The sequence below is a fragment of the Alnus glutinosa genome, chromosome 8, assembly GCF_958979055.1.
Source record: "Alnus glutinosa chromosome 8, dhAlnGlut1.1, whole genome shotgun sequence".
NCBI classification, from domain to species: domain Eukaryota; kingdom Viridiplantae; phylum Streptophyta; class Magnoliopsida; order Fagales; family Betulaceae; genus Alnus; species Alnus glutinosa.
This window is the reverse complement of record NC_084893.1, coordinates 17,699,961-17,772,049: the sequence shown is the minus strand read 5'-3', so window position 1 is coordinate 17,772,049 and position 72,089 is coordinate 17,699,961. Positions and strand designations below refer to the sequence as shown.

General features: G+C 37.5%; 4 protein-coding genes and 2 long non-coding RNA genes across 6 annotated transcripts; 2 read left to right on the top strand and 4 right to left on the bottom strand.

The window, feature by feature from the left end:
- Positions 1-1,546: 1,546 nt before the first annotated feature.
- Positions 1,547-1,936, bottom strand: LOC133876173 (uncharacterized). The gene has a single exon (XM_062314458.1). It carries the CDS (start codon positions 1,934-1,936, stop codon positions 1,547-1,549), a length of 390 nt encoding a protein of 129 aa, XP_062170442.1.
- Positions 1,937-5,098: 3,162 nt separating this feature from the next.
- Positions 5,099-7,242, top strand: LOC133874696 (uncharacterized). Its single transcript, XR_009901352.1, has 2 exons — positions 5,099-5,172; positions 7,050-7,242. It is a non-coding gene; the product is annotated as an uncharacterized LOC133874696 (long non-coding RNA).
- An 8,011-nt stretch (positions 7,243-15,253) lies between these two features.
- On the bottom strand, positions 15,254-25,258 carry LOC133875760 (uncharacterized). Its single transcript, XR_009901482.1, has 2 exons — positions 25,159-25,258; positions 15,254-16,290 (listed from the first exon to the last, which is right to left on the bottom strand). It is a non-coding gene; the product is annotated as an uncharacterized LOC133875760 (long non-coding RNA).
- Positions 25,259-34,260: 9,002 nt separating this feature from the next.
- On the bottom strand, positions 34,261-34,776 carry LOC133876172 (transcription elongation factor TFIIS-like). The gene is made up of 2 exons (XM_062314457.1): positions 34,663-34,776; positions 34,261-34,584 (listed from the first exon to the last, which is right to left on the bottom strand). Exons 1-2 carry the CDS (start codon positions 34,774-34,776, stop codon positions 34,261-34,263), a joined length of 438 nt encoding a protein of 145 aa, XP_062170441.1.
- An 8,675-nt stretch (positions 34,777-43,451) lies between these two features.
- Positions 43,452-45,502, top strand: LOC133875009 (uncharacterized). The gene is made up of 2 exons (XM_062312976.1): positions 43,452-43,769; positions 44,749-45,502. Exons 1-2 carry the CDS (start codon positions 43,513-43,515, stop codon positions 45,170-45,172), a joined length of 681 nt encoding a protein of 226 aa, XP_062168960.1. The 5' UTR covers positions 43,452-43,512; the 3' UTR covers positions 45,173-45,502.
- A 145-nt stretch (positions 45,503-45,647) lies between these two features.
- LOC133875008 (ubiquitin carboxyl-terminal hydrolase 15) lies at positions 45,648-57,456 on the bottom strand. The gene is made up of 14 exons (XM_062312975.1): positions 57,210-57,456; positions 55,869-56,298; positions 52,435-52,882; positions 51,884-52,352; positions 51,656-51,807; positions 51,459-51,547; positions 50,880-50,965; positions 50,611-50,773; positions 50,305-50,428; positions 50,016-50,173; positions 49,817-49,901; positions 49,163-49,375; positions 47,091-47,152; positions 45,648-46,518 (listed from the first exon to the last, which is right to left on the bottom strand). Exons 2-14 carry the CDS (start codon positions 56,153-56,155, stop codon positions 45,996-45,998), a joined length of 2,859 nt encoding a protein of 952 aa, XP_062168959.1. The 5' UTR covers positions 56,156-56,298; positions 57,210-57,456; the 3' UTR covers positions 45,648-45,995.
- Between the last annotated feature and the right edge of the window lie 14,633 nt (positions 57,457-72,089).

Below are 72,089 nucleotides of genomic sequence, written 5' to 3'. Positions count from 1 at the left end.
AAATATTTTATTTTATAATTATAAAGTTTAAATAAATTTCCGATACCACAAACTATACCCTTAATAAAAAATGATTTATAAAAGTGATCCATGATTTCATTTAAAAAAAATTTCAAGAAAGTTTGAATGTTTACATTAAACTACTTTGTACAAAGACAGAATTTTTTTAAGACTATACACCCCTCAGTGGAAGGATTTATGGCAACCCAAAATTGTACAAAGAAGTGTAAATAAAACAGACAACAAGGGAAATTTCAAAAAAAATAGTATTCGGCTATTAAAAAAAAAAGGTTGAGAATTCGTCAATTCAGCACCTGTATTTGGTTTCGGCTAGACCAGGGAGAGAAAGAATATATATATACACAATGGTCCAGTGTCATAATGGGTGTTGGTGGTGATAGGAAATAGAAAAAAAAAGAAAAGAAAAGAAAAGAAAAAGAAACAAAACAAAAGAAAAAAACTAATGTATATGTGTTGCATGCCTTTCGTGACTAGGTGCAGACAAGGAACATAAAGCAAAAGATGATGGTTAAAGCAATTCTTATGATGTCATGCTACTGTACATAGGAGAAAAAAATTGATATTATCCAAGTCAATTGCAGGTTTTGGTACAGCAGTGTTCAGGAAAGAAAGAAAGAAAATAGGAGAAGGACAGTGCGATGGTATCAGTACAGGAAGTTGAGAGAAAAAAATGAGAAACAATTGCATTCATATTACCATTAACCAAGGAGACAAAATATAAAACGGACAAAAGATTACCTTGTCTGTGGAGAGCCAAAATTCCTAGCAAGAGGAAGAGAGAGAGGTGCGACTACTTGTTATAAAATATTACGAGGTGTGGAGTGGTGAGTGCTAAAATATTTATTTATAGGAGTAGGGTTTCATTCTTTGGCTGTTAGGGTTTTATGTATTAAAACAGGTATTTTAATAATAATAAATCAGATATCTAATATTTTTAATATAAAATCTGGTCCTCATATTTTAATATAAATATAAAATATAAAAGTGGAACTTAAATTGATATAAATTTATTAAATTTAAAAGCATGTGTTTTAATAAAATATAGAAGTGGTTATTTAACAACAAGAAAAAAAAATCATATGTAAAAAAAATCAGGCGTTTATTATTCCCGTCTAGTTATCCATTCTCATAGGTGGTAAAGACTATTCTACCCTCGAAAGGGGGTCGGGGTTATTACAATCTCCCCTCCTTATAAGAATTTCGTCCTCAAAATTCAATAATCAACTACAATAGTAGCTATGAAAGGTACCTGATATATCAGAGTCGTACTTAGTATGTTCTTCAACTCCTTAATAAATCGATCCCATGCTTGACGTGGTCGGGAACTAGGGTCGTGTGCTTTGGTTCGTCTGGTGTACGCCTTGAGGTCGTTATTGCACATGTTAATCAAATAGTTAACTAATAGGCATACTCATTCCAATAACTACAAAAAGAAGGGGGAGAGAAAAAAAAAAAATATCAATGAATCTGCGGAATTTATTACATCCAATACAACTTTATCTACCTCAATTTCCTTGTTCGGTTACTACGCAAACAAATACGAGTATTTGTCACGCATAGTCTCTTCTAGTTCCCATGAAGCTTCCTCTAGCGATTGGTGGTTACTCCACATCACTTTGACCATTGGGATCCGTCTCCGGCGTAATTCGTTCTCTTTCTTATCAATGATCTTCATGGGTCCCTCCTCGTATGACAAATTTTCCCGTAAGGGAATCGTTTCAGCCTCCAACACGTGTGAGGGGTCTGCGACATATTTTCGTAATGCCGATACATGGAAGACATTGTGCACTCCAGACAAACATGGCCGCAATGCTAAGCGATATGCTAAAGGGCCAACTCGATCCAATATCTCGTAGGGTCCGATGTATCGAGGGTTCAGCTTACCTCTCTTCCCGAAACGGGTCACTCCTTTCATCGGTGCTACCTTAAGAAATATTTTATCTAAATTTGCAAACTCCAAATCTCTCCGTCAGTGATCCGCGTAGCTCTTTTGTCGGTTTTGAGCCTCGGTCAATCTCTGCCGGATTAGTGTAACCTTCTCTGCTGTTTCCTAGATTAATTCTGGTCCTGTCAATTGTCGCTCTCCAACCTCGTCTCAATAGAGTGGTGATCGGCACCTTCTCCCGTAGAGGGCTTCGTATGGTGCCATCTTGATGCTTGCTTGGTAGCTATTATTGTATGCAAATTCTATTAAAGGAATATACTGACTCCAGCTACCTTTGAAATCCAGAACACACGCTCTCAACATATCTTCCAATGTTTGGATTGTTCTTTCCGATTGCCCGTCCGTTTGAGGGTGGAATGCGGTACTAAAGTTTAGCTTCGTTCCCATTGTGGCTTGCAGGCTCTGCCAAAATCGAGAAGTAAAGCGTGGGTCACGATCTGAAATGATCGACACTGGCACACCGTACAGTCGTACAATCTCACTCACATACTCCTTTGCCAAACGACTCATGTCATATGCTGTTTTAATGGGCAGAAAATGTGCCGACTTCGTCAAACGATCGACCACTACCCATACTGCATCCAGTCCAGTCAGCGTCTTCGGTAAACTCGTGACGAAGTCCATGGCTATATGTTCCCACTTCCATTCTGGAATGGTTCATGGTTTGAGCATCCCCGCTGGTTTTGATGTTCTGCTTTGATCCGCTGACAGGTAAGGCAACGTTCTACAAACTGTGCAACTTCCCTCTTCATGCCGTTCCACCAATAGTGCTCCTTTAAGTCCCGATACATTTTGGTGCTTCTCGGATGTACGGCATACAGTGATTGATGAGCTTCTGCTAAGATCGCTCTTTTTAGATTGTCTTCCTTAGGTACACACAAACGATTCCGGTACCTTAGCGCCCCGTCTTCAGAAATACCAAAATCTTCTCGTCCACTTTCACCGACTTCCGTTTGGATTTTAGCTAGTTCCTCGTCCGCTAGCTGGGCCACTCCAATTTGTTCTAGTAAGGTTGGTTCCAAGGTTAACTTTCCGAGGTAAGACTGCACTTCTTCCACTGCCAGTTCAATGCCCGCTCTATCCATATCCAGAAGTAACTCCTTTTGAGTTGTAAACATCGCTGCTACTCTTCCCACTGTTGTCTTCCTACTGAGGGCATCAGCCACCATGTTTGCTTTCCCAGGGTGATAGTTGATGGAGCAGTCATAATCATTGAGGAGTTCCAGCCACCGTCTTTGGCGCATGTTGAGTTCCTTCTGGGTAAAGAAATACTTTAAGCTCTTGTGATCTGTGTAAATTTCGCAATGCTCCCCGTAAAGGTAATGTCTCTAGATCTTCAACGCGAAAACCACTGCAGCGAGCTCAAGATCATGAGTCGGATAATTCCGTTCGTGTACTTTTAGTTGCCTCGAGGTATAGGCAATCACTTTCCCATGTTGCATCAGAACACAACCTAATCCTTTGTAGGAAGCGTCGCTATAAATTACGAATCCACCAGTCCCGAATGGAAGAGTGAGAACAGGTGCTGAGACCAGTCGGTATTTCAGCTCTTGAAAACTCCTTTCACAATCCTCCGACCACATGAACGCCTCATTCTTCTTGGTAAGTTTGGTTAAGGGTGCAACTAGCTTGAAAAACCCTTCAACGAATCTTTTATAATAACCTGCGAGGCCCAAGAAGCTTTGTATCTCATGGACACTCGTAGGCCTTGCCCAATTAACCACGGCCTCCACCTTACTGGGATCCACCGAAATTCCTTCCTTTGATATGACATGCCCCAAGAATGTTACTTCTTCCAACCAGAATTCACACTTCTTGAATTTCGCAAAAAGTTTATGTTTCCTCAAGATACTCAATACCGTAGACAAATGCTCCTCGTGCTCTTCTCGACTCTTCGAATAAATTAATATATCATCAATAAATACCACCACACACCTATCGACGAGTTCTCGAAAGGTTCGATTCATCATGTCCATGAATGCAGCCGGGGCATTGGTTAATCCGAACGGCATTACCAGGAACTCGTAGTGCCCGTAACGTGTTCTAAATGCTGTCTTTTGGATATCTTCTTCCTTAATCTTGAGTTGATGGTATCCGGACCTTAGGTCGATCTTAGAGAATACTTGGGAACCGTGTAATTGATAAAAAAGGTCATCAATTCTTGGTAGCGGGTATCTGTTCTTGACGGTTACCTTGTTCAATTCCCTATAGTCGATACACTACCTCATCGATCCATCCTTTTTCTTCACAAATAAAACGGGCGCTCCCCAAGGAAATACACTTGGGCGAATGAATCCTCTATCTAGGAGTTCTTGCAACTACTCTTTCAAATCTCTCAGTTCAAGTGGTGTCATCCGGTAAGGTGCCTTGGATATAGGTCTCGTGCCTGGTAATAAGTCTATAGTAAACTCGATCTCTCTGTCGGGAGGTAACACAGGTAGTTCCTCTAAAAACACATCCACAAAATCCCACACGATAGGTATCTCCTCGAGCATTGCTTCTGGTGCTTCTTTTGTCACACACGCCAAGAATCCCGAACACCCTTGCTTCAAAAGCCGAGTCGCTTGCATTGCTAATACTAGTTTGGGTAAGTTGAAACCCTATTCTCCTTAATTTTGAATTCTGTTGCTCCTGGTGGTCTGAACACTAATTCCTTGCAAAAACAGTCGACGCAAGCATGGTACATGGATAACCAATCCATACCTAAGATCACGTCAAACTCGCTCATCTCAAATATAACAAGATTAGCCGGCATGACGACCTCAGGGCAAAATAATGTAATAAACCCGACTCCCTTTCGAGGGTAAAATAGTCTTTTATTACCTATGAGAATGGATGACTTGATAGAACAATAAAACCCCGATATTTTATATATAATACTTTATGTTTTATTAAATGCCCGCTTTTATATTTTACTAAATACCTTCTTTTACATTTAAAAAATTTTTATATTAATATTGAATTCCTCTTTTACACATAACAATTTATAGTAATATTTAATACCTAATTTTTTGTCTTACATGTAAAAGTCCAATTGCCAAAAACCCTAGTGGTCCCAAGTAAGAAAACCCTATACTGATAAATACACCTCTTATGCGTGAGCCTCTCTTCTCATCTCACAAAATTTTAGAAGCCGTCTCTCTCTCCCTCTTTCACAAAATTTTTGGTTTTCCCCCACTTCTACCTCTCATGGTAGACTGCACGAGGTAACCTCCTGTTCTCTTCTTTCCTTTTCCTTTTGCTATAGCCGTGGGTCATGAACCATGTGTTGTCCTTGTTTATGATTGATTGCATATTTATTTTCTTCCTTGCTCTTCTTTTCATGTACTAGACTAGGAGATAGTCTTGCTTGTTCTTTCTTTTTCCTAATCCGTAGCAGGTTTTGTTCTTTTTTTTTATTTTTTTTATTTTTATACAAAGGTCTTTGTCTTTTTGTCTAATCCGTAGCAGACCCATGCCTTGAAATTTCTTAGCCTTGCTTTGTTCTTACTTTGTATGGATTTTTCCAATTTGTCCTTTAGTTATTTGTTTTTTGTTTTTTTGGCGTGCTACATCCAACGCCCAACGCCCTTGATTATATATTGTTTGCTTTTCTTTACTACCAACAGATGAGGGGCTGTCCTTAGTAAATTTTTCCTTATTTTCTTTTCTAGCAGTGATGAGCACAGTGTGCCACAATGTGCTTTTAATAATTTATTTTGAGTATATCTATAATTTGTTATACCTAAGTTTATCAAAATAACAGTTATTAGCATGTGTTAATGCTATATTTTAATATAAGTTGACACTTGTATACAAAAAGTAAAGGGACAGGTGTTGATTAGTCCTATTATATATTTTATGGAGTTACTTTAACAATCTATTATATTTTGGTAATTTATATGCATATATATAATGAGGTCGGTCTTCACAGTACATGCAACCTCTTTTCTTATTTTATTAACAACATGAAACTTCATCAAATTATACGATTCCAATAGAAAATATTTCTTATGATATTTATCTTTATTGAATCCTATTTCTAATAATAAAAATATGTTATTTCCTATTTAATAGTTTAATTATTATACGGTTAATGTCGTCGAACGTACCTTGGGAATCCATTCTCAATAGGCTAGCAAGACGAACCGTAGTAGTGTTTGGATATTTTCTAGTGACGAGTATGTAGTATTAATTTGTTAGAACCTGTATTCAGGTGACTAGCTAGCTGTCAAGGAATTTGCCTTAGTTACATTCGGAGAAGTAAGGGATCCTCTACCTCTTCTCTAATTGTTTTATGTCATATTACTTTGTATTTTTATTAGCATATTTGCAATTAATTGTTCTTGTTCTGTATTTCAAATTATATTTATGCATAAAGGATTGTTTTAAAAATAGTTTTGAGATGAAAGTTGTTGGTATAAATGTTATTCTTGAAATCACAGTTTTAAGAGAAGCTTTGGTTATAAATGATTTTCTAATTATTAGTAAATTGCTTAGTTGGTTCCCGAGACGGAAAGTTACAGTTTTTTGAAATTAATGAGAAAATGAGAGTAAAAAAACCCTTCCACGTGTTGCCTCAAGAGTTATCAAAGGAATAAGAATAATTTATGAGAAAAAGAAAGATTTTTATAGATGAGGCACGTGTGTGGAGGAGATTATTATTTTGGCCCCAGAGATATTCACAAAGATTTACAGAGTTTAAGTTCGGTACTGTTGCTTGGATGGAAGCGCAACCGCTGAAGGACTTAGAGAAGGCGGAATCCATCCCTATGTCATGCTAAGTGCACTTCAATTAATTAGCTAACGGGGCAGGCCTGTGGCCACAGTTTACCTGCCTGAGGTTGCAGTAGACCGCGCAACCCTAGTACACAGGGCGTAATAGCGTACATGGACCCTAAATATGAGAAGTTTATTTACCAACCAGTAATTTTATGTTTTATGAAAAATGCCGAATTTATATTTTATATTATGGAAATTTCTGATTCCAAGTGTGTTTTTGAATACTCGTTTTGAAGAAAATGAATTTAACTCAACCGTTTTATGGTTGAGGGTTACCTTACTGAGCATTACTCGCTCACTCCTTATTTTGTTTTGTTTTCAGGTTATTAATAGAAACACCTAGGCGGCCGAGATGGGATCTAGGCTAGCATTAGGACATTGCATTTTCGTTACCGTAATAAGTGCACTTGCACGATAAATTTATTTTCTTTGGATTTTCATTTATTGTATCAAACATAATTACTTTTTCGAAATCACCGTTTTCGCATTTATTAAAGCTCTGAGTTTTAAAATTTTATTTCTTCTCTCTAGTAATTTATTTAATTTAGCATATTAACTAGGTTATCTGGCAGACCTTATGTTATGAATCTTGCGTTTTGTATAAGAAAATGGACGAACCTAACCAATAATAAACGCCTGATTTTTTTTACATATGATTTTTTTTTTCTTGTTGTTAAATAACCGTTTCTATATTTTATTAAAACACCTGCTGTTAAATTTAATAAATTTATATCAATTTAAGTTCCACTTTTATATTATATATTTATATTAAAATATGATGACTAGATTTTATATTTTTATTTAATTTTATTATCATTAAAAATATCTGTTTTAGTACATAAAACCCTAGCAACCAAAGATTGAAACCCTACTCCTATAAATGAATCTTTTAGCCGTCACTCTCTCCTCTCATCATAAAAAAAAAATAGTTTTCAAGCCTCCTCTCCATTGCATTGTGCATGCAAGAAATTTTAGTTTCCTTCACTCCTACCTGCAGGTATATTTTTTTTCATATTTCTATTCTTTTCTTTTCTGCTGTACCAACGTAACGTACGTCTTTCTCCCTTATTATTTTTTTTTTCTCTTCTTTCTTTTATTTGATGACTACCGTAGCATGCAACCTTAATGTTTTTGTGACAATGTCTTCTCAATTTAGTGCAATCATCGCATGTCTCTAGGACTAGCTAGATTATTTTTCTTTTTCTTTTTTTCTTTTTGTAGCTTTGCTGTTGACTATTCTTTTATAGCCTTGTTGTCTTGCTTTTCTGCTTGTTACACAGCGAAGACTTTTGTCCCACTTGCATGTTGTTCTTTTCATGCTCTTTTTCTAATACCAACGTCATCCTCCTATTTCCTCCAATTCTCTTACAGAAATTCTGTAGTACCACATGCCAAACTTGCAATTCCTTTTATTATCATTATTCTTATTCCATCAAGAAACTTCACGCCGAGTGCTTCTCTCGGTCTCTTAATTCATTTATTTAATTTTCTTTTTTTTCCTAGCAACAAAATCACAGGAGGCATAGCCTTTATTATTTTTCTTATTTTCTTCGTTTTGAACAGCAGGATCTCCACACCTGAGTGGTTCATGTTATTTATATTTTTTTTTTTTTCTCTTCTAGCTATAAACATAGCAGACTAGCCTTATTGTTTATTCTTTTATTTTTATTTTGTTTTGTTTTTAGGAAAAAATAAAATAAAAAAACTGTTTTAGTTCAACTGTTTCAAACCTTCTTGTAAATTTCTTAAAAATCATGGATCATTTTTATAAACCATTTTTATTAAGAGTATAGTTCGTGATATCGAAATTTATTAAACTTTATTATTATGAAAGAGAATATTTTCTGATGACAATTACCTTTATTAATATCTTTAAATATATCTAGAGAATCCATTCGCGATAGGTTAACGAGATGAATCTTAGGGGTGTTAGTGTGTAGTTTAGTGACTAGTGTGAGGTATTAATTTACTTAAACCTGTATCAGGTGACTAGTTAGCTGTCGAGGTATTTCAACGACCTACTGCATTCAAGGAGGTAAGGGATCCTCTACCCCTTTTCAAATTGTTTTATGTCATATTACTTTATCCTTTTTTTAAGCATATTTGCAATTAATTGTTCTTGTTCTATATTTCAAATTATATTGATGCATGAAGGACTGTTTTAAAAATAGTTTTGAGATGAAAATTGTCGGTATAAATGTTAATATTGAAATCACTGTTTTAAAATAAGCTTTGGTTATAAAGGATTTTCTAATTATTAGTAAATTGTTTAGTTGGTTCCCGAGACAGGAAGTTACAGCTTTTTGAAATTAATGAGAAAAGGAGAGTAAAAACCCTCCTACACATTGCTTCAAGAGTTATCAAAGGAATAAGAATAATTTATGAGAATGAGATTTTTATAAATGAGGCACGTGTGTGGAGGAGACTATTATTTTGGCCCCAGATATATTCACAAAGATTTGTAGAGTTTAAGCTCGGTACCGTTGCTTGGATGGAAGTGCAACCGCTGAAGGACTTAGAGAATCCGGTAATCCATCCGTATGTCATGCTAAGTGCACTTCAATTAATTAGCTGACGGGGCAGGCCTGTGGCCACAGTTTACCTGCCTGAGGTCGCAGTAGACCGCGCAACCCTAGTACACAGGGCGTAATAGTGTACATGGGCCCTATATATGAGAAATTTTAATTGTTAACGGGTATTTTATGTGTTAAGTAAAATGCCGAATTTTGATTTGTGTTCTAGAAATTTAGATTTCAAGTGTATTTTAATAATTGTTTTAAAGAAAATGAAGTTAACTCAACCGTTTTATGGTTGAGGGTTGTCTTACTGAGTATTTTTCGTTCACTCCTTATTTTTGTTTTGTTTTCAGGTTATGAGCAGAGAGACCTAGGCGGCCAGGATGGAATCTAGGCTAGCATTAGGACATTACATCTCAGTACCTTAATAAGTGCACTTGCACAATAAATTTGGTCTTTCTTTAGATTTTCAATTATTGAATCAAACATAATTGCTCTTTTTGAAATAACTGTTTCCGCATTTATTAAAGCTCTAAGTTTTAAAATTATTATTTTTTTATTTAATTTATTTAATTCAGCATATTAGCTAGGTTATCTGGCAGATCTTACGAATCTTTGCAGTTTGGTGTATGAAAATGGATGAACCTAACCCTTAGCGGTTTGGGGGCGTTACAGTTTTGGTATCAGAGCAAAGGTTATAAGGTTCTGATACCAAAACTGTAACGCCCTCAAACCGCTAAGGGTTAGGATCGTCCATTTTCATACACCAAACTGCAAAGATTCGTAAGGTTTGCCAGATAACCTAGCTAATATGCTGAATTAAATAAATTAAATAAAAATAAATAATAATAATTTTAAAACTCAGAGCTTTAATAACTGCGGAAACAGTTATTTCAAAAAGAGCAATTATGTTTGATTCAATAATTGAAAATCTAAAGAAAAACCAAATTTATTGTCCAAGTGCACTTATTAAGGTATTGAGATATAATGTCCTAATGCTAGCCTAGATCTCATCCCGGCCGCCTAGATCTCTCTGCTCATAACCTGAAAACAAAAATAAGGGGTGAGCAAGAAATGCTCAATAAGACAACCCTCAACCATAAAACGATTGAGTTAACTTCATTTTCTTTAAAACAATTACTAAAATACACTTGAAATTTAAATTTCTAGAACAAAAATCAAAATTCGGCATTTTACTTAACACATAAAATACCCGTTAACAGTTAAGACTTCTCATATGTACACTATTACGCCCTGTGTACTAGGGTTGCGCGGTCTACTGCGACCTCAGGCAGGTAAACTATGGTCACAGGCCTGCCCCGTTAGCTAATTAATTGAAGTGCACTTAGCATGACATAGGGATGGATTACCACATTCTCTAAGTCCATCAGCAGTTGCGCTTCCATCCAAGCAACGGTACCGAGCTTAAACTCTACAAATCTCTGTGAATATATCTGGACCAAAATAATAGTCTCCTCCGCACACGTGCCTCATTTATAAAAATCTCATTCTCATAAATTATTCTTATTCCTTTGATAACTCTTGAGGCAACGTGTGTGAGGGTTTTTACTCTCCTTTTCTCATAAATTTCAAAAAGCTGTAACTTCACATCTCGGGAACCAACTAAACAATTTACTAATAATTAGAAAATCCTTTATAACCAAAGCTTCTTTTAAAACAGTGATTTCAAGATTAACATTTATACCAACAATTTTCATCTCAAAACTATTTTTAAAACAGTCATTCATGCATCAATATAATTTGAAATATAGAACAAGAACAATTAATTGCAAATATGCTAAAAAAAAGGATAACGTAATATGACATAAAACAATTTGAAAAGGGGTAGAGGATCCCTTACCTCTCCGAATGCAACTAAAGCAAATTCCTTGACAGCTAGCTAGTCACTTGATACAGGTTTAAGTAAATTAATACATCGCACTAGTCACTAAACTACACATTAACACCATTAAGATTCATCTTGCTAACCTATCGAGAATGGATTCCCTAGATATGTTTAAAGATATTACTTAGTCAAATAATTTTTAAATCATTAAATAGGTAACAACACGTTTTATTTTATTGGTATTAGAAATACGACTTAATAAAGGTATTTGTCATCAGAAATATTTTCTTTTATAATAATAAAGTTTAATAAATTCTGATATTACGAACTATACCCTTAATAAAAATGGTTTATAAAAATGATCCATGATTTCTTTTTAAGAAATTTACAAGAAGGTTTGAAACAATTGAACTAAAATAGTTTTGCTTCTTTGTGGAAAAGATTTAAGAGAGCAAAATAAATTAATTAATTAATTAATTAACACAATAAAATAAAATAAAAAGAATAAACAGTAAAGCTAGTCTGTTATGCTTCCTGTGATTTTATTGCTAGGAAATAAAAGAAAAAAAAATAAATTAAGAAACCGAGAGAAGTACTCGGCGTGAAGTTTCTTGATGGAATAAGAATAATGATAATAAAAGGAATTGCAAGTTTGGCATGTGGTACTACAGAATTTCTGTAAGGGAATTGGAGGAAATAGGAGGATGACGTTGGTATTAGAAATGGAGCATGAAAAGAACAACATGCAAGTGGGACAAAAGTCTTGGCTGTGTAACAAGCAGAAAAGCAAGACAACAAGGCTATAAAAGAATAGTCAACAGCAAAGCTACAAAAAGAACAAAAAAAAAAAAAAAGGAAAAGAAAAAATAATCTAGCTAGTCCTAGAGACCTGCGATGATTGCACTAAACTGAGAAGACATTGTCACAAAAACATCAAGGCTGCATGCTACGGTAGTCATCAAATAAAAGAAAGAGGAGAAAAAAAAATAAGGGAGAAAGACGTACGTTACGTTGGTACAGTAGAAAAGAAAAGAATAGAAATATGAAAAAAAATATACTTGCAGGTAGGAGTGAAGAAAACTGAAAATCCTTGTACGTACAGCGTGAGGGAGAGGAGGCTTGAAAACTTTTTTTTTTGTGATGAGAGGAGAGAGTGACGGCTAAAAGATTCATTTATAGGAATAGGGTTTCAATCTTTGGTTGCTAGAGTTTTATGTACTAAAACAGATATTTTTAATGATAATAAAATTGAATAAAAATAAAAAATCTAGTCGTCATATTTTAATATAAATATATAATATAAAAGTGGAACTTAAATTGATATAAATTTATTAAATTTAACAGCAAGTGTTTTAATAAAATATAGAAACGAAAAAAAAAATCATATGTAAAAATAATCAGGCGTTTATTATTCCCGTCTAATTATCCATTCTCATAGGTGGTAGAAACTATTCTACCCTCGAAAGGGGTCGGGGTCATTACACTTACAATCGTGGTCGTAGTTCATTCTCCAATGGCATCTTTCTCAAGTCTCTCTGCATTTTCTGGTGAACCAATCGAAGATCAGTCCCTATACCACAGCATCGTCGGGTCCTTACAGTATCTCTCTCTCACACGGCCTAATTTAGGCTTTGTAGCAAATCAAGTATGTCAATTTATGCATAAGCCACTTAAACCCCATTGGCAGGTTGTTAAAAGAATACTTAGGTACTTGAAACACACTTTTTCTCATGGTCTTCTTCTTCATCGCACCTCTTCTATCAAATTGCAAGCAACTCGGATGCTGACTGGGCTAGATGTCCAAATGATCAACAATCCACAGGTGCATATTGTGTGTTTCTCGCGTCTAACTTGGTGTCTTGGAGCTCACGCAAACAACCAACTGTATCTCGATCCTCAACTGAACCCGAATATAAGGTTGTTGCTTATACTACTGAACTCCTCTGGATTCATGCTCTTCTTCAAGAACTTGGGATTCGGTTATATTCTCCACCAACACTTTGGTGTGATAATATTGGAGCTACCTACATGTCAGTAAATTCGGTTTTTCATGCCCGTACCAAGCATGTGGAAATTGATTTTCACTTTGCTCGTGATCATGTTGCTGATAAATCCTTGGACATCCGCTTCATTCCTAGTTTGGATCAACTGGCTAATGTGCTTACTAAGCCACTTGTCTCCACTCGGTTTCAACAACTGTGTTTCAAGCTCAACGTGCGTTCCTCCATGTTGATCTTGCGGGAGGATACTAACAAAACTAACGCACATGACTCACAGTGCAGGCGTGAGTCTTGTGCGATGAAATATGTCCAGGATTCCAATGATAAAAAGCCTACTCCTATCCGAAGTTCTAGCATTAAGTAAATAAGGCTGGGTTATCTTAGAGTTCAACTCTATGTTAGATAAGATAAGGAATAATGTCAAGAAGAGTTATAGTTCTATTGTATAGGAAGCAATCGTGTTTATCCTAGGAAGTTATGCTTATCTTCAACCCTTGTAATCTTCTATAAGTATCAATGAAGGCTCACATTGATGAGTAAGGTTAAACAACCAAATATATCTAAGTTCTATCATGGTATCAGAGTCATATCATTGACTAGCGTCTTGATCTATGGCCAATTATGATTCCGAGTCAACTGCCTCCGCAGCTTTGGTGGCTTCCACTGCTATTCAAAATCACCCACCCAACCCATAGCCGCCGCAAGTTATTTTCACTCAACCCAACATGAACCACAATCTCAACATCAAACTCTCCAAAGGCAATTTCATGGCCTGGAGAACCCAAATCCTTGCCTATATCAAAGGCCAAGACTCAAATGGTTTTCTTGACGGCTCGTCACAGCCTCCTGCTCAAACAATCCCGAATCCTACTATTGATGTTGGAGCCCCTGCAACTATCGTCAATCACGAATTTCTTACGTGGAGTCAAAGGGATCACATGATCCTCAGTGTCCTCATCTCCACACTTACCGAACCATATGTTGTTCACACTATTGGTTGTGCTACATCCCCGGCTCTATGGACCACCTTGGTCACCATGTTTGTTTCTCAAGCCCGTACTCGAGTTATGCAAATCTACTTTCAACTAGCCACGGTCAAGAAAGGAAATAACTCTATCACCGAGATTTTCCAAACAATCAAGAATCTTGGTGACACACTTGCAGCCGTTGGTCAACCTCTCAAAGACTTTGAGAGTGTCTCATTTCTTCTGAAGGGCTTTGGATCCGAATATGATCCTTTTGTTACATCGGTCACTACCCGAGTTGATCCTCTCTCCATTGACGAGTTATACGGCCATCTCCTAGCTCATGAGATGCGTTTGGAGCAGCAGATTCCAGCCCTTGATATTCATTAACCATCTGCAAATTTCTCCCCTCGGGCTCCCATGCAAAGGGGCTGAGGATACCGTGGCCGTGGTGGACGACCTTACGATTGTGGTCATGGCTCACTCTCCAATGGCTTCTTCCTTAAGTCTCTTTGCATTTTCTGGTGATCGAATCGAAGATCAGTGATAAAGAATGCAGTACGAAAATTGATTTATGCTTCATGTTTAATCGGCATTCGCAAATAGATAATATATTAGTCGCATATAAATAATATGACATTAAATTTTCAAGTAGAGCCAAAAATTCGAAGTATTTAAAAATTATTTTAGACCAAAGATGTTAGAATCAGGTGTATTCCGCAATGTAACTGGGGAACTGGTCATATAGGAATGTCACTGAAACCTGTGGAGAATGGAAATCTGACCAGCATTTTAACTTAAGTTCTCATATTTTAATGGGGAATGGAGTCAATTATATTCCAACTCATTAGGATTAGATTATTTAAATTAGGATTAGGTTATTGACCCAATAATGACAACATGGGGAAGGCATTAGTCTCCCATAATAGAAGCTCCAAGAGTGACAATTTGAATACGTAGAAGAGGATTAACCATTTCTCCTTCCACCTCTAGAGATTTTAAAGAAATGTGTCAAAATTCAAAACCAAAAAGCATCAATATATGATTGATCAAACCAAAAAGCATCCCTATTCAAAACCAAATAGATTCTCTATTCTACTCTTTCTTTTATTTAAATATTATTTTTCAAATTTTTTTCCTTAATTGTTTTCTTAAGGAAGAACAAGAAAAAAAATAAAAAATAAAAAAATAAAAAAAGATACAGATAAAGAAAGAATCAATATATGATTGATGTAGTGTGTTACAGAAAATATTGTCGGCACAAAAGGTATTATTGGCTAGTCTGCTAAAGGAGAAAAATGACTCGTATAGTCTACTAAAGATCCTCCATGTCTATGGTTTCATTAACATCCACAACCTCCGCCACCACAACCTCCACCGCCACCACAACCACCACCACAGCCACCACTTGTAGTGGCTACAACAGCTGCTGTAGCTCCTGCAAAGACAAACATATCACCATCTTTGGTTCTAGAGCCCTTGGGAGCTTTTTTCACATCAGGACAAGCTTGCTGAACTGAAGAAGTGGTTTGTTTCTTTTTGCGGCCTCCCTTGCAAAGACAGGCTAGGAGTTCCATCTTCTATATTGACAATGGTGCACCCCGCAATTTAGGACGTAATATCCACTGATTGAATTATGATGCAACCCACAAAAGGATCAATTTTGCAAGAGGTGCTACAGTACAGATATTTGAAAACTCACCGACAATATTATATATTATGCATGCAGTAGTCCCCTGTACGTACGAACGTAGAAGCAGAGGAGAATTAGAAAAAACAGGGGAGAAGCAGAGGAGAATTAGAAACAGGGGAAAAGAAGGTAGAAGCAGAGGAAAAAATCTCTGTTTCTTTGTGTTGTAGGAAAGTAATGGTGATGGATAGAGAAGGTGTAGGGTGGTGTGATATTTATAGTTCTTTGGCTGGGAATGTTAGATTGGTTTTCATGATGAATGAGAGGTTCATGGATAGATGATCCTTAAAGATTAAGCTTATATGCTCATGCCAATGACATGCAATCCTGTTTCAACCTTTCAGATCTGAATGTACTCAACATTTCAGAGCTGAACTCAACAGGTCAACTAGAACTGGTCCACACGGTTAGAAGTAAAGGCAGCATCAGCCAAGAAGAGAAACTTCCTTTCATCTCTGTGCTTCCTAGTTCCTTCCCCTTGCCTTCCTAAATACAACTGCTCAACCTCAAGGCAATTTCACTACACACCTCAAGGCAATTTCCCTACTTCAATTAGAGAAAAAAAAAATCAAAATCAAAATAATAATAATAATAAATAAAAAAATAAAAAAAAAATAAAAAAAAAAAAAAATCCCTCTATATATAGGTTTAAACAAGCATTCCGATAGTGGCATTTAAAATTTGATGATATTGTGACATCTTTTGGTTTTGTTGAAAACAAAGTAGACCAATGCATATGTCTTGAATTGTTATTCTTATTTGTTGGTATTTGGTTATGTTGTTTACAATCTTTGGAGAAATCGTAATACCATCTGTTATGTTAATCATCCAAAAACTGAAGAACAATTAGTCAAACAGATAGTATTGGAGGTTAGATATAGGATTCTCTCTATAGGTAAGTTTAAGGCCACCAAAATAAATGTTATCATTTACAGGATTTGGGGTTTAGATAAGATTTTAGTTTGATTATATTGCGTATTTTCATGCTGTACTCCGCTTGTTGAATTCTTTAAGTGGGTTGTTGTCTTTTGCTTTAGCTTTGGTAAGGTTTCTTTGTAATTAGATATTTTGTTGATAATGAAAATTACTTATTCATAAATAAAAATAAAAATAAAATAATAATAATAATTTTTTATTTAAAAAAAGAAAAACTGAAATAGCCTATGCAATCAGCATTCTTAGCATGTTTCAGTCTAAGAGCACCAACAGCAAACACCTAACCATTTTTCCTAAATTTAGGGAACAAAACTACTTTTTGCTTCCTTATAAAAAAGCAAATCACAATAGATTCCCTTAATTTTCCCTATATCAATTAAATACTCTTTTTTACTTTTACTTTATTCTTTTTTTTCTCTTTCTTACTTTTATTTTTTTATTCATTTATTTTCTTCTCTCTCATGCTCTCTCGTCTTCTCCGTCACACACACATATAGAAGCAAAAAAAAATCCCTTTTCTCTTCCCTTCTTGTTCCTTTCCATGTTCAATGTTCATGTAACTGCCCAAAATTACCTCTACCACTTCTGTGCAAACACTTCCTTCCCCCAAAATAGCATCTACAGTTCCAACATCAACACTCTCCTCTCTTCCCTTTCCTCCAGCGCCACCGGCAACATCAAATTCTACAACACCACCGCCGGCCAAACTACCTCCAACCGCAAGCCCCCATTTCTCCCTTCGATGAAACAGTCCCCCTTTCCCCCCGGTTTTGAACTGATCGGCCTTCTTGGAGGCCTCAACAGCCAGATCCTTCAATTTCTTGGTGGTTTTTGACCAAGTCAGAAATGGAGACGGAGCTCGCAAGGGTCTGGGATCTCTTTGCCGCTTCTTCTGCAAAGCTCTTCGCTCTCTTCCATTCCATATGTCTTCCATGGCTCTCCGCAAGGCAGAGTTGAGGAAACATTTGATGAAATTCATTGAGGATGCGTGAAGGAGAGAGTCAAAGAGAGATGTTTTTTATTAAAATAATAGGTTGAGAATCCACAGTAACCATGTATATTTACATGGTTACTTTAAATTCCCAACCAAGATATGTATATATAGGGTGTTTGCTGTGGAAGCTTTTTTGGTGTTTTTCATGAAATTTTTCCTAAATATAGGAAAATGAACAATTATAAGGTACGTGCTACTAGTTCTCTAATATGGGGTCAGGACATTGGAAGGCAGCTAAGAAGTGATGAGGTACTTGAAGAAAACCATAGACTGGATTGATAAATTTCTGGTGGCCAGCCACCCCTGGTCCTCGATGGGTATTCATATTGAGCTCCAAAATATCCCTCCTTTTTTTTTAGGAAAAAAAAAAAATTGCAAGAATTTAAGTGTTGATCAGAATTTAACGAAATTTGCAAAAATACACATGCCTGAATTTTTGAAAGAATTTATAGATTTTTTTTTTTTTTTTTTTTAAAAAAAAAAAAAAAAAAAAAAAAAAAAAAAAAAAACGTATGGATTTTTTTAGAATTTTGACAGTATTTAACGAAAAATTCTAACGGAAGGTTGAAATTGAAAAAGAATTGAAAGATAGATAGCCTAAATTGACACTTTTTAAAGTTTTAATACTTCATTAAAAAAGTGATGGAAGATCAGGGGTTATAAGTGAAGTTTTTCCTTAAATATAATAAGATGTACGTTAAAAATGAATATCAAGCCAAAAAATAAAAAAGGTTTCTCTCTCGTACCTTCACCTCCCCCCTCTTTCAAAAAAAAAATAAAAATGATATACTCATTAGTTGAACATAATTAAGTCAATGTAACCATAACAATAATTGAATCAATTGTTTAGCTAACATAAACCTTAAATAAAGAAAATAGATATCTTGTTTAATAAATTCGAACCAAAAATATCATGAACAAATACGGAATCAGTTAGCAAATGGTTGTATGATCATGCGGACATGTCCTAGGAGCTCAGCACATCAATAGTTTGCAGCACCAGGAGAACATTTAGAAATGTCAAACCATCAAAAGTACATGCTTTTATCATCACCTTCAACTTCGCCCATGTCTAGCTAATTTTTATTCATATTAGAAACTTGTCTATACTATTAGGTTTTATATTTGTGTTGGCAAATCCCAATGTCGAAACATGGGTAATTTGGGTTGTAATCGATAGTAGTTAAGTTAGGGTTAAGTTTGGTTCAACATTTGGTTCAAGACTTTAACTTTATGAAGACTCGCTCGACCCTCGCTTAATCCACGCTTGAGCAAGAAAGTTTCATGTAGACTTGAGATGTCTGTCACTCAAGTCATGCTCGACCCATGCTTGAGCGAACAAGTTTTATGTAGTACTCAAAACTTCACTCGACCCACGCTCGAGTGAACAAGTTCCAAGCTCAAACAAGAAGTTCGCTCAATCCCTCACACGACAGTCACTCGAGCCAGTCCCAAACAAAAACTTCACTCGACTCTCGCTCAACAAGTTTGTGAGAATTTTAATTATGTTTTAAATAGGATTCATTGTTTAACCCAAATTGTTACCCAACCTATAAATAACTTCCTTTGAATAGTTTTTCAATGAGAGAGGACCGAGAGGTTATTGAGAGAAAACATGAAAACCTTGAAAAGAGAGAAAGCCTAAACCGTCCCTGAGCTTAAACTTTCCTAGTTCTCTCCTCATGACCAAATCACCATGAAACCTTATCCTTATCTAAGTATTGGTCTTTGGCTGATGAGTTCATCAAAGCAGTTGGAGTTTAAGAGATCGAACGTGTTCATTCGTGGCAAGTCACTATAGAAGAAGGCTAGAGTTCTAAAGCCGCTTTGGAATGGAAATTGAGTCTCACTCATGGAATTACAAGTCGTACTTTTGAGTCTACAAAGGTTTGTAAGTACTTTAAATAGGTTATAATTTTCTTCTATAGTGGAATTTGATGGTGATTGTGCGCCCCCAAAGTGGTTTTTCTTTTAAAGAGTTCTTCAGAAGTTCACTTCGTAAACAAAAATCCTTGTGTTATCTATTTATTTCCTGCTCTTATATTGTGGATTTTTGTTGATTGATATTGCTGGTGTTTGCCTCGCATGTTTGCAATTGCAAACTTTGCCTTAGAATACCTATTCAACCCCCTCTAGGTGTATTAGTTAGGTCTAAACCGTTTTTCAAATACAAATACAAATAATAATAATAATAATAATGATATTAATTTTTTTTTTTTAAAAAAAAAGTAAATATTAATGAAACTAACGCACATGACTCACAGTGCAAGCGTGAGTCTTGTGCGGTGTAATATGTCCAGGATTCTAATGATAGGAAACCTTCTCCTATCCGAAGTTCTAGCACTAAGTAGATAAGGCTGTGTTATCTTAGAGTTCAAACTCTATGTTAGATAAGATAAGGGATAATGTCAAGAAGAGTTATAGTTCTATTGTATAGGAAGCAATCGTGTTTATCTTAGGAAGTTATGTTAATCTTCAACCCTTGTAATCTTCTATAAGTATCAATGAAGGCTCACATTGATGAGTAAGGTTAAACAACCAAATATATTTAAGTCCTATCATGGTATCAGAGCCATATCATTGACTAGCGTTTAGATCTATGGCCAATTCTAATTCCGAGTCAACTGCCTCCGCAGCTTTGGTGGCTTCCACTGCTATTCAAAATCACCCACCCAACCCACAGCCGCCGCAAGTTATTTTCACTCAACCCAACATGAACCACAATCTCAACATCAAACTCTCCAAAGGCAATTTCATGGCCTGGAGAACCCAAATCCTCGCCTATATCAAAGGCCAAGACTCAAATGATTTTCTTGACGGCTCGTCACAGCCTTCTGCTCAAACAATCCCGAATCCTACTACTGATGTTGGAGCCCTACAACTATCGCCAATCCCAAATTTCTTACGTGGAGTCAAAGGGTTCAAATGATCCTCAGTGTCCTCATCTCCACACTTACCGAACCATATGTTGTTCACGCCACTGGTTGTGCTACATCCTCGGCTCTATGGACCACCTTGGTCACCATGTTTGCTTCTCAAGCTTGTGCTCGAGTTATGCAAATCTACTTCCAACTAACCACGGTCAAGAAAGGAAATAACTCTATCACCGAGTATTTCCAAACAATCAAGAATCTTAGTGACACACTTGCAGCCGCTGGTCAACCTCTCAATGACTTTGAGAGTGTCTCGTTTCTTCTCTGAAGACTTGGATCCGAATATTATCCTTTTGTTACATCGGTCACTACCCGAGTTGATCCTCTCTCCATTGACGAGTTATACGGCCATCTCCTAGCTCATGAGATGCATTTGGAGCAGTAGATTCCAGCCCTTGATATTCACCAACCATCTGCAAATTTCTCCCCTCGGGCTCCCATGCAAAGGGGCTAAGGATATCGTGGCCGTGGTGGACGACCTTACAATCGTGGTCATGGCTCATTCTCCAATGGCTTCTTACTCAAGTCTCTCAACATTTTCTGGTGATCCAATCAAAGATCAGTCCCTATACCGCAGCATCGTCGGGTCCTTACAGTATCTCTCTCTCACATGGCCTAATTTAGGCTTTGTAGTAAATTGGGTATGTCAATTTATGCATAGGCCACTTAAACCCCATTGGCAGGCTGTTAAAAGAATACTTAGGTACTTAAAACACACTCTTTCTCATGGTCTTCTTCTTCATCGCACCTCTTCTATCAAATTGCAAGCAAACTCGGATGCTGATTGGGCTGGATGTCCAAATGATCAACGATCCACAGGTGCATATTGTGTGTTTCTTGGGTCTAACTTGGTGTCTTGGAGCTCACGCAAACAACCAACTATATCTCGGTCCTCAACTGAACCCGAATATAAGGTTGTTGCTTATACTACTGAACTCCTCTGGATTCGTGCTCTTCTTCAAGAACTTGGGATTCGGTTATCTTCTCCACCAACACTTTGGTGTGATAATATTGGAGCCACCTACATGTCGGTGAATTCGGTTTTTCATGGCCGTACCAAGCATGTGGAAATTGATTTCCACTTTGTTCGTGATCATGTTGCTAATAAATCCTTGGACATCTACTTCATTCCTAGTTCGGATCAACTGGTTGACGTGCTTACTAAGCCACTTGTCTCCACTCGGTTTCAACAGCTGTGTTTCAAGCTCAACGTGCGTTCCTCCCCGTTGATCTTGCGGGAGGATACTAACGAAACTAACACACATGACTCATAATGCAAGCGTGAGTCTTGTGCGGTGCAATAAGTCCAGGATTCTAATGATAGGAAACCTACTCCTATCCAAAGTTCTAGCATTAAGTAGATAAGGCTCTGTTATCTTAGAGTTCAAACTCTATGTTAGATAAGATAAGGGATAATGTCAAGAAGAGTTATAGTTCTATTGTATAGGAAGCAATCGTATTTATCCTAGGAAGTTTTGTTTATCTTCAACTCTTGTAATCTTCTATAAGTATCAATGAAGGCTCACGTTGATGAGTAAGGTTAAACAGCCAAATATATCTAAGTTCTATTAGTAGAAAACGGGTTCTCTCTCTCTTTTATTCCCTCCACTAGAGGTTGAACATGGAAGTGCGTTTTGTTAGCTTCTAGCCTAGGATCGCCATCTTCTTCCTTCTCTTCCTCCTATCTCTCAGACTTCCCTTAATAGTTTTGGTGTCTTTGCTTTTTCCCTCTAGCAGTGGCGCGTGGAGGAACATCATGCTAGGTTTCAGCTTTGGCCCGTCAAGTGAGCTCTGGGATGTAGTTTTCGAAAAGCTCTTTCTTCTAAGAGAGTAAGGTTGATGGCTAGAGATGCATTCTTAAGTCGCTTTGGTGTGGAGGCTAAAAAGTTTGATCTTTCGGTGAGGGAAGAGGCCTTCGTCCTTCAGTTGGAGGAAAGGAGGAAGGGCCTTCCTCATGTTGCGTTTTTGGGTTTGCTATGTACTGGGTGGTTGCTTTCTACGATGGAGGAGCTAGTTCGTTTCTCATGTTCTAAGGACTTCATCAAGAGCTCCAAAGAGGGTTCGAGAGTGACTACTGCTCAGAGAGGTTCAAATAGCTCTGCTCGGTTTCTGGAGGTGGCGGTGTACACCGAGGGTGGCCGGAGAGGTCTCCTTTTTGTCCCTAAGGGGCGTGAAGGGTGGGGTTGGAGTTGCTTTGGCACTGAACTGAGCACGGTGAAGGCTTTCTTTGATTCAACAACGATGGGCTCTTACACCGAGATGTTGGGTCCACTAATTGGTGTCCCCTCTTTGATGGGGAAGAAAGTTGGGTCGAGGCTGGGTGTGGACACAGCTCACCTTGGTGGGGAACAATCATTTAGGGTTGGTGTTGCTCTGTTGTATGCGGAGGTGGTTAGCTCGGTGATAAGCTCTTCAAACAAGAAGCTTCCTGTCGTGAACAAGTTTTTGGGTCAGAGGGAAGATTTTTTTCTTCCTAAGCGTGGTCTTGGTTCAGTTCCGATGGAGGTTCGATCAGCGATGAACTGCTACTATCTGGAGAAGCAAACTTTGGATCCACTGGGTAAGTACCATCGAGTTGCAGATAGTGACAAGACAAAGGTTTTCGTTGGTAATCCACTGGGCAAAGACCCTTCTCACACCCAATGGCGGTCCTCTGTGCGAGGCAACATTGTGTGCTCTGTTGGAGATGCAAACGTTGGGAAGGAGATGATGATTTCTCTCCTTAGGGTATGGAAAAGTCAGCTAGTGAGGCTAAAGGCAATGATTGACCAAGCTTTGGGGGTTCTTCTAGAAGGTCTGAAGGGCTTTTGGCTTGGGCTTTCTCAAAAGCCCAAGCTTGTTGCGCGTCATAAGGGTGGGTGGCGTGGGGCTTAAAAATTTGGAATGTTCTATTAATTTTGATGCCAGAGGCTTTGGTTCTAGCCGGGGTAAAGGCAGGGCTATATTGCGGGTTTAGGGTTTCTTTTGTTGGTATCTCGATGTTTCTCTTCTTTTGGGTTTATCTTTCTCTTTTTTCTTTTTTTTTTTTTTGCTTTTGTGTTCCTTATATATACTTCATGTGTACTTAGGGGCACCTCACGCTTTTTTAATGATATTTGCTTGATTACCTATCAAAAAATAATAATAACAATAAGACAAACAAGCAAAACTCAGTAATGAAGATTCTACTGCATATGATTACGCTAAACCTAATTTGATAAACTGCACCCTTTTATTGTCACAGAAATCTATATTATATCATTGTATGCATACCATTTGAAGCATTTTTATGGTCAAGTTACAAGTGAAACAAGTTTAGACAATTTCTGCAATTTTACGACTTAAATGGATAAAGATCTGACAAGGAAGACACTCAGATGAGTAAGGGAACATCATATCCAGCCACATAACCACCAGCAGTAGTAAACTGGGCAGTTATTAGACCAGGATCTGCCACTTAGTTTCTTCATCGTTCGCCATTCACAGGATGATGTAAAAGCAAAGGCAGGCTAAAGGGAAAAGCAGCAACCAAATTTTGGCTTTCATACACAAAACATAACTTGGAGACTACAAATTTCACACTCCCGTTTCTTTTTCTCATTTCTAGATAGAAAATTGAGTCCTAGATGACAAATAACGTAGTATTAAAATATGACTATAGACAATGCACATTATATACTAAAAACAGCACTCCAATCCAATCTAGGCCCTATAAGAGCAAACATCCAATGCACCAGTTTTCCATCCTGGAAATTAAGACTCGATGTACGTGAAATTTGGATGTAAACAACAGTGATAAAGAATGCAGTACGAAAATTGATTTACGCTTCATGTTTAATCAGCAGTCGCAAATAGATAACATATTAGTCGCATATAAATAATATGGCATTAAATTTTCAAGTAGAGCCCAAAATTCGAAGTATTTAAAAATTACTTTAGATCAAAGATGTTAGAATCAGGTATCTTCCGCAATGTAAATGGGGAACTGGTCATATAGGAATGTCACTGAAACCTGTGGAGAATGGGAATCTCACCAGCATTTTAACTAAAGTTCACATATTTTAATGGGGAATGGAGTCAATTGTATTCCAACTCATTAGGATTAGATTATTTAAATTAGGATTAGGTTATTGACCTAATAATGACAACATGGGGAAGGCATGAGTCTCCCATAATAGAAGCTCCAAGAGTGACAATTTGAATATTTAGAAGAGGATTAACCATTTCTCCTTCCACCTCTAGAGATTTTAAAGAAATTTGTCAAAATTCAAAACCAAACAGCAACATGAAAGTAGAGATGATTTCAACAGAAGAATTACATTCAGAACCCATGACAGGCAAAATCCCTGCAATGAGATTATTCCATTATCGCACCTCAAAAGAATAAAGGTAGAACCTTGAAAAGCAATTGTAGGATTTCCAGATAGCAGGGGAAATAAGCCCCAACACCCAAGAAGGGGCGGGGGTTAGAACTTAGAAAGGGCGGAGCAATTGAGGTTGGGCACTGAGGGAAATCTCCAATGAGCACAGCTTTATAGAGACAACGCGTAGAAACATACAAACAGAAATTACCTCAAATTTCCTCTGTAAGCCAACTGCGGAGTGAGCAGAGAAGAAGCGTAGATGACTTGCCACTCTAAAATGATGCAGTTTTGAAATGTCGATGCTTCTGTTCTATGTCAATGATTTATAATCTAATTGCCTTTTTTCAATTTATTAAGAGATTTCCATTTCAACCCATTTTAAATATTCGCTAAAAAATATTATTTCGTAAATCCACTGATACTTTATTATTTTGTGTTTCTTTTTCATTTTGCGTATTGCTTAATATTTTGAAAAATAATATATTTACATCTTTTATATATTTATTGTACATTTTCATACAGTCAAATTTCAAATTTATTGTTAAATTTGTGACACTTAATATAGGTTCCAAAAATCTAAAAAATGAATTTAAAAATAAAATGTATAAAAAATATATAGGGAATGTAAAAGTATTATTTCTCTAATATTTCATCTACTTCCCCGGCATTTCAATAAAAGAATCAAATTTCCGTGTTGCCAATCCTCGTACCCGTTTTAACTGTTGACTATTGATGAAAGAAAAGTTAAAAAAAAATAAAAATAAAAATAAAAACAATAGCAGAAATAAAATAAAATAGAAACAAGAGTTTTTATGTGGTTCAGTCTATGACTTACGTTCACACCCACATGATAAAGTTCAAATGGCTACATTATTGCTCTTATTCCTTGATATTTTCACAATACATGATATTTCTATATATAGGAGAATTTGAAAGAATATGAGTAGATAAGTATGGTACATCAAATCTGATTTGTAAGAAATAACAATAATTATAATAAATCTTTAAAATCAAATCTCATAATATACTTTAACAAATAATGTTAGTATTTTGGCCTCATTCTGTGTTTGGACAAAATCACTTAAGTGTAAAGATGTTGTAAATAGGGATTTCACTATTCAGAGTCTGCAAGTCAGAAGAATTCAAGTTCCCTGTCAGCCGTCCGGACGATCGAGCCATCCCGTCCGGATGCCCATCTGTCCACTGTTCCATCCGTCCGGACGACGTGTCATCCCGTCCGGACGCTAGACAGACCAGCATCATCCATCCGGACGAAGTGTTCATTCTGTCCAGACCCCATACTGTATCGAGAAGTTTCTGTGCCAGCTTGCCTCCGTTCGGACGTTTCAGCAGCATGTCCGGTCGCCTCCCAGTACTCGATAGTTTCTGATTTCTTTCCAAGTTCCAAGAAAGGGAAGATCAATCAACCGTCCAGACGAAGTGGTAACCCGTCCGGACGTGCGTCTCCATAAGGCAAGAATCGCAATTCAAATATGACCGTCTGACAGCTGTGGTCCGGACGGGCGTGCATCAAAGAAGAAAATTGCCGATTCTACTTCAACTGTCCAGACGACTGCCTATCATGGTTCGGACGCTCGTATTACCGATATGGAAATTGGGTGTTGAAGAATAGCCGTCCGGACGCTCATCCCCCATGGTCCAGACGCTCGAGAGCCTTATAAGGAAATTACTTGCAGCGGACGTGCGACCGTCCAGACGATGTCCTTAAACAGGAAAGATTTCTCCGCGAAATTTTCGAAAAATCTTGTCGCACAGTTGTCCGTCCGGACGGCCCATGTCCACCGTCCGGACGGTGCCCAGGTATATTTTGCCTGACGCTCATTTGAGCCCCCAGCCTATAAATAGAGGCTCCTGGGCACTGATAACTGCAAGAATTCGGTATTGAATTTCTCAACTGCTCAGAGACGTGATATTTCCTCTAAAGCCCTGTTCAAGTGTGCTGTTGCTGTGCTGTAAACCGAAGTCTATCTTAGAGGTGGGCTCTAAGGTAAAAGATTCCATTGAAGACCCCTTCAGGTAGGAGACCTAGTTGGGAAGCGTTCGTGTTGGGTTACACGTTAGAGAGAAAGGTACGACCACTGCATCAGGGGTATGTGAGTGTTACTGCTTTGTATCTAGCTTTATCTTCTGAATAGTGGATATCCTGGGTTTGGCTGCCCCGGAGTGGTTTTTCTCTTAATTGAGTTTTCACTTCGTCAACAAAATATTTGTATCTTTTAAATTCCGCATTTAATATTTTGTTGCACATTGTTCACACACACTGTTAAATTTAGAAGTCCATTTATTTTTCAGATAAAAACCTCAATTACCAAAAATTAAGGTTAAGTTGGGTTTACATAATCCCATTAAAAAAAGTGTATAGTTTTTTTTTTTTTTTTTTTTTTTTGAACAAAATAGCATATGATATCATTAATACTGCAAACTGCCCATAAGCTTACAACTTGAAAGTAAGGGATATGACCCCCCTAACTCTCTAAGCCAGAAGGATTTGGCTTAGTAAAACAGTTGTCTAAGCAGAAATACAAATTTTACAAGAAGCACACTTGAGCATCTCTTACAATAACGCACATTCTCTAAAGAAAGAGGGCTGATCTAGCAATTAGCCAACAAATATTCCCATAAAATTTGATCCAAACACAAGCAGGTTGAGATTGGAAAAACAAACAAAGAAAACATAAACATAAGCAAAAGCATCCATCACATAACTGCCATCGAGAGATTAGTTGTCACTGGATAGATCGGTGGGTTCTGGTCCCAGATCTGGTCTGCACTGTGGAAGAAGACTGACAGAAGTGGCGGCGGCGCGTGGTGGTTGGCGGTGGAGCGTGGGGCGCGTGAGATAGACACGTAGGGGCTTCTAGTGGCGCGTGATAGCGCGTGGATGGTTGGAAGGTAGTGATCTAAACATGGGTGGAAAGATCGACGGCAGATCTGTCTGATGGTGTGGCTGTCGAAGTGGTTTGGAGGATTGTGGCGGCACGTGGCTGAACGGGCAGAACCTCTGGGCTATGCGTGACAGTGATTTTGGTTGTGATCTCGGCGGCGATGGGACTGACTGCTTCAGATCTATCAATTGGCTCTGGCAGCAAGGTGATTGGATGACTTTTGAAGGAAAAACCAACAAACAAAGCTCCATAACCCTCTAAAAAACTAAAAGGACATAAACCACCACCGGATCCAAGTCTGGAGGGACATAAACCAACAAAGAAAAGCAAATAACATGCCACCATAACTTAAAAAGGATAGGGGAAGGTCAGCCACCACCGGATCTAGTCGGAGGAAACAAAAGCTCCACAACTCTAAAGGTTGGGAGAAAACTAACCCCACTTTACCAACTCAGGGGGAACAAAAAACACTCTGACTCACGAGGAGCTAGAGGGAAATCACCACCGGGAGGGGGAGGCGTGAGACCACCCCTTTCTGGTGAAAACTATGCTCACATGGGAGGGGCTCTAGAAGAGAGAAGAGTCTACAACGGCTCAATTTTTCCGTAGGAGTTGTGTATAGTTTTTATTAGAAATTAAAAAAGTGAAATAGAATAAATTTGATATTAAAATATATAAGGATCATAAATCAAACACTTAGAATATACATTCCGCATATGAAACACAACTTACTTTAACTTAATTTGTTCAGCTGTGTTATCAGCCTCACATTAGCTTCACAAGAGAGAATAGGGCATTTGAAGAACAAACGGTTGGAAGAGCAGCGGCTAGTCAACCCTAAGGAGTTGGCCAAGTGATTAGACGGGAGGGCTTCTAGGGGATAATAGATTTATAGCTATGTAAATCAAATATAAAGCCTATATAAAAGAAATGTTTGGAATTGGGCCACAGGATCTTCATGATGAGTTGGACACTTGGACTGCACCCTTCATGATTGAACTGATTAAAGTCATGCTGCTCCTCAAAGACGATCTTACCGTGCCCTCAATAAAGCAACAGGCTGACAAGCAACGAAGTCAGCAGGAGTTTGAAATAGATTTCCGTTAATGTGCAGACATCCATGAAGCTTTCAGCTCGATTCAATGGGCTCTACAAGGTGTTGGAGCACATAAGGCTTATTGCCTACCACCCCAATTTGCCTTTAGAATCCAGGATTCACCCTGCCTTTCATGTCTCTTGCCTTAAGAAAGAAGTTAGAAAATTAATGCTCCGTTTGTTTCGGCGTAAAATGATTTCCAGAAAATAATTTCGGTATTTTACGGTGTTTGGTAGGGGCGAAAATAACGGTAAACGAAAATCATTTTCGGTTTGACTGTAAAACCTTCTTTAATTTTTGGAAAACGATTTACGGTTTTTAAAACCGTAAATCGTTTTTCAAAATTATATTCTTCGTCCTTATACGCACGTTTGATATCTGACTGTCCGAATCCGACAATAGTCGGTCGTTAGAAAATAGGCAGCACCGGAATCCGGCATCATCAAGTCACTGGAATAATGCCGGCGTCGGAATCCGACCACCGGAATACCGCCGGCTGCCAGAATACCGCCGGAATCTGGCGACATCCGGCAACTGCGCCGAATGTCGGCGGAATTTGGCCGGAATCCGGCCATGGACAGAAACCGGCAGGAATCCGGCCTGATCTGACCGGATCCGGCCACTGATCTGGCCGGATCTGACCGGATCCGAACACTGACCCGGTCGGATCTGGCCAAAATGGCCGGAATCCGGCCGGATATGACCGGATCCGGACACTGACCCGGCTAGATCTGGCCGGATATGACCAGATCTGGACACTGACCCGGCCGGATCTGGCCAAAATGGCCGGGATCCGGCCGGATATGACCTGATTCGGACACTGATCATGCCGGATCTGGCCTGATCTGACCGGATCCGGCCACTAATCCTGCCGAGATCCGGCCAAAATGACCATCCGGCCAGATCTGACCGGGCCCGGAGGTTTCCCGCCGGAATCCGGCAATTTTGGCCGGATCCGGCCAAACATGTTCTTCGGATTCCGGCGACAGTTGCATTTTCACTTTTCGTAATTTTTTCGTGCGAACCAAACGCCGAAAAATATTTTCGAGAAAATAATTTCTTTTGAAATTGATTTCGTTGAAAATATTTTACGACGAAAACCATTTTACGTCGAAACAAACGGAGCATAAGCCTTAATTTTGTCGGTAGCAATTACCTGACATTACTTCTATAGAAGACGTGCGTCTTTAGCTTAATAACTCCAATTTTGGATAGAAGGATGGTCAAGCATCATCATGGAACTGTTGTAGAAGTTCTCATCTAATGGGCCCATTTACCAAAGGAAAACGCGACATGAGAGTCGTATAAAACCTTGAAGGCTCAATTTCTTAAATTTTGGACAAAAAATTTGTACAAATTAAGTTGTAAGAAATTTCATACAAATAAACTTCTAAATGTCAAATGTGTCCTTAGAACACTAGCAGCAGCTTCTCTAAATCTTATTCATTTCCAAAAAAAAAAAAAAAAAAAAAAAAAAAAAAATTCTTAAAAATTACTTGAATTATATTCCATTATTGTTCCATAAACTAAGGAAATATCAAAGGAACCAAAAGTTGTACCCTACATATAAGGAAGAAAAAGTGGTTCCTTTAGCATTATTAAAATAATGCTAAGGGAAGAACTTTATCTTTCCTCTCTTATTCCTCTAGCATTTATTTGAAATAATATTTAAATGACTTCTCTTCTATTTTTCTTACTCTTGGCATTTAATTTAAATAATATTTAAATGATATAAGAAAATAATAAGAGAAGCTATTGTGAAGTGTATTTAAATGAAGAAGCAAAAATTGGTTTAATTCTTTAAAGTGAGGAAAAGTTTAAGGGAAGCTGTGCTAGTGCTCTTAGCATGTGAAAAACACATGTTTTTTAAGGACAAAAATTTTGAAATTTCCTACAAATCAACTTCTAATAATGAAATATATACCCTCACACTCAAAGCAGTTATATATATTTTTTTAAAAAATAAAAAAATAAAAAATCTCTTAGTTTAGCTTGATAAGAAGCGTAGGTTCTTATCAATATCTTGACTCCAACTCTAAGCATAATAACAGCCTAAATAGACAAAGTAGAAACCCTAATATTTTAGAATCGAGTGCCTTTTGTTGCCATATTTGGTAAGGCCTATTACGTTGAAGTAACAAAATAATGCAGAATGAGACAAGGATAAATTGATCATTTAATTTTATTTAAATTATTAGTGTTATGTAAAATTCAATGATGGGCTTGACCCAAAGTTTTAAATTATTTATAATTTAATATTGGGCTTGGCCCAAAGTCAATATACCAAATTGATGCAGCAGTATTTTAAACAGATGAGGAAATTATAAGAAACAAAACCTTTGATAACCGAGAGTCTCTCCAAACTAACAATAGGGTTCCATAGGAAAGAAGAAACTAGAGTCTCATTGGCCTTGGTAGTGTCTTACCATAAAAAAAAAAAGAAAAAAAGAAAGAGGAATCACACCTCCAAGAAACAATTTAAATAAAACTAATAATTTTAAGTAAAACTAAATCACCAATTTATTCTTATCTCATTCTGCATCATTGTGAAGGGCTAATCCGAAACTTTTTAGTTTTGCAATATTGAAGGCTGTGCTAGCAACAGTTCATCAGGTCCACGTTCAAACCCAGTCAGTAGCAAACCCTTTGAATTCTTTTCAAGACTTGAGGAATTGGGCTTAGTCCAAAGCATTGTCATCTAAACTCAAGGACGAGTATTTTTCAAAGAAGGGGAGAATGATGCAGAATGAGACAAGAATAAATTGGTCATTTAATTTTATTTAAATTATGAGTTTTATTTGAATTCAATGATGGGCTTGACCCAAAGTTTTAAGTTATTTGTAATTCAATAATGGGTTTGATCCAAAGTAAGTCATATTAGGATTAGAGTTAGGGTTTAGTCTATAAGGCTATTTGAGCATAATGTTCTATTGTAATAGACAGAGTATGACTTATGAAAAAATATGTTTGTTTCTTAGATGAGTGATTCCTCTGTTCTTTTGTTGGTGAGACTTTGCCGAGGCCAATGAGACTCTGATTTCTTCTTCCCTATTGTTAGTTTAGGGAGACTCCATGCTATCAAAGCTAGGTTTTGTTTCTTATAATTTCCTATTTGTTTAAAATTCTGCTGCATCACAAAAAGCCTTGTTTGACCATTTTTCTTATTTCTTTTTTTTTTTTAGGGTAATATTTATCTTTTTATTGAAAAAATATTTTGATGTGACGTAAAATTACAAATAATTTTAAATATTTTGGGAGTAAATTTTTTTTTAAAAAAAAAAGAAAGAAAAAAACGTTGTCAAAGCATACAAAAATTTGTGAACTCTTTCCCTTGTCGCGGGATGGGAGGATTGGGTGGACGTGGACCTTGGGGAATCGGTGCCTAACTGAGATGTTGTTTCGGCCAAGTGGCACTCATACGAGTCGCTTGAACTCATTCACAAAATGCCACTAGAAGTTCCTAGAACCACAAACGTGCAACTCCCTGCCCAAATGCCAGGACTTTTAGTCAACCTCCTTATTAGGATCCGGCTTCTATGGTGCAGAAATAATTACAGCACATCTGCTATTAAAATAATGAAGAGTTAAGATTTAATTTCAATATTTTAAAAGCCATACGTTAATAAATCGTTTACTGATATTAACGGCGTCTCTTTAGATAGATACTTCGAATTCTATAAATTTTTCAGATTATATTTGGCTACTCGTGGTTGATTATATATATCCCATGCCTTTTTTTTAGTTGCAAAGAACATGGGAGAACAAAGCATATGTATGACTAGTGAAAAATTTGTATTGATCCAACCCAAGGCCACATTAATCCCATGCTCCAATTCTCCAAGTCGTTCGGAGCACAAAGGAGTAAGAGTTACACTGGTCACCACATACTCCTTCTTCAAGACCATACATAAAGGTGCCACCTCCATTGCGCTCAAGACCATCTTCGACAGCTATGACGAACGCAGGATAGAGCAAGCAGTGAGCATCCACTTTGGCAAGTCAGCTAGCAAACTCTGACTGAGGTCCTTGAGAAACTTTTAAATGTATTGATGCTTTCTTGCTTTAGACTAGACAGCGTGAAGAGCTCGTAATGATTTTGTAACGTTTGGCTTTAAAATATTGAGGTTAAATCTCAACCGTAAAAATAACTACAGCAGATGCAACATAGAAGCCGGATCCCCTTATTAGCTACCAAACTAATAATGCAAATAGACTTAAAGCAAACCAAATTCTTTCTCCGTTTGTATTTCATTGAACAATTAAGTAGACAGAAGTCCAATCCGGCCACTCTTCTTCCTTGTTTGATTGGTCAGTCAAAAAAATGTAGACTAAAACTAATAAGATTATGATTTTCTAATCCCAGAACATGAAACAGTGTTTGATAATTTACAGACTAAACATTAAACCTTTCCGGCAATGGCAAGTGTTAGTGACAGTTTCTGAATGATGACGTGTCAAGCTCTAATTGGGTGTTCGACTGGAGGAATGTAGATATCTGCAAAAAAAATAAAGGCTTGCCGAGGGTTGGCCGGCGACACCTCTTCCGATGGTTAAGTCAGTAAGGGTTTTTATGATGGAGAGTAAATGAATTTGCAGGGAAAATTCATTACCTTACCTGTGGAAATTTTTCCTTATATATCAATGTTGTTTTTCTCAAGCTTACCACTCTAATCTCAAAGATTCTTCGCATTAATTGCTACCACGTGTGGATTATCTCATGGGTGGCGATTGGACATTGCTGGGTGCTCCCGGTATGGTCCATTGGGGACATTTTGGTTTTGATATGGACAACTTGTCAGTCGTACGTTTCAGTTTGACTAGTCCAAGTACAAAATTCATTAAATGTTTAGATACTAATAAATGAAGGGGATCCCGTGCATTTATGCTCCTTAATTAGTCCGGCCGCCAGTACAGAGATGCTCCCGGTCCTTAGAGGTTTTGGGATTCCCTGTTATCAGTGATCTCCACGCGCCTATGGGTTGGCATAGCATACCGGGGTCTAACCGCTTTCTCTATACTATTAAAATCCAGCCACGTGTCATGGTAACCTTGTGGTCGTGGGCCTGCCCCACCTCGGGCGCCATTCCCAAGGGTTGTGAGCGATATTTCCCCAACCCAAAAGCAAGCATTCTCAAAAATAACTATCAGCAAGCTAGATAAGAATTACAGAGGACAAGTTTCATATTAATATAATGGATCATAGTTTTGGAAGCTATACATGAAGGAACTATATATATCAAGAAGCACCCAATTGGGAAACACTGACAAGAAAAATGAGTTCAACAATTTAGCACCTCACAAGTACAAGTTAATTACGTTTGTTCAGCGACTTCAATTGAATTTGGATATTTTCACGCTGCCTTTTGTGGCTTGCCATCTGTTCCGCAGACATGGTCACAAGCACCTCCGGCAAGATCTGCCCAAGAAGAACCTTCCTCCGCAAATCCGGGTTTTCTGGGTCCTTGAGGTTGAACAACACTGATCGGTACTTGGCCTTCTTAATCCCATTGGACCAACCAATCTTCTCGAACATTGCCGACTCTACCAGGGCAGCAGCTCCAACTGGGTCACATGCTGTTACATCAGGCTTAATGCCGCCCTCATCGGCTTCAATGGCAACTCTGGAAAATGCCTGCCCCAGTTATTTGCGAACCTTTCCACGATAAGCTGTAGCAGGGTTGATGGGTGCCGACTTTGAAGCCTTGTCGACCTTCATCGCCACATCTGGCCTATGACTCTTCAAGATGATCACTTTCTTTGTAACCCCAGAAGATCTTCCTAAACTTCCACTCATCTCGTTTCTACTTGGCTCCACCTTCACCATCTTGTCCGAGAGAAATCTTGATCAGTTGAGAGACAAAAAAGAACACGAACCCAGAGAAATCGTGCTCCCCAAGATTGCAAGATTTGGATGTGTTCTAATTAACTCTAGCGCTGCATGTGTATATATGTATTTGTATATAGATTTCCTAGTTGGGAAGGATTCCTAGTCGGTTAAGCCTTTGGTTTCCAACTAGCCGTTGGCTTTGTGTTCTGATTTCACTCTTGGGCCTTCGGATATTACCGTTAACCCGTTTCCATTTGTTTCGATCAAGTCCAAAAAGCAAATTTTTTTTTTTTTTAATGCTTCACATGTCGAATTTAATTTCATGCTATTGATGAGGAGAAATTTTCGAGAATATATAACTACAGAAGTATCATGAAGTTCTGAACAGTTTTGAATGTTCCGTTTGTTTCGGTATAAAATAGTTTCTGAAAAATGTTTTCGATATTTTTCAATATTTGGTAGGGGCCAAAATAATGGTCAACCGAAAAATGATTTCCGTTTAACCAAAATTGCTTATTAAATTTTGGAAAATGATTTACGCTATTTTTCATATATGGCAGACGCAGTCGATCCTCTTTTAAACGACACAGTTGACCTTTAGGTTCAAGTAGTTGACTATTGCTGGATCAACAAGTCAGATTCGAACACCGGTTCTGAAAAATTATGCAGGAATTAGGCAACGTCCGGCATTTTTCAGTCGAATTTAAAGCAATTTTTTTTTAATGCTTCACATTTCGAATTTAATTTCATGCTATTGATGAGGAGAAATTTTTGAGAATATATAACTACAGAAGTATCATGAAGTACTGAACAGCTTTTAATGCTCCGTTTGTTTCAGTGTAAAATAGTTTCTGAAAAATGATTTCGGCATTTTTCAGTATTTGGTATGGGCGAAAATAATGGTCAACCGGAAAATGATTTCTGTTTAACCAAAATTGCTTATTAAATTTTGGAAAATGATTTACACTATTTTCCATAGATGACAGACGCAGTCGACCCTCTCTTAAAGGACACAGTTGACCTTTACGTTCAAGTAGTTGATTATTGCCGGATCAACAAGTCAGATTCAGACACCGGTCCTGAAAAATTATGTCGGAATCAGGCGACGTCCGGCTACTGTCACCGGATTCCGGGTGTGAAAAATAAAATAATGACTTCTAACAACCAAGTGTGTGTTTGTGTGCAACAAAATATCTTAAATGTGAAATTTAAAGAAGACAAGATATTTGTTGATAAAGTGGAAACTCTGTGAAGAGAAAAACCACTCCGGGGCAGCCAAATCTAAGATATCTACTATACCGAAAACAAAGCTAGTTACAAGACACTTGTACTCACATACCCTTATGTAGTAGTCATACATTTAACTTTGACACAAAGTCCATCGTGAACGTTTCCCAACCAAGTCTCCTACTTGAAGGGGTCTTCAATTGATTCCTTTAGCTTAGGGCCGATCCCTAAGATAGACTTCACACGAACTGTTGAGCACACACCGACAACGGCTTGAGAGCTAGCGGATCTTCGATTCCTTCCTAAACATCATCTCCTAAGCACAATGAAATTCGATACAGAATTCATACAATTTACAACCCTAGAGCCCTTTATTTATAGGCTTACAAAAAACCTAAATCTGCTGAAATTCAGACTCTGACTGTCGAGCATCCGGACGGAAGATAGCCACGTCCGGACGGTCTTCTGCGGCCGCCTTCCAGAAACAGCGCAATTCTTTCCTATCAGGTCCACGTCCGGACGGTCTTCGCTATAACTCATTTCAGCGTTCGAATGGAACACTGGAATATTATGAAATGATGGACAGCGTCCGGACGACTTGCAAAGACTTCTTTAACAGTGTCGACTTCTGAAATCCAACTCAGTGTAGAATAATGATTAACCTAGCGTCCGGACGGTGTTACTCTGTCGTCCGGACGACTTCAATGTAATCTGCTAAACACTGCGGGGCGTCCAGATGCCTTCAAAGACTCGTCCAGATGGTTGCACAGGAACCGGTTGATTTGGCTTGGAATTTGTAAGGAATTTTCATGGACATCTTATAGAAGCTTGTGATCAGTCACATGCTTTGAGATGAACACTGTTCGAATACATGAAGACTTTGAAGAAGAACCAATCATCATGTTAAAAAGCAACCGTTACATAAAATGTTTTTATTAACCAGAATGTTGCCAATATAAAATATTAACAAACTTTTCCTTTGGCCATTCTGAGACAAAAAAACACTTGACCAGTTTGAAAATACATTCCCGGTCCAAAACAAAAAAAATACTCCCTCTTTTTGTCTCAAAAGGACAAAGGGTAAACATAATATAAGAGAAAACCACAATTACTAAAATTCAAAACAACAAGAATAATAGTAAAGTGTCTCATCAAAAGCTCAAATCAACATAAGAGAAAACCAAAACCTCAAGATATCACATTTCCTAAATTTGAGCCACTTCGGCTTCTTGCTCCTGAAGCCGGGAAACCATAGATTGAAAATTTTCAATCACTTCAGTTTTCTAGCCTGAAACTGATCATCCGCAGAAAGAAATCCTTTAGACAAGTGTTCTGTAAGATGATAAAGAAGATTCACCACTGAATCTCTAGCTGGTGCAGATCTAGAGGAAAAGGTTACGGAAGACTCTGTATGAGCAGGGAGAATGAGCTCATCTAAAATTTGAGATCTCTGGAACATATGATTTCAACACTGGTCTGTTTTCCAAAGAGCCCTCTGTCTGACACTACGTTGGAAGCCGTTGGACAACATATTCCTAAAAACATTTAAAGAGAAATCTATCCAAAAATAACACCACAATGAAAACAAATGAAAATAAATATTAGATCCTGTTAGTTTCAAACAGAATGTGGTATTATGATGGCTATCAATTGGATGCATAAAGAAATACAAAAGTAGATATATATAGCAATCCAAAATGCACAGATTAGTAATATCCATCCAACATAAAGACAGAAAAAAGATATTCATGCACAATCTCTCAAATCAAAATCAATTAAAGATTCCAATATGCTAAAAAGAACCAAAGCTTAAGAGAATAAGGAAAGTCAAAGGAAATACCTGGGAATGAGAAAAGATGTGCAGAGAATGCCAAAATCTTGGGATCAGTTCGAGAGAAAACACACACAACACATAGAACAGGAAAAAAGTAGTGTGTGTTTGGCAGAGAAAGCAAAAAGCTCACACCCGGACGTAGTACATACTCGTCCGGATGACATGCTGTCAGATAAGAGATCGACAGAGCCGAGCACGTCCGGACGCAAGCACATGTCCATTCGAACACTTCACACTAGAAGCTAAAAAACAGAGGTAAATATGCAGATTTTTTTTTTCTTCCTAACATTAGCTTCAGAACACACATGTATAAATAACTGATAAAACAGTCAAATAACATTTCAAAAATATATCAAGATATAATTGAGAGTTAAGAGTAAATAAGCACAAAAATTTCCCTATAGATAGAAATTTTTCAATAGTAAACTTAACTCATGCAATGCATGTGTGTGTGAAAGCTTTCTCAATAAGTTATGAAGTTCACTGATCTGACTTAAAGCAACCGGATTTTCTAAATAAAAGAGAAAATCAATAGTAGATCAGTCAAAAGTCAAACTTTATTTTACATTCTCCCTAAGCTGCAGCACTTTTCTTTTACTTCGTCCTTCAGTGACCGTCTATTTCCACAATGATTTGGTCACTGACTGTTTCTATAGGGACAAGTTCAAAAACAGATTTATAGCACAAAAGTAGTAGATCTTTTTATTTACCTATATTTATTGAGTTTTGAATGCTTTTTATCACTTGGTGCTGCAACTTAAAAAGGATGCTAGAATTTATGGGTTCTAGGTTCAACTAGCGAGTTGAACAATTTGATCATCTTAGCAAAAAAAAATCTCTCTCATTAGAATTCCCAGAAGCTAAAAGACAGAGAGAAAAAATGTACCTTAGGGGAGCCTTGGATAGTGCACATTTTCATCGCATGAGGAAAGTAACTATCTATCAAATAGATGCAGTAGGGAAACTTTGCAGATATCAAACAATAACTCTCAGTTATATAAAAGCAAAAAGAGTAATGCACCAAGAACTGAGACATCAGGTAAAAATACATAAGATATCTGAAAAGCTAAAAACAGGAATAAATATCTGCAATTTTCTTCCCCCCCCCCCCCCCCCCCCTTTTTGAAAGGAGAAAAAAATGGAAAAACAACAAAAACATGCTTACACAGAGAAGAAGACAGTTTAGTCCAAGTATGTAAGATAAGAGCAAACCTGACCTCAGGGAGAGATGTTTGACTATATCAAGACAGAAAAGCAGTGACATGCTTTCTCTGTCATCCCTTGAATGTACCTGCAGAAAATTCTCAAAGCAATCAAGAGAAAATCTAGGGATAGAAAAAATGGTTCCTCAAACAGAATGCAAGGAAAAAATAAGATGTATAAGATATGACAATCAATGCAATGCAAACATACCTGGTATGCACTAGGATTGAGGAACCAAAATCCTAGGCATGGTGAGATTGCACCTATACTAGGTGAGTCCACTCCCCCTCAAAGGGTGAATGGTCTTATCCTTTCTGACCCAACCCTGGTGTACCCATGGTAGATGTGATCGAGTATTGTGTCCATTCTCCTCAGCATCCTTTGTAACAAACTCAACAACCTTTTATAGGCATGGTTGCTATTGGGCTTTTGCGACTTTTTCTTGTAGTGCCTTGATGTGTTCTTCGGAACAGACCGTTGTTGTTGTTGTCGCTGATGCCATGTAACCTGATGTCCCACCGAAGGTAGAGTACCTGACGTGGTCTTAGTAGGCAACTTCCTCTGTGCCTTCTTCTTCTGAGGTTGGAGTTGTGGACATTTGGGTTGGATGTGATCGGTGATGCCGCAGTGATGACAGGTGGGCAGGCTTCTTTTGTTGGAATGCTGTTTGACTTTCTCTGCAGAAATATGGTTAGCATTCTTACAAACAATATTGCCCGTACATTTTATATGTCTCCTATACGGAGGGACATATTTTGATGAGGAAGAATCACTTTTCCTCAGAGCATCCTACTTAATCCAAGGCCTGTGGAATTTCAACAAATAATAATTTGGCCTAATATGACCAATCTTCCCACAATTATGACACTTAGGAATAAACTTACCTTGTATTCCTAATTCCTTGGAGTTAGGCATCACATGATTAGTCAACGGCTTGAGAGCTAGCGGATCTTCGATTCTCCCTAAACACTCTCTCTAAGCACTATGAAATTCGATACAGAATTCATACAATTTACAAGCCTAGGGCCCTCTATTTATAGGCTTACAGAAAGCCTAAATCTGCTGAAATTCAGACTCTGGCTGTCGAGCGTTCGGATAGAAGATAGCCACGTCCGGACGGTCTTCTGCGACCGCCTTTCAGAAACAGCGCAATTCTTTCCTTATTAGGTCCACGTCCGGACGGCTTGGCTGAGCGTCCTGACGGTCTTCGCTATAACTCCTTTCTGCATTCGAACGGAACACTGGAATATTCTAAAATGCTGGACAGCGTCCGGACGTGTTGCCACGTCGTTCGGACGACTTGCAGAGACTTCCTTAACAGTGTCGACTTCTGAAATCCAACTCAGTGTAGAATAATGATTGACCTAGCGTCCAGACAGTGTTGCTCTGTCGTCCGTACGACTTCAACGTAATCTGCTAGACACTGTGGGGCGTTCGGACGCCTTCGAAGACTCATCCGTACGGTTGCACAGGAACTGGTTGATTAGGCTTGGAATTTGTAAGGAATCTTCATGGACATCTTCTAGAAGCTTGTGTCCGAACACATGAAGACTTTGAAGAAGAACCGATCATCCTGTTAAAAAGCAACCGTTACATAAAGTTTTTTTGTCAACCAGAATATTGCCAATATAAAATACTAACAGGGTGTACTACGCCAGATTCCGACCAGATTGGTCGGGATCCTGAATGGATCCAGCCGTTCTGGCTGGATCTGTCCTTTTTAGCCGAATCCCCAGCCAACTAGCCGGGATCTGGCCAGGATGGCCGGCTTCCGATCAACTGGTTAGGATCTGGCCATTTCATGCCGAATTCGCCGAAATCCAGTACAAATGGCCAAATTTCGGCAACTTTTACCGAAATCCGTATGCGCTAAATATAATATATATATCTATATATATATTAAGGAAAACTTCAATTTACTCCCATAAAGTTGTCATCGATTTGCAATTCTATCACCAATGTTTCAATTTTGTTAATTGCACCCCATTAAGTTTCAAAAAATTTCAATCCACTCCCTTCCGTCTAAATCAACCATCTGACTTCACGAAATCAAACAAAAAGACGGAAATACCCTCATCAAAATGCTGCGTTTTGTAAGGGCTTTTTTTTTTCTTCTCAACAAAATGCTGCATTTTGCACTCCCTGTCTCCTTCAACAATCGGCTGATGCAAACCCTAGGCTGACGAAAACCCGTTAATCATCACTTGGAAATGGTCCTCCATGGAGCGCATGTCAATGACGAGGCCCCGATCAGCCAGCACGGAGGCCTCCTGGCGTCGGCCGAAATCGACAGTACTTTGTTTTGTCGATTTCGGCCGAGTCGTTCAACGACACGGCCTTGTCGCTGGAGGCCGAGGCGGTTGAGCTAGGGTGGTGGTTTGAGGGAGGATGTCAGTGTTCTGAGCATGCCAATTGTACTGAAGTTGTGTCCCTGACGCTAGAAGGCCGCTGCTCTGGCATCCGTCATGGCCGTCTTCCCCGACGAGATCTAGGTTTTGTTTTAGGGCTGTCTTCAAAACGGTGCTGTTTTAAAGCTTCTACGTGACTTAACAAAATTTCCCCCTTTAAAACGGCACCATTTTGTGAAACACCAAAAAGAAAGTGAACCCTCTTACAAAACGACACCGTTTCGTAAGTCTTCTCCAAGCTTCAAAACGGCACCGTTTTGAAGACGAACCCTAAAACTTGTCGAGGAAGACGGCCTCGATCGTCTTCCAGACCTGGACGGAATTCCTCCGATACACGACCCACCTCAAAAATTTCTATCTAAACCCACTTCGATTCCTCCGATACATCTTCAAATTTGTGACATTCTCCCTCAATCCAGTGACAAGGCCGTGACATTGAACGACTCGGCTGAAATTGACGAAACAAAGTACCGTCGATTTCGGCCGACTTTAGGAGGCCTTCGCGCTAGCATCCGTCGCACAATCCATCTCCGTCAAGGACGACCCGATTGACGCTGTCTTCCCCGATAACCCGCTCCCTGACAGGGCCATGACGTTTTGTACCAAAGTGGCATCGTTTTGTAGAGGGAAATTTTTGTTTTGGTATTTCACAAAACGATGCCATTTTGTAGAGAGCATTCTGGTCCATTTTCATTCCTAACAGGCACGTGAGGCAAATTTCGTTAAATCAGACAGATGATTTGGACGGAATCCCTAAATTGAAAATTTCTGAAACTTAATGGGGCGTAATTAACAAAATTGAAACATTAGTGATAGAATTGCAAATCGGTGACAACTTCATGGGAGTAAATTGAAGTTTTCCCATTTTTATATTATTTTATATTAATATTTTTTATGTTGTGAATAAAATTTAATTTTTTTAAATTAATATGATTGAATAAAAATATAAAAAATATTTGTAATTTTCCGTACATGCCAAACACCGGAAAATGATTTCGACGGAAAATATTTTTCTGAAAATGACTTCCCTAAAAATATTTTACGACAAAAACCATTTTATACTGAAACAAACGGAACATAATTTGTAAATTTGAAATAATTCATTACATTCTATCTTCTAAATGAAACTTTGAAATATTTCGTTACATTCTCTCTTGTAAATGACACTTTTAGAGACTGGATTGAATCAATTCCTTCAACTCAGTTTGTAAAGAATTTATATCATATTCTTTTATTATATATATATATAAAAGCTCTTTCTGATGAAGATTTAGATATATTATGATCAGGGCACTGCTATTAATTATTATTTTTTCTATTTTAGAGGACTCCATCTCTGATCCGATCGTGTGAAAATTTGCTATAACAATCTTCGTCAGCAGGAGTTTTCTCCAATTTTAACTTTTTCTTAAATTAAGATTTACTAAAAAAAAAAAAAATCATAAAATTTATATTGAATTTTAACCTTTTGGGACTCTATGAACTGTGAGGGTAGATACTGAAAAGAGAGTAATTCCGCACTAGTTAGAATAAAGGGAAAAATTTAAAATCTGTCCCTATAGTTTACCAGATTTACAATCAGGCTAGGTAAATGATGCGTTTTTTTTTTTATTATTCTAAAAAAATTTAAAAACAATTCTTTAAGTTTTTAATTTCTTTAGTTTTTTAGTTTATATATATATATATATATATATTATTAAGAGTGATATATGTCGTCATTTTATTGACGCTGACATAACACACTAATAAAATCTATCTAGTGTTTTGACACAATTTTACTGCATAGAGTAATTTCTTTTTTAATTGCAAAATGTTAGACGCTTCATGAAGGTGATAGATGGCTTGATTTGCGTGGAGAATATTGTAGGTAGGCAAAGATATGAAGTGGTGTGGATTAATAAGATTCACATATATCATCTATCATACAAGAGAGACTTGCTTCTGAATTAACGAGTGGATGTAAAACATTTATATTCCCCCATCCCACCCCATCCATCTATAAATAAATATATAACCCACCCGGCCACCATTCATTCCATCTGATATTCCCCCACCCCGGCCATGGCTGCTTACAGCATGTTGAAGCTTTCACTTCTCTTGAGCCTCCTCTCGAATTCACAGTTGGGTCAATGGCCTGAAACAAAGAAAAGCTCAGGGATACCTCCACCGGCATGCACCCGCATCGAGTGCCCGAGCTATGACGTGATTCACGTTGGCAATGGCTATGAAATTCGCCGCCTCAACTCCACGGTGTGGATGTCAACCTCCCCCATTCAGGATATCTCTCTGGTTGAAGCTACCAGAACTGGCTTCTTACAGTAAGTTTATTTTCCTTATTAACTTATTCTACTCGTAATTACCTTGATCCACTGCATAATTGCATCAGACATGGTGACTCATGATCCTAGATTTTATATATCATTTGGAAGGATAACAGTTGATACATATCTAGTCTCACTTTCCTGTGTTATTATAGAACGCTTATGAGCCTCACTTTCCATTAGTCTCAAAGCTACTTGTATAACAGTTTGACTAAATCATTTCAGTCACTCACATCAATTGCTTGAGTTTTTGAAATAATTTATGATTTAAAACCTAAAAAAATAGACTATTACAACAATTTCTGGCTACTACTTTACAATTGTGATCGGGGTATATGGCTTGTAAGTTACATATTGAATAATTGAAATCACTACTCATTTCGAAATCTTTCGCGTGTTGAATTAGGCAATACTTATATTATTTTAATTGAAATGTGAAGTAAATAATGGAGACAAAGTTCGAACTTAGAACTTTAAGCTTTTGGGATTAGTGGTGAGATAATATAGTATCAGAGTTAGAGGTCATGAATACGAACCTAATTGTCTTCGTCAATTTGCCCCTTAATTCAATTAAATATCTCACGTGTTGAACTTCACTCACTAAATAGATGTTTGAGCCCACATGTGAGGAAAAGTATTAGTATTGATTAATTTATTAAATTTATCATTTCCTATTAAGTTATGTTTTTAGGTTAAGTACTGGTGCTGACTTCCATTAGCTACAAACTTTAAGTCCTTAGCTTTCCCTCTTCTGAAACTTATGGAAGACCTTTGGAAAATTCAGAAACGTCTCTCATCTCTTAATCATTCTTTGTATAACAGGGAAGTAATCAATTATGATAAACTCTTTATTCTTTTGAGTAGCATTTTGTATGATCTACTACTTGTTTCAATCATTTCCATATATATTTGATAAATTACCAGAATAGGTGATAGAGACCTCTTTTCTTATTAAATGTTTGTGTCATTGTGTTAGGCTATTCGACTATATTCAAGGAAAGAATGATTATGAAGAATATATAGAGATGACAGCGCCGGTGATCACTGAAGTCTCACCAAGTGACGGACCTTTATGTGAATCCTCATTTGTGGTTAGCTTTTATGTCCCAAAAGTCAACCAAGCAAACCCACCTCCGGCGGAAGGACTTGCTGTCCAAAGATGGAAACCCATTTATGCAGCAGTGAGAGAATTCAGCGGATTTGTCGCTGACTCAGATGTCGGGGTAGAAGCTGCTACCTTGCAAGCCAGCCTTGCCGGCACTGTTTGGTCTGCTGCCATTGAGAAAAGCCATGAAGCTGGCAACAAATCAACCTACACTGTCGCGCAGTACAATTCCCCATTTGAATTCGAGAGCAGGGTGAACGAAATATGGATGTTGTTTGATATCAAAGACAAATGACTATGCTAACAACATTAATTTGAAGGAGTAATGCTGTTTAGTATACGATTTTCATACAACTGGGATGACGTGACAAAATAAAATATCAGTTCTTGTAACAGTACTAAAAAATAAAAACACCGACGATGATTTTCACTGTCATGTTATTCCAATAGTATGGCAGCCATCTACTAGTCTACCAGTTTGAAGAGTTGTAGTCTTATGTAAAGGGAACTTCAAGGGTGCTGAATATCTGAACTTCTCTGTAATGAAAACGTTGCATGACCTGATCACAATTGGTGTCTAAGTGCTTCCTGTTGTCTTCAATAAAGTATAACCACTTTTTTATGATATGGGCTCTGAAATTATTTTTTCAGTCACATGATCTGTTCATGATAAAAGCGAAGGCATATCTTCCAAAAGCAATTTAACTACCAGTGAAGCACAAGTATGATGTTTCTGGCAGTTAAAAACTAACATGGAAACAGATGGATGATTGGTGAATTGCTAGCACTTTCCTACATTAAATAACAATGTCAATGGTAAAGAGAATTTCTCTTCCTCGTTAATTTAATAATAATCACATGCCCCAGTCAAGAAAGCAAATGAAAACAAAAATTTTTAGGCACGATTTCTTCCTAGCTAACTTACCACTTCAGTAAGTGTTAATTCCCACCGACTAGTGTTTGCAATGACCAGAAGTTCGATCAAGACCATGTATTGGGTTACTCCCATATTCTACAAATGCGCTGCAATTACTGTCAGAAGAGAGTTCGGTTGAAGGATCAATAAGCTGTTTTGAAAACTCCTGTTTCTGTACTTCGTCAGGAGGCTGGGTTGACGGCTATGAGTTCAAAACATGGCCCTTCTGTTCGGAAACAAACCCAATATGTGGTCTACTACTTGAAAATTTTCTACAAGAAGCAGAATATCTTGAGTATTCCGGAGCATATAGGGTGTTGAAGATTGACGAGATTGAATCTATATTGAATGTATCAGCATAATCTACAGTACTGAAAGAATCTCTAGTACTCTCAGTTGTGAAGGAAGCCTCATCTGAACTTGTAAAAAGCGACCAATCACTTGATGTAGCATCAGAGAATTCCATGCAGATGGGCTCGGCGTATGCTTCCATGGGTGGCAGGACATTTCTGCTTGCACTCCTGAAAGAAGTAGGGTTGGTAGAACTGGAAGCAATATCTGGTCTTGGATCTGTTGAAGGCTCTAAACCAACATATTGGCTGCTAGGTCTACTTTGTACAGGCCTAGAAGGCTTCTGAGCTTTTGCAATGCAGTTCCTTGCAGACTCAGGAACTTGCTGCTGGAAGGTTTTATCAGTGTATGATCTTTGAGGGCGGGGGCAAGACCTAAAATATATCATAAAACTTCCAAAATCATACAGGAAATGCAAAACGTAAATAAATAAGTAAATAAATAAGACATGACACAAAATACAGGATAGAGATCCACTGATATCAAGGTAAGGACACTTGGATGAGTGACAAAAGGATATGTTTGATAATAGTTTTGAAAAGTTTTTTGATGTGATATAGAGGTGAGAAGTGTTTTTTGATGGAGTTCACATTTGAAAAGTATTTTGTGTTTTTGAATTGTTTGTTAATAGTTTTGAAAAAAGTATTTTTGGTTTTGAAAAGAGAAAACTGTTTTCAAAACTGTTACCAAATTATAACGTAGTAACACGGTAATATAAGGACTGATCTAATCGTATTCTCTCTAGCAATGCCCAAACAAAGTATCTAAATCACTACAGTTTGGAAAATACTTGATTCTTCTTTCTCTGAAGTGATAAGATTCAGAGGGCTAATTTAGACAAACATACAGTTGAGTGCAAATGGAAACAGTAAACCTAACACATGAGGAAGTAAAGAAAAGGACAACAAACAAATTGAGGACTCATAGCCCCAAAGTAAATGACTACCTCGTGTAAAATAAGATATATGCTCCTTCAGACATCACCTGGCTCATTGGCACTGGCTGAACCTGTTGATGAAGCATGATGCCAATGAATCAAAACAGAAAATTAAGAAAATCACAAGAAATAACAAGACAAAAATAAGAATTGCAGCCCTTTCCATTTCAACCATTAACAACTGCAGCAAGGGGAACCATGTGAAGCATAAAGGGGAATAAGAAACAGGAACGCCGGTCATGACAGTTCTTTCTTTCTGTTCTGCTTATATGAGTAAGAGCTAGAACAGCTTCAAGTGAATCATATAATTTACATTTATAAACACACGCATAAGCCCAGTGATGGACACAATTTGTATGTCAATTCAACAATTCATAATGGCATAAATTCTAATGATACAGAAATTGATGTAGGGTCATCAGAAATGTAACAGACAGAACAATAAAATTTAGCTCTCTTGTCGAGAGCTCTCATGCAGCAGCTTGACATCACATAACCATCGAATGAAGTAAGGCACATGCCTTCTACATTGTCAATTTATATGCAATTAATCCTTATGGAATACGTTGATTGAACAATTTTTTACTAGATAAATTTTATAAAAAGTATGAACAATAATATAGACGTAGACCTCAAGTAAATGAAACCTATCTTCCTAGCCACTGCATTTAGTTGATTGAGTAAAACTCTGGACTCACAGTAACTCACCAACACAACAGATTGGTTCTTCTAGACAAGCATTTTAAGTATTAGTAGATACTAGATACTATCAATTATGCATCATATGCTTATAAGTAGCACACGTGTTTCTTGCATTTAAAAATTATCAACTGCAATGCAAGAATCCTTAGTTTCTATTCTGGGTTAAATTGCTACTACTATGTGTCAAGAGTACCAAGAATGGCAATGGAAAATCTTTAAATCCAGGTTATTTGATGCTTCTCTCTTCCAATGCTTTCACATTTAGACAGCTTAAAATGTTGTCACCTTGATAATCTTTACGACTTAAAGCTTATGTCTACGATAAAAGTGAGGGACTTGCAGCTTTTTTCCTTTTTTATTGTATGTATGTGTGTGTGCGTGTGTGAGAGAGAAGGGAGGGAGGGGCAGGAATTAGCGAGTGTGATATACAGTACACCACTCTTTTTTCAACCGCTTAAGCATTTGAAATATTGGTTCACCAACATGCTTGTGCGCAGACCAGGAGATACATTCAATGACAACAACAAAAGGAATTTCATATTCATGCTTTAATATTTGCTTGAAAAGGTATCTCCGATATTCAAGTGCCAATGCTAACACATCGCACTTTGGAACGCAATCAGATTTAGATTTACTTAGACTTTCTATGAAAGCTTATGTTTCTTAGAGGAAACAAAGGAAACCTTTTTAAGGTACTTAATCAAGCAAAACCCCAAATTTCTCAAAATAACCAGGAAGCCAAAAGTAATTTTGGTGGATGACAAAATAAGTTAAGATGTCCTATGAAATCATAGCCCTTAACTAAATCTAATCCTAAAACCATACACGTCAGCTTAATAAGAATAGACGAAAAAGACTAAAACCCCCTTAAGAACCCTAGCTATACTTGAACAAATAATACTTCCAAATAACTACCACTGCCATGAACTATACCGTCACTACTGTACCCATGAACAGTACTATTATGAAATTATGAATCGTTACTTTTTTTGAACGAAAAATATTGTCCTCCATGACAATGTTAATGTGGGAAAATCATAAACTTCATGGAATACTTAAATCTTGTAGTAAAATAAAGAAGAAAAAATCATCTGAAACAATGATCTATTGACCTTTCTATTTTGTAATAAACAGGAGAGGAAAAACAACATGCAAAACACACATGCCTTTAGCAACATTGCCCAAATGAACCATCAAAAAACATCCTTCAAGTAGTCATATATCCACAACCAAATATAAAAAATTAAAAAATTAAAAAATTAAAAATTAAAAATTAAAAAAATTCAAATTAAAATTAAATAATAATAATAATAAAAATTCAAATGTGAAAGACCTAGTCACTACAAACTATGCACTAATATCACAATGAGAAAGTTTACCTCAGTGTCATCTATTCTGAACCAATTTCCATTCATATCTTTCACATATGACACATAATGTCCAGAGAAAGATGCATTCAGCGAGTCCAAATGCACCACAACAGCATAAAGCATGTAAAGTGGTGGAATGTCTCCAGTCCCAGTCATAAATGGAATCATATCCAGCATGTCAGGAAAAGTTATCCATTTATTTATTTTCCCATATCTTCCCTCCTGATGAAACAAAACCAAAGATTCCAACAAGTTTATCACAAGTATAAGATAGGGCATAAGCATATACATATCTGTCACCAAACCAAGAAATCATTGTGTTGATAAAACCTCAAGGCATCCTATGACTAGAGATTTCAATATTGTTTCTTGTGTAGATCCAAACAAACAAGAGAAAGAGTTGCTATGTATTAAATAATGTGTTTGCTATTTTGCTTATAGCTAAATTATCTATTAAGTTGGTTATTAACAACAGCAACTAGGTTATTACAAAGCAATTTGTAAACCACTTGTAGACAATCAAATCAAGACTTATATCTCTTGCACCAATGTTTAATGTCTAAATAGCTTAAAAAATATTTTTAAAAAAAAAAAGAAAAAAAAAAAAGAACACATGATAACATATAGGAGGACCTCCGTCTCAGCGCTAATGCATAGTGGTACCTGAAATCTCTTCAAGACAATTGTCAGGATGTTTGGAGCCTCATGTATGCTCAACTGCTTCCTAGCTCGAACATATGTAGCACACCTATTTATTCAAAATATATGAAAAGATGGTAAGCTATTTGAGTTGAAACCATAAACCTTAAACTTCTATAGCACATGGGTCATACTAAAAGTTAATAGACTAAGGTCATCAAACCTTGCACATCTGTACATGTTCTCTCCATCCAAATCTTCAGCAGTCGTAAATTGAGTCAAGGCATCTTCCAATGACTCAACCCAACCAAATATCTCCAACGTGAGATCCATAATGTTTTCATACCGTTCTGACTCATGATGGCATATCATACATTTGACCTAGTGACATTCATATTAACGTAATCATGATCATTGTGGGCTAAAAAAAATCAAATACAAGTAATAGAATAGAGATTGTTCATAACCAAGTCAAAGACAAAAGTTTGAAGAAGAAAATGACCAATAAACACCTTTGATCTAAGACGCCCCCCAAAAATATGTTGTATGAAAGTTGTTTCTTGCAATATAGGATCAACCTTGTTCTCACCACCTAGTCCCTCCAAGCATATAGATTGCATTGATGCAATAAGAAGCCTAGATAAAACAGCATTACATTATATGCTACAATTAAACATAAGAGAGTCATTCTTTAATCCAAATTTGGGTATTAGGATTTGGCTGAGTCATTTTCAGCTTCATATATGCAAGGAAATAGATGCACGAAATATAAGAAAAACCAGTGTTACCAAGAATTAAATTAATGAATCTTGACAGACCTTAAAAATTCATGCGCATCTTCCTGACTTCCATCGCCAATTTGGCAATTAATACTTCGGATATGCAAAAGGATTCTGCTTGGAGACAGAGGCCCCCCCCTTTCTCTTAGCATCATCACATGTTGCTCTAGTTCACACATGAGACACCAATCTTTCCTGCAACCTAACATGAATATAATAACCAAAATAAATAAGATACGTTTTAAAACAAAATAAAGTTCAAACAATTGCCAATCTAACAATGAAAATAGATAAGAAGACTTAAGTACATGCTCTTGAATGTGATCTGCGAAGCAAATAGATGATCAGAGGCTTCGTGCAGGTTAAACACTGCAAGACAGCATTAGCATAGCAACTGCAAAACAAAAGTTACAATAAATAAAGAATAGCATAAGAGATTCTCAAATGAACAAAACAAAAGAGCACAAGTTCCAACAAATCCTTTTATGTTGTATTGTGTTAAAACAGTTTTCCAATAAAAAGTGTTTGAAACATGGACTTCTATCAATGGATCCCCTGAGTTGATCAACTGACTATTTGCAACACCCAAATGCATAACCTGCTTCTTTTTATTTATTTCATCTGCCTTGTATATTTTGTATGTATTTAATAAAGTCTAAATAGTGTAGCCAAAAAGAAAACAAAAGCAGGAAACCAGTAACACGTTATATACAACAATTGCCTGTAAAATATATTTTATTTTTGCTTAAGTTTATCAATGAAAGCAAACAATAAGAGAAGAATCTCTATTCCTCATCTTTTTTGTTTACGTCCTTTTTACTTTTGAATTACATATGCCAATCAATTAGTCTTCACTTCCTTTAGATATTAAACTGCAGTAGTAATACCTGTTACCACAATTTAAAAGGCCCCTGGGTGATAAGTCAAAGACTCCACACTGAAAGAACTCTACAAATTCTTCATAAGGAAACAGCATCTGATACAGCACAATAGCAGATCATATGTGAGCGTTTCTATTTACAACTTACGACAGAGGAAGCATCACAATCAAATCATGTAGGGCTATAATTAACTGGAAATTGACCTTTGATTTTTTGTGTCTTTTGGCATGAATTACTGGGGCACCCTGTCCGGTAAGTTTTATGGACTTTCTTAGACCCACCATCTTCTTGATTCCCACCTTCGCATCCGCATTGCCTTCCTGTGCAGCAACGATATCACTCATTCTAGCAACTTCTGCAACATGAACTCGTAATTAGAGGCACAATAAAGTGCAAGGTACATGAGAAATAAAAAGTAAAAAGTGAGTTACCACTCTGACTTAATTGATTGGAAATTTGTCCTTTCCTCTGTATCCCTGAGCAACAATGCTCTCCAGAAACTTGCATTGTTGATTTTGGCAATTTGGAAATTTTGGTCCGTAGAGAATGTGACCCACCTTTAGCTTTTATACTTCCATTATTCGAAGTCATTTCAGGAGAGCAGTTGAAATTTACTGTGTTGACATTAGTAGTATTTTCCCATTCAAGTGAATCTCCTCCGTACTTATCACATTCCATCCCAATTTCATGTGCATCTGTTCCATTTCTTGCCCAATGTGATGACCTTGAGAATCCACAACTGTTTCTTGGTTCAACTATAGTCCCATGTTGGTTTTTATACTTATCACTCTCATGCATTGTACTTGAAGCAGCTTGTCCATGAATATTCACATTAGAGCAAATGACACTGGGGTTTCTTGGAGTTTCTACTTTTGACACAACAGAATCACTGTTTCTTGACTGCCGACGAATAGAAATTATATCATATGATCGGAGAAGAACAATTGCTAAAAGTAAAATAACAAATTTCAAAGATACTGACCTTATGCCTTATCAAGGCCTCCTTAGATGAGATAAAATTAGAAGTTGAGTGGGTAGTACCACTTTTGGAGGCTTCTTCATAAGTGTCAATTACATCTTTATCCTCTCTTCTCAACACTTCACTGTGGGATTTACGAGAAACCCGCTTGCCCATAGTTCTTCTCTCCAGCATGGGGATTTGAGAGGTACCAACTGCAGAACAATCACCAGCAGCAGAGACACCAATGCTTATTGAAGGATAAGTAATATCATCAGTAGGAGCTTTATCCCTCTGATTAATATTGTAACCAAGGAACTGTGACTTCATGCTCTCATTAAGTAAAACCCTCTCATGAATGGATTCTTCAACTGAGAGACTCTTAGGAGAAGAGCTAGAGCTGGTATTTTCCAATTGCTGGCACTCTCGCTTGTGAGCTTTCCTCCAGTGGATAATTTGACACTTTCCAGAACTTCAAAGAAGTTATCAGTTCAAAATGAGAAACTTTTAGAGAGTCCAAGTCATACTCTACTACAAGTTAATAGTTTATTAGTGTAGATTAGAAATATATCTCACAGCATTCTTTGTCTCTCTTTTTTTTCTGTACTTTCTTATGATATTAAGGATTTAAAAAAATATTAGAAAATATGACAATCAATTAGTTCTCACAAAGCTTCAAATTAATTTCTTTCTAGTCAAATCATGACAAGCAAGATCTTGAACTCCAAAACTTCAATCAATAAGCATAATGCTAGATGACAGAAACTTGACATGGACAGAAATTAATCATTTCAAGAACACAATTGCTTCCCAAAAGACAGGATTTTTTATTTTTTTTTTATTATTGTGCACATTTAAAAAAAAAAAAAAAAAAAAAAAAAAAAAAAAAAAAGAAGAAGAAGAAGAGAAGAAAGTTAATTTTGAAGCTATGCTAGTATTGGTCAAGGATAAGGTACTAGTTTCAATGAGAGACTAGGATATCTCATATTGTGTATAAATTGGATATGAGGGCGTTGAGTGGGTGTCTTGAGTCCCACATCAGATGTAGTACTTGTTATGGATTTTATAAGCAACTTTGGGAACTTTAATTGAGATTAGTCCTTTTCGGATATCATTAGAGATGGCTAGTGTATTCTATGGTCATGAAGAATAGTATCAAAGCCAATCTAGTAACGCCGTGTAACTCAAGAACTCTGCAACACAAAATGGGTTCCCCTTGAAAAGAATTTAGGGGTTTGAGCTGAGAAAGATTTTGATACCCTAAATTGTGTGATGGTGTTACTACAATTGTATGCTGAGTCTATATTGGATATGTACTAGTCCTTCAGAGTGCAAAGCAAATACGGCTAGCAAATGCCCAAGTCATACACAAACAAGTTGTATTAATCTATGTTAAATCACCATTTATCCCACAAGCTTTAGCTAATAGGAAGAGATGAATTTAATTATTTAATCAATACTTTAACACTCCCCCTCATATGTGGGCTCAAACCCTCTTTTTAATAAGTGAGGCCCAACACGTAGAATATTCAATTAAAATAGGGGTGAATGATAGAGTTAGGGTTCGAACTCATGACCTCTCGCTCTGATATCATGCTAAATCACCACTTATCCCAAAAGGTTAAGCTAATAAGAAGAGATGAATATAATCATTTAATCAATACTTTAACAATCTACATCAAAAATATAGGAGTTCCACACAGAATATATGGACAAATGAAAGTTGTAAATATGAAGTTTCTTTGGCAACTTTTTTGGGTTTTAAGCTTCCAATTATTAACTTTTGGAGCACCCAAAGCGTTGCTCCATAACCCTCGACTTAGTAGTGTTCACTCCCCATGATGGTCAAGAGTTACGTTAAAAGACCTAGATGGCCAACGACTCAACATACTGTTTGATAGGAAAATGGGCTCCAAACTTGTTAAGTATGGTAGCAATTGAAAGTACTTCCTCCTCTTTTATTTTCAGTTTAATTGTATTCAGAGCCAACAATGGATGCTGGATGGATTGTAGATTGTTTCTACGAAATTTGTTTATTGACCAGCTGCTTAGGTTTAGCCATTATAGGTTGGTGTTTCTACAAAACCCAGCAAAAGCTTCATGGCAGCCCTTTTTTGGCACTTTTACATCAATTTATTTCTTCACCAGGACAAAGAAAAAAGGCAATAAAAAAGCAACAACAATAACTCAGAACAGCTTCATTTGAACCATCTGGCTTTCAGCCAAGCACCATTCCATATTTTACATTAACTTTGATGTCAACATGGTTTGAAACTTAAGTTCTGCCTTGGCAATCAACTTAAGCATTCTCCTATCCCCACTTCATGATAGGTATTTCCAGTCAAGGTCTCAGATAAGTTAGCAAAAATATGAGTGAAGTCGTTATTATAATTGAGATGCAACCCATACTAGTTACGGAAATATGCTGATAACCAAAAAAATAAATATTAGGTTATATAAGAAAAAAAAAAATGCAATCAAGTACACCCACCATCTGTGAATTTACCCCATGGAAAGCCATGAGACAAAAATTTGTACTGTTTCAAAAACAACCAATTATTATAGACTTTGCTAGTATTTGATCAAATTGACAGTAATTAAGTTAATTCCATAAAAGATCTCACAAGTATTGATCATTTGTTGCCTTCAACATACAATCAGCATCTTGCTTCCTATCAAAAGTTTGAAGTGCACACAACCCAAAAGAAAGAGAGAGGTTATCATACACTCAACACAGCTATCTTTCTCTTTCCAAAAGCTCATTTTTCTGTCTTCACGCAAAATAAGTAATTATTTCATTATTAATTTTATTATAAGGACCAGAATATCAATTTTTTTGAAAATTACAAGACTCTTACCCACAGTGGTACATCTATGTCACCAAAATAACCTCAAGAATTCAAGTAAAAAGTTTAAGACTTTAAAGTAAATCGAAAATGATTCATAGAAGTAACCAATCAGATACATAAGATTCATAATAGATTTCAACTGCCGAGTTGGATAGGTCCCGTAGGTCACTTTTCTATCTTATGGCAATGACTTTCAAGCTCATATTCTCCAATATCCCTATGCAGAGCTATATACAGAACTAAATAGAGCGAAAAGCCAGCATGAGAGAGAGAGAGAGAGAGAATGCTTCTATCCACTGACCAAAGAGAGTCCTGGGTCAGAGTTGGGGAGATTAGCATACATGTCATATGAAGGGCAGTTGCAAGGCACAGTTCATCAGGAACTGGCAATCATCACCATCTACGATCAGATAATTTTTTACTTCTTTCATAAGTGAACTAAAATTTCTAACAAATCAAATCTTAGGATGGAAGGTTTTTGGAGAACTATTCCTATTGAAAATAAACTTCCTACTCTGTTTACATTGTTCAGAATCCTATAATGGAAAAGTAAGAATAAGAACTAGAGAAAACAAGTTGCTGCAATCATAAACAAGGAATAAAACATACCAATATCTAACAGATTTGCATCTGGCGCATCGGGTTGTAGCCGGAGCACAGCATCTCGCACACACATGAAGTCCACTCTTTGAAGAAGCCATAAGAGGAATAGCATTAGCAGCGGCCATCGTTTCTGCTCTAAGATTTTCTTCAGCAGCCACTTGAGCAAGCAAACTTATCCTCTCTCTTTTCTTTGCAGCCTCACTCCATTTTCCAAGTAAGATGTAAGCAACCAAAGGGAGCACAACCAAGACAAGAAACAATGCAGGTATATCAGCTTGCCTTGGCTCAAGCATGTCACCACCAGCATACTCATGTCCAATATTCTCTCAAAATCACTACCTCGGAGATAGCCTTGTAAAGCTACATAAGTCTAAGTAATTAACATCTGGTGTCGGCAACATGAATTGCAAGACAGATCATGATCCACCATCCAAACCTATCAAGTTCAAAATCGGAAAACTCACAAAGTTAATCAAAATCAGAAAGTAAAAACTGCAACATTTTTTTTCTAGTATGCAAAATAATTATTCAGATTAAAATTAAACAAACTATTTCAAATTCTTAGTTTGTAATCCGCTCAGTAGTAATTTTCTTTAAACGAAGAGAAGCTGTGCTCTTGATCTCTTTCCAGACTTGAAATGCAATGACGGGAAAATATATATATATATATATATATATATATATATATATATATATCCGTAATTGTATAATATGTAAGGTGAATCCAAAAATAAAATAAACAATCAAAAAACAAAAGAGAAATAGGGCTAGCACTGTACCATTGAGCTAGCTCATTGAAACAAAACCAGTTTCGTGTTTCCTCCAAAACTATGATCAGTACAGAACCAAATAAAATATATTGTGCCTCTGTTCAATATAAAGAAATTAGAACTCCAAATTTCCAATGACATGAAAGAACGCAGCAGCAAACTATAATGAGACTATCCAGAAATATGGCATTTTAAGACTCATTTACGGATCTACCGCAGTTTTGGCCACATATGAGCCACTCCGGAGATCACAAGTATTTAGTTCAGTTTCAAATACGGCTCCTAACATTTCTCTTAGCAAAAGAGGATCATGGAACCTGGGTATAATCTACTTCAAGGGAATATATCATCTTTTCCTTTTTCTTTTTCTTTTTGAATTAAGTTTGGAATGCAATTAGAAATACGATACCCAAAAGCCTCGCCTCACATCTTGGTTAATCATTCACAACAGACTCAGGATTAAAGACAAAACAGTATATTACAGTGGGGTTACAATGGAAAGGCGTAATCGAAAGCAAAGAACATTTATTTCATCATTGGGTTTTTCTCAAGGAGTTTAGAAGCTTGGTGTGCTCACCTTTATCTCACACGGACTGAGAGCAACTCCCAGAAATCATAATGCCGGGGCCCAAAGTGAAGAGGCTCTGATTCAAAAGCTGCTGCACTGAAACGGCGTCGGCGAACGAGCAACGGCAACGGCGTCGAGTGAGTGTGCGTTAGAATAATAGAATGGCTGGAGAAGAGGGGGGGAAGAAAGGGCGTGACTTATGAAGCTTCGGTGTCGTCAAAAGTTGAAGTCAAGACTTCTTAGTGCTTTCAGCACTTACGTCCACTGTGAAATCGCCACTTTTAAGCTCGATTAGGTTCGAATACGGAATTACGGATTACGATGTTGTCGAATTATTTGTCCGAGAATTCGGACAGATAAATTTAAAAGATCACTTATAAAATTTATTTGACTAGATAAAAAATTAAATTGTTCAATTATATATTTGATTAGATAAATTTTATAAATAGTCTTTTAAAATTATTTGTTTAAATTTTTTCAAATTTGAGCAAATGCGTTTAAAATTGTAATTTCGTAGATAAAAAGTATAATTTTAAGTCAAATTATAAAAATTATTTTTTAAAAAATTGTGTTTTTTTAAAAAATATAAAATTTTAAAAGATAATCTGTGATTTTAAAGATTAAACTGTTATTTTATTAAATATTTAATTATATTTTTAAAAACTATTTTTTAAATTACAGATTATAAGAAACGTTATTTTTAAATAGTATTTTTTTTTTTTGGAAATCACAAACTTGACCTTTATTGAAACAGCGGGTCCGTGACCGTCAAATCGTGTGTATAAGACTCGCTTTCGCTGAAGTGGCGCGGATCTGGCAGTCTGGCAGACAGCAGGTAGATTGCGAAATAAGGGGGAGGATTCTGATCTATAATCCATTGATCCATTGATTCATGTACCCGGTCTTTTTACAATTATATCCTCTGTTAATGTAGGGTCATATTATAATTCGGACGGTCTAGTCCAAATGAAAGGGAATAAGATATTTGAAATGAAAAATGTAGTAAGATTTAAAGTTTGTACATTGTTTAAATTTTTAAATGGTCAATATTAATATAATGGCCTGTTTAGTAACCCATTTCCCCTCCCCTCTCCTTTCCTTCAATCATCCTTTTTTGTTTGTGTCAGTACCGAAAAGTGTGAAGTCTGCAAAAAAATTTAACATTTATTTTATATTCCCATTTTACCCTTGTCTTTGAATATAAAAAACAACAAAAAAAAATAAACTGAAAGGTTGGGGGTAAAATAGGAATAGAAATAAATGTTGGCTTTTTAAGAAGCCAACATTTTATCCTATTCCTATTTTACCCTCAACCTTTTAATAATGTGAAGAACAAAAACAAGGGAATAAACTGAAATATTGGGGGTAAAATGGGAATAAAGTAAAATGTTGAGAAGCCAACCATTCAGCAGTCTATCAGCCGTACTGACACAAACAGAAAAGAATGATTGAAGGAGAGGAGAGGGGAAATGAGTTACTAAACAGGACTAATGTGCATCATTATATACACTAATTTTAAACCTTGACAAAATAATTCTTTATAAATGGGTATCATGGGCCTATCGAGACTCCTTTGATTGGTGCCAAGATAGTTAAAGGCGTTATTACGGATAAGTCAATGTAACATAAAAAGCTTGAAAGAATTGATTGATTTTTAAAATTTATTTAAACTAAAAAGGGTAAGGAACTCCGTTGAAAGTTGTTGCCTAAAACATTTAACAAAATAATTTGAGAAAATTACAATTTAGCTCCCAAACTACTAGCCATTTTACGGATTAGCTCCCCGAACTAACAACGCAACGTGATTTTTTAAAATAATTTTTTACAAGAAGAGTGATTTTTTTTAAAAATAATTAAATCTAATATTTTTTTTAAAAAAAATGAGTTCATATTTTTATTTCGAGAAAAGATTAAAAAAAATAATAATAATATTTTAATCAACGGAGATTATTCTCAATTTAAAAAATAAAATTTTTGTTTTTTTTTTAAATTTTAATTTTTTTTGTTTTTGTGTTTTTTATTATTTAATTAAAAAATGACACGTGGCAAGGGTATTATAGGCATTTCTTTTGGAAACTTCTTGGTAGTTTAGGGGGCTAGAGTCCAAACATCGGTAGTTTGGAGGCTATCCATAGAACGGCTGGTAGTTTGCAGGGCTAAATTGTAATTTTTCTAAACAATTTTTACTAATTAAAGAAAAGATAAAAGTTAAAACAACTACTAATGTTCTGTTTGTTTCGGTGTAAAATGGTTTTCGTCGTAAAATAGTTTTAGGGAAGTCATTTTTCAGAAAATTATTCTCCGTCGAAATCATTTTTCGGTGTTTGGCGCATACGGAAAATTACAAATGTTTTTTATATTTTAATTTAATCATATTAATTTAAAAAAAATTAAATTTTATTCACAAAATAAAAAATATTAATATAAAATAATATAAAAATATTTTTTAAATTTGGCATATACAAATTCCGGCAAAAGTTGCCGGAATCCGGCACAAAATGGCCGGATCCCGGCCAGGTGACCGGAAACTGGCCTTCCAGCTGGCCGGAGATTCTGCCAGAACAGCCGGATCCGTCCAGGATCCCGCCCACTCTGGCAAGTCTGGCCGGAATCTGGCATGATATCCCCGAAAATCCGGCGACATCTGCCGGACGTCGCCGGATTCCGGCTTAATTTGTCGAATTCCGGCACCGACCGGAGTCAGAATCTGACTTGTCAAAATTCGGCAATAGTCAACTGCTTGAACGTTAAAGTCGACTTCGTTGTTTAAAAAAGAATCGACTGCATCTACCATTTATGGAAAATGATTTACGCTTTTAAAAAGCGTAAGTCATTTTCCGAAATTTATTAAGCATTTTTGGTCAAACGGAAATCATTTTTCGGTTGACCATTATTTTCGCCCCTACCAAACACCGGAAAATACCGAAACCATTTTTCAGAAATCATTTTACACCGAAACAAACGGGGCATAAGCGTAAAACAAAAATTTTAACAAGCAGGGCCACTAACTTGTGAATCCTAAGATATGACATGCACTCTCTTTAAACTGGAATTGTCATAGGTAGGAGCCTACATACGAAATTAGGATCCTAAGATATGATACTCTCGGTCGATACAGTATGACGGCTGCTCTTGGACCCAATTTGGTACTTGCAAAAACAAATGAGTAAAGGGTGACTCGCTAAAGACACTGATAATTACTGAACGTTACACATTCAAGCCATAATTCACATATGTTAATCTCTTAGTTTTATTATAGTTTGATATTTTGTATTGTTTTTGTGTTTTCTGTATTTTACAAGTTTTTGAAGAAAATCCATCAAATTCCAAGATTAGAACAAAGTCGGCAAACTCATTTTTGAAAAGATTCAACTCCAAATCAATTTTAAATTTAAGAAAATAAAAGTTGGCAAAATCCATTATTTTTGGAAAAAAAATCCGAAACGAGCATGTCTCTGTATTTTAATCATAACTTTCTGCTCAAGTATCGGATTGCGGTGAAGTTAGTAGCGTTGGAAAGCTAATACAAAAATAAACAAATATGTTCGAAATAGGTTTTTTCAAATTCGAACATTTACTATGCCAACATCGCCCTGCAATAAAAGATCACAAATGTAAACGAATTTTGAATCTTTTTCCTTCTTAGATTGGATTTTCAGTCTCCTTCTTGGACTAGGAGACTGACTTCCGAATTTTTTGAGATTACTAGGGCTTTTATGATTCTCCTAATCCCTATAAATAAGCATCTAAACATTGAAGAAAGACACAATCTTTGGGAAGAATCAAAGGCTATTTCAAGACTGACGTTTTCTTTAGTTTTTCTTTTCCTTTATTATTTTCTTATGAGGATGAGTTTTATCCAAATTGTTAGTTTTTGTGTTGGTTGCATTCTGTTGGACAAAATCACTTCTATGTAATGTTGCTACTTTCACAAGGATGCTGCTTTATCCAGAGTCTACTCTTTAGCTATGTTCTTTGAGAAGATTCTGTGAAGTTTTCAAGGATTTATTTCAGTTCCTTGTCAGCCGTCTGGACGACGTGGTATTCCGTCCGGACGCTCATCAGTCAGCAACATTCGTCCAAACGACGTGATCTTTCCGTTCGGACGCCCATCAATGTCTAGAAGCTTCGAACAGTTCAAGGTTTCATCCGTCCGGACGTAATGGCAAATCGTCCGGACGCTCTTCAGAGTTCGAGAAGATCCAGTGTTCTAGTGCATCCGTCAGGACGACGTGGCTATACCGTCCGGACGCCATTCAGTGTTTGACAAGCATTAGGGTTTCTGCCTCAAGACATAATTATGGGAAGACGGCTGCTATCGTCCGGAAGATGTGTGATCCAGTCCAGACAATGTCCTCTATAAGGCAAGAACGTGCATACCAAGTTCAACCGTCCGGACGTCAGCCTTCATGTTCCGGACGATCAAGCTTCATATATGGAAATTGCGTGCACCAGTTCAACCGTCCGGACGTTAGCCTTCACTTCAAGGTCCGGACGCTCCAAAGCCTTATGATGGTAATTACGTGTCGTCGAAGTGCAACCGTCTGGACGCTAGGGCAACACCGTCCGGACGTGGCCTTGTTATGGTAGCTTTCAGTGCTATCTTGGAGAGGCGGTTGCAATTGACCGTCCGGACGCTCGGTTAAGCCGTCCGGACACCTTTCGGTATTTTGGTAATAACTTTTTACTCAAAAATCGGATTGGGACGAAATCGGCGTCGTTGGAAAGCTTAGAAAAAATACTGTAATTTGAGCATCCGGACGGCCCCTAGAAGCGTCCGAACTTACTTTCCAGACAAGAAAAACTTGACCCGTTCGGACCGCCCTAGCTCCCGTCCGGACGCGCGTGTCTCAGACTCCGTTTTTTACGCAAAATAGGGTTTCCTAAGCCTATAAATAAGAGGCTCTAGGCATGCTTTCAATATAGAATTCAGTGGTGAATTCTCTACAGCTTAGAGACGTGATATTTCCTCTAAAGCCTTGCCAAGTCTGTGATTTGATCAGCTGTGAAGTCTATCTTAGGGGTTGGCCCTAAGGTAAAGGATTCCATTGAAGACCCCTTCAGGTAGGAGACCTGGTTGGGAAGCGTTCGTGTTGGGTTACACGTTAGAGATCAAGGTACGACCACTGCATCGGGTATATGTGAGTGTTACTGTCTTGTATCTAGCTTTGTCTTCTGAATAGTGGATATCCTGGGTTTGGCTGCCCCGGAGTAGTTTTTCTCTTAATTGAGTTTCCACTTCGTCAACAAAATATTTGTCTTCTTTAATTCCGCATTTAATATTTTGTTGCACACTGTTCACACACACTTGTTAAAATTAGAAGTCCATATAATTTTTCACAAATTATGTGTAACTAATACTTTAGTTAGGGCTTGATTGAAGCCCTAATCATGTTTCTTTAAGTTTTTCAGTTTGCCTTGCTACAATTTATATATTGATGCTTAACTTGATTAATTCTAGTTTCTTGAATTCCTTGCATGTTTATGTTTAGCTAGCATAGGCTTGTGGTATGGATTTGTTATTTATGTCAATTTGAATGACCGAATCCTTGGCATAATAGAGTAACGAAAGAATCCCATCATAGGTTCTTCGATTAACTAACATAAAGACAACTGAAATATATACCATGTTTCAATCTGAGTGTACTTATTGATTTCCATAGATTTATGCTTTTTTTAAGAACAACTTAGTAGATACCATGCCTAACTCATTGCTTATGGAAATCAATAGCCTTAGGAGAAGAAATCATTCCCTTGTGGCTGGTAAACATTAAGCATCATGTTATGATTGTTGTATTGTGCATATTGTGAATCTTAATTGAGTATGATTAGCGATGGATATCGAATCCCTAACTTTTCTTCTTAGTATTTCAATTTAATATTTTATCTCATCTCATTCGCGATCTTTAGGAAAATCTCTTTAAGCATAGTTTATACCAATCCTCGTTGGAATGATCTTGTATTTGTCTGCTATACTATTATTTTGATCTTGTACACTTGCGAGTAAAACGTACAATTATTTACTTATTTATTTAAGTAAATATTTGCACAACAGACACTCGCAAGGATATTTCAATGCTTCAGTCAGCGAGACTTTCTGAAGTTATGGCTGAACATAACTATAAGAAGGTGAATATTGAGGGTACATTTAACCTAGGGTTTGGGGCCCTTTTAATATGGCCATTAGCGATAAGGCAAATGCGCCCCCACAAGGAAAGTACAAGGAGCAGGAACCTTTCATGGGAAGTTGCTGATTCTCAAGGGATGCCTTTTTCGTGTCGATATCCTATTGATAGATCTTTCCCTTAAGTGGCGCAAAGGTATATATTGGGTGTAACACTTGAGTTAAAATCTCTTAAATTCATTTATAGAACTTAGTGATAATGTTAAGAAAACATTATCATTAAGATTTTATAATTGTTTTAAAGCTTTTAAAGTCTATGGTAACTTTTTTAGCTTAAAACTTTAACTAGACCAAAACTAAGCCAAACGAACTCAGATTGAGTCAAACTGAAATCCGTTGCACTCATAACTGAAATCTCTACCTTGTGGTAGTATTTGTAAAAAGTCAACTCTTTGACTTTTTAAGCATATAAGTGACTATTCATCCGCTGAAATAACAACACTTTTTGACTGATTATTTATTTCTAAATTTGGTGGAATTCAATTCAACAAAAGTTGACTTTTTACCAAAAGAACGACGTTTTAAATTTTTCAACTACTGACAAAAGTTAAAGACTGTCTAAAAACCCATGCATTGGTTGGCCGCTATGGTCTTGTAATGCTTGGAATTTAGCACATCAATGGTCATCAAAACCATAAAGAAAAGAAAGAAAAATCAAGGGCTAAATATTATTTAGTCCCCTAAACTAACAACAATTTTTATAAAGCACCATGAAACTGACGAGTGTCATGATATGGCGCTTCAAACTGCCAATATGTTGTAACCTAGACACTCTGTTAGGAGTTGATGTCTACTTCGACGAAAAACTGGTCACGTGTGTGGCACGTGACCAATTTGGCCAAATTCTACCAATTTGACCCTTGTCCCCACTGTGTGATATACCGAAGGCTTCAGAACAAGTACACTCGCATACCCATACCCAAATCAGTTCTTACTTTTATATTCAAAGCCTTGTATTCACTGTTGGAATCGGAAACGATGTCAAATTTGACAAGTGGTGTGGTTGATGAAGCTAAAGCTAAAGTACACATAGTCAGTGGACATGCAGGCTTTGCATCTTTTGCAGCAAGCATAGCCAGAGTTGATTATAAAAAAATGTATGTGCAACATAGAAGCAGCAATGAAGACTTCATTTACAAGAAAAAATTTTGGTAAACGATTTCTTGGATGTGCTAATTACAGGGTAAGTACAGATTCTAACGCTATCTCAAAATTTTGGGTGTTTTTGTGCATTGAGTGTTTTTGTGAATTGGGGGTTTTGGGGATTTGGGGTTTTTTTGATACTTCAACGGTTCCTAACTAGTTTATCCTTAATTTGCAGAAAAACGGTTGTAGTCATTGTGGTCTTTTTCTCTGGATTGATGAAGATTTGTGCGAGCATTGTAGAAGGGTAATGTGGAGGTTGAGGGAGAAAGAAGATGACCTAGTCTCAGAAGCTATGTCCACTCCATGCATCAAAATTTGATACAGAGATATCCCAGCACAAGAACACAATGGAAGTTGAATTTGCATAAATAAGCCGACAATTAGAGTTTGAAAAGAGTAAATACAATCACATGAAAAAAAACTTTCGAGTGACATTAGCCATTTGTTTGGTTCTAATTGTTTTGCTGCTATTGTGTGTAGTAGTTTGAGAGGGTAAGGTTATTATACTATTGGAAGGGTAGTATTGCCGTGAATTTGTGTTGTATTGTTGTTGTTTTGCAATGTAAATTTTGTTTAGGAGTATGCAAGTTATGTGTATTGTAATGTTGTTGTGTAATGCTACTTATATTGTTATGAAGGTTTTAAGTTGATGAAGCCTTGTTTTGGGTATGCCATCTATTTTGTGGTCATTTCAATCACACCTACTACTTAATGGGCTTGTTTGAAAAATTAAAATGACTTCTAATTTAAATAAGTGTGTGCAAAAGGTGTGCAACAAAGTATCAAAATGCGGAATTAAAAGAGACAGATATTTTGTTGACGAAGTAGAAACTCAGTTAAGAGAAAAAAACCACTCCGGGGCAACCAAACCCAGGATATCCACTATTCAGAAGACAAGACTAGTTACAAAGCAGTAGCACTCACATAACCTTATGCAGTGGTCGTACCTTGAACTCTAACGTGTAACTCAACATGAACGCCTCCCAACTAGGTCTCCTACTTGAAAGGGTCTTCAATGGAATCCTTTACCTTAGGGCCAACTCTTAAGATAGACTTCAATTCAGTGCAGCAATAGCACACAACAACAATGGCTTAAGAGAGACTAACTCAGCACAATGACTCTAAAATATAACTCTCTAAGCACTAAGGAATTCAATACCGAATTCTTGCAGTTCTTAAGCTTAGGGACCTCTATTTATAGGCTGCAGGTTCAAATGAGCGGCTGGCTTGAAAAACCTAGGCGCCGTCCGGACGGTAGTCATAAGGCGTCCAGACGAACAACTGTACGATCGGCTTTCCAAATTTTGCTGAAATTCTTTATTGATTTGAGTCGCGTCCGGACGGTGTTGCCTTGTCATCCAGACAGTTGCACCTTAGCTGCACGCAATTTCCATATCAAGGCTTTGCGTGTCCGGACCATAGGAATGATCGTCCGGACTGTTGATCTGATGCACGCAATTTCCATATATGTAGCTCGCGCATCCAGACCATGAAGACTGGCATCCGGACGTCTTGATTTTGAATGCACAAGTTACCTTATGGATGAGCGCGTTCGGACGGGAATCCACATCGTCTGGACGATTGCAGATGTCTTCCCATATCTATGTTTTGGAAAGAAATCCCATAGCTGATCGAACACTAAGTGTCGTCCGGTCGTGCTGCTGAAACGTCTGGATGGATGCAAGCTGGATCAGTTTGAAGCTTCTCAACAAAGAGGAAGGTCTAGACGGAAAGTTCTTGTCTTCCGGACGGATGATGCTTTGGACAGTTGGGCATCCAGACGGTATATCACGTCGTCCGGACGGCTTCAAAGAATCTGATTTCTCTGACTTGTTGGTTGTGCAGAATCTTCTAGAAGACTTCTGAATAGCTGAATCCTTGTATAAATGCATCATTACATAGAAGTGATTTTGTCTAACAGAATGTAGCCAATTACAAACTAACAAACTCCCCCTTTGGCCATTATGGGACAAAAATCACTTGACTAGTTAAAAATACAATCCCGGTCCAAATAAAAAATTACTCCCCCTTTTTGTCACAAAGGGTAAAACAAAGTAATGAGAAAAACCACACAACAATTACTCTCCCTCAATGTCTCAGAAGGACAAGGGTAAATAGAGTAATAATATCCAGGAGTTAAAAGAAAAAAGTTTAACAAAATATCCAAAAACAAAAGTCCTAAAGTCTTAAAATACAACAAAAAAATCAAGATGCATTTGCCATCGGCGCATCGTCCTCATCATCACTGCTGGACAGATGATGATGCCTGAGACACTCCTGGATGTCCAGCTGGCTCTGCTCCACCCAAAGGTTGATCGAGTGAACCTCCTGCTGCAAAGATGAAAGTGTCAACTGCATAGTGCTCATGCCGCTCTGAAGTGCAGCTAAAGCCTCCAAAATCTGAGCATAGCTGGCATCCTGCTGTGGAGGAGCAGTCTGTGAAGAGGATGCCATGTTAGGGACTGTTACATGGATGGGAGGGGGCTGTGGAGCATCATCTAGATCATCACGCCTCAGCTGGGTGTTAGACTTCATCAGCGTCTGCTTGTTGATGGGATCCTGAATCTTCATTTTCGGCTCTCCAGTGACGCCGCTACCTGATTGTAGAATAATCTGAGTGAGCAGGCAGCTCGAAAGGGAGACTGGTATCGCTCTCATTATGAGCCTCCAAAATAACTCCCAAAATATGCTTGCACAGACAGAAAGGCAAGCCAAGAAAGGTGGCATATACGAACTGGGCCCTCTTCAATATCAGATCACTGCGCCTAACAACTGGCTAGAGGTTGTGCTAGACAATCTTGGGAAGCATGTGGTGTGGGGCAGATAGGGTATTGATCCTGATGGTAGTGGCGCGCTCCTTTCTTTGGGGGACAACATGAAAAAATTCTTTGAGATCATCCAGAGGAGGTAATACCACCTCATTGTACGGGTTGCCAGATTTTTGGAGAACAGACACCCTGATGAACTGACTGATGATCTGGGGATCAAAAGTGATAGTATGCCCATCCACAGTGGACTGAAGAACCATCTCGTGATCATCATTCTGAACAACCTTGAGTTTGGCATAAAACAATCTAACCAGCCTGGTGAGCACAACACAGGCACAGTTGTGAGGATATCCCCAGTGGTAGGTTTGAATGATATCGTGAATGCTGTCTAGTGGGGCCACCATAATATTTGGACAAACCACGTTCCGTTCGGCAATGACAGTTTTGTTCATGATTTTGGCTCTTAGGGTTGCCATCTCTCTGTCTGTCCTCTGTCGGACTCTATGTTGTGGACTGCCAGCAGACATGTTTCTGTAAAAATAACCAACAAGATTTGCCAAAAATAATCCAAAAAGATCAGATTCTTGTTAGTTCCAAAAGAAAATCCGGCATTATAACAGTAGTAAATTAGACTTTTCCACACAGTACATCCAACAAAAACAATACAAGTCCAAAATACCACAGAAACATATGATCCAACATAGCAGATATCATAAATATGCAATTTTTTTATTCTCAAAACATTCCTCAAAATAATCAATAGTCTAACAGTTATCAAAATATTGAAAAGAATAAAGATAACTTGAGAAAGTATCTGGAATGAATAGAGTAATGCACAAGAGGACAAAAAGAGCCGAGATTTTGCACTAACCCATTTTAAGAGAAATGAGTGGAGTATGTTTGAGATGCGGAGGCTAGGGTTTTTAAAACCTGTGGGGTCCCCGTCTGGACGGCTCATTAACTCGTCTGGACGCACATTGCCATATAAGCATGCGACAGGCCACGAGCGTCTGGACGTGTAACTTTACTGTCTGGCCGTTTGAGCTGCACCCGTCTGGACGCAAGTAGAGACCGTTAGGACACTTCACACTGAAAAGACTGAAACTAAAGGAAAATTTGTAGAAAATATTTTTCCTAAAGTCAGCTTCAGAACATGCATGTATAATTAACTGATAAAGCAATCAAATAGCATCTCAAAACTATGCAGAGATATAAGAAAGAGTTCAGAGTTCAATTAGCACAGAATCTTCCTGTAGACAGAAAATTTAAATAGATTACTCAACTCATGCAATGCGTGTGTTTGTGAAGACTTTCTCAATAAGGTATGAAATTTACAAATATGACAAAAAGCAACCAGATTTTCTAAACAAGAGAGAAAATCAATGAAAGATCAATCAAAAGTCAAACCTTATAAGGTACTAGGGCCTAGCCACCCTCATCTGATACACTCCCCTTAAGATGCAGCACCCAATTGTTTTACTCGTATCATGAAGGACAAGGAAAAATTTTACTTGCAACATGAAGGACAAGGTATATTGCTAATTTAGCACAAAGGCAGTGAATATAAGTATATAGCACAAAATTCATAAGAATAACTGCTTGATACTTTTGGTGCTGAAACCTAGAGAGAATGCCAGAATTTTTAGGTTCTAGGTTCAACTAGCATTTTGGTCAATTTGACCATCTTGTCAAAAACTTCTCTCTTATTTAGAATTTCTAGAAGCAAAAAGTCAGAGAGGAAAAGATGTACCTTAGGAGAGCCTTGGATAATGCACATTTTCATCGCATGAGGAAATTAACTATCCAACTTTTGCATGCACATGGAAGAAACTTAGCAGATATATAGTCATAAACTCAATCATATCTAAGCAAGGTAAATTAATGCACAATGAACTGAGATAACAGGCAAAAATACAAGTAATATCTGACATGCCAAGAAAAGAAAAAATTAAATTCCCTGCATTTTCTCCCAATTTTTTTTTAAACTTCAAAACAAAAACATGCTTTATGGAAATAACATCATAAGATCAAACTTATGAAGGATCAAAGTTGCCAGTACAGAAAAACAGTTGCCCGACCTACTTTTTTTGTCTTCCCTAAATAGTACCTACAATATTCTCTCAACAGAAATAGGGGGCAAAAAAAATATGGTTCCAAGATTGCACAATAAGCATAATATATATCAAGTAAAATATCAAGCAATCAAACCTGATGCCTTAGGATTAGGAACCAAATCCTAGGCATTAGTACCTTCACCAACTAGGTGAGTCTATTCCCCCTTATGGGGTGAATGTCTTCCTTCTTCCAGACCTAAGCCTGCCTTCCTATAGGTGGCTGCTGGTAGGACTTCATTTGTTGACCCATCCACTCCATCATGCTTTGTATCCAAATAAGTGGCTCCCTGCAATATAGATCATGTTCCTCCTTCTGCGTCTTTTTTAAAGTGCTTGGATTTGGTCTTGGATTTGCCACTATGATTGGCAGGTACAAATCGCTGCTGAGTCCACTGATGCTGAGATGCCTGGTGCCGTGGTGCATGATGATAAGGGGCTTGATACCGAGGGACCTGATGCCTTGGTGCTTGAAAGTCTGATATTGAGCCAAAGGTCTTGTGCCAGAATTTGCTTGTCTGGGCAATTCTTTCTTGACCTTTGCTCTTTGTGCTTTGAGAAGGGAGCACTGGGGTCGGACATGCCCACTCAAACCGCAGTGATGGCATATGGGAGATTTTCTGATGATAGGATGCTTTTGAGTACTCGGAACATCTCCATTGATTTTGTCATTCCTTTTTTCTTCAACAGTGGGTGGAGGGTCGGAGATTGTAGGCTTAACTGAAAAATTGAAATTGACTTCTAATATAAAGCAAGTGTGTGTGTGCACAATGTGTTAATAAAATAATGCGGAAATTAAATAACACAAGATTTTTGTTAACAAAGTGGAAAACTCAATATGAGAAAAACCACTCCGGGGCAGCCAAACCCAGGATATCCACAATTTAGAAGACAAGACTAGATACAAAGTAGTAACACTCACATACCCCTAATGCAGTGGTCGTACCTTACTCCCTAACGTGTAACCCAACACGAACGTCTCCCGACCAGGTCTCCTACCTGAAAGGGTCTTCAATGGAATCCTTTACCTTAGGGCCAACCGCTAAGATAGACTTCAGATTAAGTGTAGCAACAGCACACACATCAACGACTTCAGAGAGATCAACTCAGCTCAATAATCTCACAATATAGCTCTCTAAGCACTAATGGAATTCAATACCAAATTATTGCAGTTCTCAAGCCTAAGGGCCTCTATTTATAGGCTGATAGTTCAAATGAGTGTCTGGCTTGATAAAACCGGGCGTTGTATGGACGGTGGTCATAGGCTGTCTGGACAGAAAATAGTGCAACCGAAATTCCAAAAATTTCCTTGAAAATCTTTCTTGTTTGAGAGCCGCGTCCGGATGGTCGCACGTTCGCTGCAAGTAATTTCCATATAGAGGCTTTGCGCATTCGGACCAGGAGGATGGTCGTCCGGATGGTTGATCTAATGCACGCAATTTCCATATTTGATACACGCGTGTCCGGATCATGATGACTGGCGTCCGGACGTCTGGATTTGAATTGTGATACTTGCCTTATGGATGAGCGCGTCCGGACGGGAATCCACGTCGTCTGGACAGTTGCAACGATCTTCCCATATCTGTGTTTTGGAAAGAAATCCTGAAGCTTTGGTCGAACACTGAGGGTCGTCCGGACGGGCTGCTGAATCGTCCGGACGGATGCAAGCTGGAGCAGTTCGAAGCTTCTCGACACAGAGGAAGGTTCGAACGGGAATCCGCGTCGTCCGGACGGATGATGCTTTAGTCTGATGTGCAACCGGACGGTATGATATGTCGTCCGGATGGCTGGTACTTTGGACAGCTGGGCGTCCGGACGGTATGACACGTCGTCTGGACGGCTGGCAAGGAATCAAATTTTTTGACTTGCAAACTGTGCAGAATCTTCTGGAAACACTTCTGAATAGCGGAATCCCTGTTAAAGAGCATCATTACAAATAAGTGATTTTGTTCAACAGAATGTGGCCAATTACAAACTAACATTAACAAAAACAGTCTTGGAAGTAGAAGGAATATTAGAAGCAAGAGCTACATACCTGAGACCAGTCTTATCAGTTGGGCTCTTCTGAATTGACAGCATGTGAGTCAGCTTTTCATCAGTGACCCTTTCCAGTTGAAGCTGTGTCTCTAGTAACCTCTCCTCTAGCCCCGGTATCTTGAGCAGCAATGAGCTTTTCTCTGTCTGTAAACTGTTCAGCTCATGAATGTGCTGCTTGCGAGCTTCCCTCAGCTTTTCGTACTCTACATAGAGGGTTTTGTAAGCCTCCTTGAGCTCTTCTCTGAAAATTGAAATTTGACTTCTAAATAAAACGACAAGTGTGTGTGCAAAGTGTCAACAAAAATTAAGCATAGCGGAAAGTAAAAGACACAGAGATTTTTGTTGACGAAGTGGAAACTCAATTAAGAGAAAAACCACTCCGGGGCAGCCAAACCCAGGAATTCCACTATTCAGAAGACATAGCTAGATACAAGATAGTAACACTCACATATACCCGATGCAGTGGTCATACCTTGCTCTCTAACGTGTAACCCAATATGAACGCTTCCCAACTAGGTCTCCTACCTGAAGGGGTCTTCAATGGAATCCTTTACCTTAGGGCCAACCTCTAAGATAGACTTCAGATGTAGCGCAGCAACAGCACACTTGAAATAGCTTTAGAGGAAATATCACGTCTCTGAGT

What these genes read in the sequence shown, in the direction of transcription:
- LOC133876173 (XM_062314458.1), bottom strand. Translation starts at nt 1,936, where the DNA reads ATGAAAGGAGTGACCCGTTTCGGGAAGAGAGGTAAGCTGAACCCTCGA.
- LOC133876172 (XM_062314457.1), bottom strand. Translation starts at nt 34,776, where the DNA reads ATGGTGAAGGTGGAGCCAAGTAGAAACGAGATGAGTGGAAGTTTAGGA. An exon ending in GGCCAGATGTGGCGATGAAG is followed by an intron (nt 34,585 to 34,662) that starts GTCGACAAGGCT and finishes TAACTGGGGCAG; the next exon opens with GCATTTTCCAGAGTTGCCAT.
- LOC133875009 (XM_062312976.1), top strand. Translation starts at nt 43,513, where the DNA reads ATGGCTGCTTACAGCATGTTGAAGCTTTCACTTCTCTTGAGCCTCCTC. An exon ending in ACCAGAACTGGCTTCTTACA is followed by an intron (nt 43,770 to 44,748) that starts GTAAGTTTATTT and finishes TCATTGTGTTAG; the next exon opens with GCTATTCGACTATATTCAAG.
- LOC133875008 (XM_062312975.1), bottom strand. Translation starts at nt 56,155, where the DNA reads ATGCTTGAGCCAAGGCAAGCTGATATACCTGCATTGTTTCTTGTCTTG. An exon ending in GGGGGCGTCTTAGATCAAAG is followed by an intron (nt 50,174 to 50,304) that starts GTGTTTATTGGT and finishes GAATGTCACTAG; the next exon opens with GTCAAATGTATGATATGCCA. An exon ending in TTGTCTTGAAGAGATTTCAG is followed by an intron (nt 49,376 to 49,816) that starts GTACCACTATGC and finishes TTGTTTCATCAG; the next exon opens with GAGGGAAGATATGGGAAAAT.